The sequence below is a fragment of the Cornus florida genome, unplaced genomic scaffold (assembly GCF_030987335.1).
Source record: "Cornus florida cultivar Cherokee Brave unplaced genomic scaffold, ASM3098733v1 CherokeeBrave_3.0.0_Hap2_Chr09, whole genome shotgun sequence".
Classification (NCBI taxonomy): Eukaryota; Viridiplantae; Streptophyta; class Magnoliopsida; order Cornales; family Cornaceae; genus Cornus; species Cornus florida.
Window position 1 is genome coordinate 65,491,723 of NW_026775579.1, and position 71,504 is coordinate 65,563,226.

Below are 71,504 nucleotides of genomic sequence, written 5' to 3' on the forward strand. Positions count from 1 at the left end.
CGCCAGAGTGACCTTCAGCGGAGTGATCAGCTCTTCCTCCCTGGACCTCTTTTCTGCCTTCCAGGAGGTCTGACGCTGCGGCCGAGCCTGCTTCTGCCTAATCTTTGCCTTAGACTTTTCCTCGGTCGACACGAGCGACGCTGTCCGAGCATTGGCTGCCTCCTCTTCTTCTAGGCGCACAAAGCCGTCGGCTCTTTCATTGAGTTCATCCATAGTCGTCGGCGTGTTCACTACCAGACTGGTATGGAACGGAGTGCCACGTGTCATGGCTAACTTGAAAGCTTGAACCGCTGCAGAAGGGTGGCATTCGATCACCATACTCTTAGTGAGATTAAACCTGGTGAGAAAAGCCTGGAGACGTTCATCTTTGTGCTGTCTCATTGTGAATAGGCTTGAGATGTCCTTTGGCGGACGCTTGTTCCCATAGTACTGGCTTATGAACCGATCGCACAGGTCTCGGAAGCTACCAATGGAACTCCTAGGCAAGTTCTTGAACCAGCTGAGCGCCGGTCCAGCTAGGCTTGTAGGGAAACATTTGCACATTAAAGCGTCGTTTTCCGTATTCAGGGCCATCTTCAACTGGATATGGTACACATGATCGATCGGATCGGTTGTTCTGTCAAACAGAATAAATACTGGCATAGCAAACTTCCTTGGATGCGGGGCATTCAGGATCTCGTCAGTGAATGGTGAATCAACCGTTCGAGCCGCGGATCGGAGTGCTTCATTCTCTCTTTGGCGCCCAGTGGTAGCTCTGTGAGCTACGGTTCTGCTCTCCGAACCGCGATGAGTGATTGTAGCCATGGAGGGCCGGTAGGACGGATCGAACGACCGTTCCTCTATGAGCTCTCTTTGCCAAGACGACGCAACTTGGCGGCGATCAACCTCTATCACCTCCTCTCGGTTGAACCTTTCCCGATGCGGATCGAAGGTCATGGCTTCGTTCTATCTGATCTGCTCATGTCGCGGATCAACGTGAGTCGATCCTTCGTGATCCTCAACTCGACGAGCATTTGGCGGCAAATCATCCATCCTCCTTTCATCACGGTGAAGAGCTGACTGACTGTTCTCGTCCTGCTCGCCTCGATGCGCGATATTAGATTGAACACCTCCTTCACCGGCCGGAGGTGGACGCGAAACCGCGGGCATTTGCTGATGTTGCATTCCGGCTTTCAATTCTGCATTCTCTTTTTTGAGAGCCTCGATCAAGTTCATCAACTCCTCAAGCTTCGTTTGTTGGACAACCTCTATCGGATTGGAGCTTTCACCTATCATTAATCCTGAACGGAGTAAAGGCATTAATCTCAAGTTCGTGAGTAGATCCGAGCTTCATGAGTGGGAATTTTTCAGATCTGGTTTCGAATTCTCCGAATTATGCTCACGGTTGACGAGATCTGAATTGTCCGAATTCTAAATCCGTCAGATCCAGCCACAATCGAACAACTCGTTGTTGCGTAGATCTGAAGCCACTTCTGCCAAAGCAACAAGAACTAAAATTCCTCCAGAGTAGGTCACAATCGCTCAGATCTGGATCCAACTCCCAAAGATCGAGTCTCGATCCCCCGGATTGGTCTGAATCCACGCGATATTAATCATTGATCAACCAATCTTCCACGAGTTCCCACAGACGGCGCCAATTGAAGATACAAGAAATTCCTTCCCTCTTTCTCTCTCTAGAATTCTTGCATTTCAACCAAAAAATATCTCTCCCTCTTTTTTCCATTACTTCTCATATTTATAGATATTTACAAATGTTGATAGACTGCTGGATCTAGGCCCGTTCCTCCATGGGTTATGGTCATCTTTGATGGGCTTATTCGCGTTCGGCCCATATGGCAGTGTCTCTCTATGGGCCTGACCCATCTGTACGGACCGGATGTCGCGTTTGCAAGTCATATCCGGCCCATGTCATCTCGGGCCTCCTCACACACAGATATATATATATATATATATATATATATATATATATATCTTGAGCAAATGTGTTAAGAAGTGGGTTCCAAACATCTTGTGCAGTCATGACAAGGCCAACCACCATATCCTAAACACCATGGGGGCATTGCATGTCGACACGACCATTCCTCTCAGGGCAGAGGGAGGCCCCCCCAAATTTTTTTCATAATTTTCGTACTAGTACTAAATTATATGTATTAATAGTCATTTTTCTATATAAAAATTAAATGCCCCAAATTGAAATAACTTATAACCCTTCAAATTTGAATAAACCTCTTACTTTAATAAATTCAAAATATAGTAAATAATAATAACCATTATTAAGATAATCTTTATCATTATTATTATTATTATTAAAGTACATCTATATACCCTACAAGACACGCACCATTCAAGTCAAGAATTATGATAATCCTTTTTGCAATATACTTTATTTGTACACACAGTCACACACACAAATATATTATTTGTTATGAATTAGAGATATATTATTAATTTGCACTATTTCTTCTTTTCATATCATCTATAGACATGCTCTTAACGTTAAAAATGAACTATAAAAATTACAAGTATTTTGTTTTATTTATAAATTTGATTTTATATTAACTAATTTTGCCCCCCAAATATTTTTTCCAAGATCCGCCCTGATCCCTATCCATAAGAGAGGTCGAACAGTTTGAGAAACACACACACGCATATATATATATATATATATATATATATATATATGTTAAGAAATGGGTTCCAAACATCTTGTGCAGTCATGGCAAGGCCAACCACCATATCCTGAACACCAATGGGGCATTGCATTTCTGGGTGACATGACCATTCGTCTACATAAGAGAGGTTGAAGATTTTGAGCCCAAGTCAATGTACGGGTGTGTGTCTGTGTGTGAAATCGATTAGAGAGTACATAGTACTACTTATCCAAGCCATAATGAGATTGCATTGTGAAAAAATAAAACCAGATGTGTTACCTCATATTTCGATTCATAAAAGCCAAAAACATCTTTAGTTTTCAGTCAAATGAAAAATCTAGATCATGAGAGTTATTTTCACTCAAGTTTAAATAAAAACAAAATTCAGTACAATAATATGATAAGGAAAAGGAAAAAGAGTAGTGGGGGACAAAGTTATTACTCCATGACCATTTTAACTTATATCAAAAAGAAGAAATTAATCATAGAATTGATATTCACTAATTATGAAGATTCAGAATTAATTATTTTTAAATTTGAATTATATCTGGATAATACAAAAAAACTTTATCCAAAGATGGAATCTCTTATCACAAATTAATCATGGAAAAAAAAAAGTACAAAATAAGTCAATGGATGATACAGTACTACTCACATGTAAAATTAGCAAAGCTATTATTATTGGAATGTGACTGGTTGAATTTGAGGTTTTTGGCCATGTCTTGTTTTTGCTGACTTTAACCAATCTATCTAAGCATATGATAAAGTTGATGAATAATTGGATGTTTATCAATAGTTATCATATATCCTGTACTTGTGGTCCACTGAATAGGAATAGGGAGGTTTCTCGAACTTAAACGTGATTTGTAAGTGATTGCACATATTCAGAGTTTACAAACCATTTAAGAATTCAAAATGGCTATAAATTGTAAAATGTGTGGTTTGCGAGTGATGGCATATAAGCCTCCCCCATTGCAAGTTTGCAACATCAATTGTCTACATGAAATGGCCTCAAATAACTTTTAGGAAAAAGGAGTGAACTGCACCAACTTTCCACAGATTTTCCATTATCAGTATGTAAAATTGCAGAATACATAACCAAGCAAGGAATGATAAATTAAAAAGTGGATGCTAAACAACACAACACACACACACACAGAGCCATTGGAGGAGAAGAAAAGAGGAAGCAACCAAAGGCTCATTGATGAGTAGTCCTGCAAAATACCCAAACTAATACATATATAGACCCTCCAGTACAAGCTTAAAGGATTTGGTTCAAAACTTTATAGCTGGTTTGTTGGATAGTAGACAACCAGACAAGATTAATAGTACATTACATGTGAAGCCCTGACGAGATCAGTAACATCCCAGAGAGCACTCCAATACCAAAAGTTAAAAAAGCTTCGAAGGATTTGGTTCAAAACTTTATAGCTGTTAGTTGGATAGTAGACAACGAAACAAGAATTGTGCATTACATGTGAAACCCTAGCTAAGTGCCATCTACAAAGATTCCAAAGAGGACTCTACTAATAAATAAATAAAGGCCAACTCAGGGCACGAAACTGGAATCATTGTAAGGTTTAGGAAGAGTCAGATATATGCAATCTAATCTATGCATGCGGGGACTATTTTTTATTTGAACCAGGGACGGACCCATGTTGTACTTGGGGGACAATTGCCCTCCCGGAAAACTTTTTTCTTCACTATTATGCCCTATTATTTTTGTCATTCTGATATATATACTAATGAAATATTACCTTTGCCCCCTTAAATTATTTAAAAAATTCAATATTACCCTCCGCCACTTGAATTTCTCGATCCGTCTCTAATTTGAATGATGCCCTTCAGATCATAACAAAGCAACTTAACTCTAAAACAGACCTTAGTACCGAAAGTTAAATATTACAAATTTCAATACAAAGTCCATGAAATTGTTTCACACCAGCAACCATCGGCAGTGGTTCGAAAGGTAAGTCATTGAGGTCACGCTTTTGAATCGCATTCCTAACTTAAATAGTACGCGATACCCATACTTAAAAAAAAAAAAAAAAAAAAAAAAAAAAAAAAAAATTGGAATTTTCAAACATATACTACTATAACCTTACATAGTAGAAGTTCACGTGGAAGACACGTGGTCAGAACTGGTGGTGAAGTGCTGCCTATGACATGTGGTGACTGGTGTGGCCCTGGCCTCATCCTTACGACCAGTCCATCTGATTTGTCTGTACGTTAGCTGCGTGAGTGGTCATGGTCCCCCCTCTCTCTCTCCCTCTCCCTCTCTCTCTCTCTCTCAACCTAACAAAAAATGTCATTCAATTAAGCTGTAAAGGAAAAAATGGTTAATCAACCCTCAATTCCAAGAAAGCCCCCATAGAGAAAGTAAAATAAATAAATATATATATAAACCGAAAATAAAAAGTACATTTACTTGATGCAATAAGAGCATTGATCTCTTTTGGCCCAATATTAAGTAAAAGGGAAAATTTGTAATCTACCACTATGTTTCTCTTCATTGTGCAGTGTCTCATGTGAATATATATATATATATATATATATATATATATATATAGACATTTGGCTTCTTGACTTGCACTTGGTTAGGTTCTCAATGCTATTTCAACAGAAGTTTAGAGGATCACTACCTTGAAGAAATAGCTCCCTTTTGAAGATAAATTATGAAGTTCACTGATGATGACATTCACATACCAAATTGTTTTAAGATTTGAAATTTCAATGCTAAACGTTAATATATTCAAATAGTGACCTTTTGTTATGCGGGATTCGCCGTGTGACAAGATTATTGCTTTATGTTATCGAGTTGAGATTTTATGCAGTATAATATAAATGTTGTATTGTATTAGATGGCCTACCGAACAATTCGATGCAGTACAGCTACATAGAAAATAATAAGAAAGATGTCCACTTTGCTCTAATATAATTTTTGTTAAAAATAATTATGCTAAGTAACATAAATATGAAATATCAATATTTTAGAAGAAAAGTGGAGAGAGATAGATATTTGAAAAATATTTCATTTCACTCTACCATTCCACTTTTAAAAACGATTAGATTACATGTTTAAAGACTTTCGAAGGCATGTATCTCTAATCACTTATATATAATGACAAATTACTCTCACTAAATCAAGACAGATTTTTAAATTAATCTTATACTTTTTTGCTTTACATAATTTTCTTTAAGTTCTTCGGATAAAGTGCTTTATCAATTAAGTAATTTGATAACACAATTTAAATGCTGAGTACACTTTAGATGAGATAAATTTTAAATGATAAGGACATCACTTATCACGGAATAAAAATTTTAAAAAGATATTACAAATATTTATTTTTTAATTACTACTTAAAAATTTCTATACTTAATTCTTTTATTATTATTATTATTTTTTTTTTGTCAACAATATTTAAAATTCAACTTTCAAATTTTTTGATACTTAATTTTAAATTTTATCAAACAGGTAATCAAGGTCGGCCAAGCCAATAGGAAGGCCCCAAAATTTTAAAATTTTCTTATATTAAGTTATATTATAATTATTTCCTAATATTGCTAAACTCTAAAAAATATATAAAAAAATTATATTAGGTCCAAAATATTTATATCCTAAAATAATTTTTTTTTTTCTCTTTTATCTCTCCTTTCTCCTTCCGTTGAATTCTAACTAATACATAAATTTAATATTAGTCCCTAAAGATTTACACCTTATATGACTTTTTTTCCCTCCCTTTTTCTACTTTCATTCGCATTTTACAATAAATCCTACCCAATATAGAAATTTAATATTAAGCCCACTAATCTTTCTTTCTCTCTTTGTCATTCCCCTTTTTTTAACGCCAACACTAAAAATATTTTTGGATAAGTTACACCAATAGTAAAATATTAAATATCTATTTAAGGTTGTTGTTTGGAAAAAAATGGCGAAAACTTTTCATATATATATATATATATATTTTAATGCTTTATCTTCTTCTTTTTAACAAGTCTTCTCTTCCCACTCTCATTACAAATTTACAGTTGTAATGAACGTATTTTTATTCGATTGTAAATTTTGTGTAAGTATTGGATTTGGATTTTCTAATGGTTCTTTTTCTTTAATTATTTATTAATTTTATTAACTTTTGTTATTATAAATTTATGTGTGTATATATATTTGTATATTTTGTTTTTAAATTATGACTAATTTTATTTATATTATTGAAAAAATTACTTATTATTATTATTATTATTAGTCTAAGAACCCAAATTAGATTAAGCCCCATATCGATCATGTGTAGCAAATATTTGAGAAGATAATTCTAAAATCAAATTTATTTTTCAGCAAAAATTAAATGTGGCACGTGAACGATCCAAAATGATTATGCCAACAAACGTGGGACACATTTATTATTTTATAAGTTAAGATAGGTCCCACTCACATGTTCTTCTATAACTTTGACTACAAACTTTTTGTCAGTCTTGTGCCCGAAAAGGGCATGTTTGGCAAGTGCACTTTTTTCGTGTTTTTGCTTTTCAGTCGAGATGGAAATACCTTTCTACTTTGAACTTTGAAGTGTATTTAATATTATTTGGAAGTATATTTGTTAACGTAGATTTTTTGTAAAATTTTGAAAGTAAAAATATAAAAATATGTTTGATAAAATGATGTTACAAGTTTAAAAAATAATTAAAAATGCAAGTTAAAAAGATCATTTAAGAGTTTTCTTTTTGGGTACGGTTTCATCACTATAGTGCTTTTGTTACTGTACGAAATCAACTGGTTTTAGTCTCTTTTTCAAAAATGTTTCCGTACTATTCAAATCGCAACAAATGTTTCGAAACACACTTTCATGTTCTGCTTCACTACAATACACTGTCTAAATAAAGAAAGAAAAAAACACAATGCAAAAGTGAATGCCAAACAGGGTCTTAATTTTCTACGATGTGGCTTTTGTTAGTTTTAGAATGGGTTTTCCAACTTTTCTTAAATGTCTAATCACCTTATAGGCCCGATCGCGGAATGATTAAAGTGGGCTTGGACTAACCTACAAATCCATATATATGGCCCAAGTTAATTAACAAAATATCAAAATTTTAATTTTGATTTAGTTAATCATTCTTCATGCATATCAAATAATTTTTTAAAAGAAAAAAGGAAAGGAAAGAAAAGAAAAATTTTGATTTACTTAATCATTGAAAAAATAGCCCAATGAGTTAGTGTCTGGGTGGACTTTGGAGTACTTTTTGCATCTATTAATCTAATAATTTTTTAAAAAAAAAAGAAAAAAAAAAAAGAAAGAAAATCAGTTTTGGGAACGTTCTAATCCATTTTAAAGGCTACTCCAAAGAGGACAAACCAAATCGGGTAAGGTTGAAACCCCATATAGATACCTCCTCTACAATATTATTTAAGGATGAGAGCTTTAAAAATAATGTTGTCAAAATTGCGATCAGAGTTGTAGAATCAATCGATCCTATGATCATAGATAGGGATGGCATCGGAGATATGGGATGGGTTTTGCCTAAATCAGGGACGGGTCCAAGAAGTTGGGGGAGGGGAGGGGAGGGGGAGGGAAAGTGGATTTAGTGTAATTTTTTTTTGTAATTTTAAGAATGTCAAAGTGAAAATTTTATAAGTATATAATTAAAAATAAAAAAATTTAGTGATATATAACAGTAAAAAAAAAAAAAAATCAGTGAGAGCAATTACCCCCTTGCCTTCAATGTGCCTCCCTCCCTGGCCTAAAGCCGTCCCTACTCCGGTTAATTAATGAGGCCCCATACCCAAGACAGGTTGATATCTCAAATTCCATTCCTGCCTGTTGGAAGAAAAGTGACCCGTGCTAGCCCCGCCCTCATCTTTCCCATTTACGCATATTTTATTCCGGGCGACTAAGCCTATTAATTATATGGATAACAAAATAAAGAGCAACCTATAAAAAAAAAAAAATTGGTAGCCCATTAAAATGCAACCAGAAAATTTTGGTGGTCTAATCCGTAAACGCTCAATTATTCTAGCGGGTGTGTCCATATTCAAGAGTTGTGAATATCTCGTACTTGTTCCATTAGGAGATAAAAAGCCCAGTATACTTGCAGGCTTGAGGCCCAATATAAGTTAAAAAGATAATGATGATAATAATAATAAATAAATAAGAAAAAACGTAAAAGCCCTAGATTGTGTCGTCTGTTCCTCTCTCCTTGACGAAGTGTGGAAGACTCACACAGGTCCTGCGATTTTTTTACCTCCGGCGACCCAAAGCAGCTCCGGCGCGATCCGTTTTGTGGAGAGAGAAAGAGATGAGGCTGTTGACGCACAACATGCTGTCGTCGAACATCAAGGGCGTGACGAACGGCTTCCCGCTGCGGATTGAGGTGGAGAAAGTGGTGGAAAAGCAGGTGGACTTCAACCCGGACTTCCTCAAGAACATGTTCTCCAAGATCGATTGGAAGGCTCTTTTCGACGCCTCCAGAACCATGGGCTACGCCGACCTTCCCGACGAGGTCGAGCCGTCGATGCTCAACTCCGACGACTTCCTCAGGCGGTTCCACCACGCACTCCTCCAGCTCCACCTCGAGGAGGGTGCCCTTGTCTGCCCCGAGACCGCCCGGAGATTCCCCGTCAATAAGGGAATCCCCAATATGCTCCTCCACGAAGACGAGGTCTGATCCATCATCACATTCCACCTATTACTTGTGGATTTGAGTGGTTTCTACTACATATATGTGGGTTTTCATTGAGAAAATGAATGGAGGGAATATTAGGGTTTTTGTTGGTGAACGAAGGAATGGAATATTAGGGTTTTTGTGCTGGTTGAATTTTATTATTGCCTTATTTATCTTCCCTTTTTGTTCATGAATTTCGTGGGTTTTGTTTGGTGCTCAAATTACTTTTGTTTTATTATTATTATCTGAATTGCAATATCACAATGTTTGTTACTTTTGTAAATGTAAACTCATTATATATATATATATATATATATATATATATATATATATATATATATAACCTCGAACCAGCACTCCCAAACTCAGGGTTTATATTAGGTTTTTGGAATTGAAGGGAAAAAGTTTGCTTAAAAATTGAACCGATTTTTCTCCAATTACAAAACATCAATTTCATGTGCAAAAAAGAACTTCTGGTTAGAAAAAGTGACAAGAGTCCGAGGGAGAAGAAGACCGACCAGTGGCCTGGTGGTGCAAAATAAAAAAAAAAAATAAATAAATAAATAAAAGGGAAAGGAAGAAGACCGACTTAAGTTAATATGATAGTATGTGAAAACTCCAAATACAAATAATTGGAAAATGATTTAGCAAATAAGAAAGAGGTTAAGAAAGAGATTGAGAGAGAGAATAAGAATAATAGAGGAAGAAATCAAAATGAGAGAGCTGTTCAAGACATTAAAAGACTTCATAACCTCTTTGATTTTCTACCCATTTTAGGTACATAAATGGTATTTTTTTCTCTTACTAGGGGAGAGACCGGGGCCTCGACCATGAGCACACTCGATTCCGTAATAATTTTTTTTACTTGGAGAGAGGGGTCCCAAACATGAGCAAAGCCTGATTTGGTAATTTTGGGCCCTCGTGTTGTCCATTATAGACTTTAGGCAATGCATTATCAATCCATACGGGAAGACAAGAAAAAAAGGCCACTATTGAGAATTTTTATTCCATCCACTTTTGAAAAGTTACAACTTACAAGCATAAAAAATAACTATGAATTATTCAACCGGATGTAAATAAACTATGCAATCAGAATAAAATTACATACTGTTCTCCTGGACTTGCTCCAGGAGAGGCTTCAAATAAGAGAACAAAACTTGAAAATCTCGCCGGTACTTCTTTCCTACCTCAAATATTCTTACGAGGGGTTTCACTTGGCGGAAGAGGAATGCCAAATACCCAATCAAGAACATTCAAGTATTTGGATCGGAAGACATCCCTCTCTATCGCGTAGCAGTGCATGATGATTGCGGTTGAAATGCTGAAAACCACCACATCTGCTCTCTTTAGGTTCTTCGACCGTGGTAAATATCCAACATCCACCATGCATGTGAAGAAGCTCTCTATAGCCCGTGCAAGGCAGTACAGTGATATCTCGATCCGCCTGCTCTTCTTCTCAATAGCCAAGGCCAGGCCGGTTGGGAACTGCCCAAGAACACAAGACCAGCTTCAAACCAAAGCATATTTTTTCTTGCTAATTAAAAAGAAATTTTTTGAAATAATCCTTTTACCGTCCCCATTGCCACCATTGGAATATTACATCTCTTGAAAAGTCTGAACAAGAAGCATGTCCACATCCTAATGAATAACACACCATTAGTTGGTTTTTTGCAATAGAATCTGAGCAATTCAAAAGTTCTAGAAATGTGAAAATGCAAGTCTATGAATTGTGTAACTTAGATTTAAGAGCATCCACACAAACTTAAACAAGTCTATCAATTGTATATCATTGCCCAAAAGGCCGTTGACCTAATCTTTAGCCACTGTATCAATCAAAACACTTGGTAAAACGAATTACACTCAAAAAGTTTTCCACATTGCATACTATGTTGAAAATCAGTATGCAATTATTAGTAGTTTTTATTTCCACCCACAAAGGAAAGGAAATTATATGTGGAAATAATGATCAAACTTAACTCGGAAACTAAGGGGCATTGAAATTCACTTAAATACATCAAACACTGAAGACATGGGCATCAATGTAACCCACATAGAAACATAGGCTGCTCGGCCGGCCAAGTCCCAAGATGATACACTATCCCACCTGATTATAAGTCAAACCACGTTCAAATATCAAAATTAAATTCGAACTTAATGTATCCACAGTCGACTATTGTTATTCACTTCTTTTCATTAATGGTTTTTTGACTTTCTGTTCTTTTGTAAAATATCGAATTTTGAGTGTCACCCATCACTTTTTACCTCAAAAGCAAATGAAGAGGATGTCTCCTATATTGAAGATTACATCAGTCATCAAATTATGAACCTAATATCATATTCGTTCCCTCAAGGCATTATGATGGTAGTAACTTCGCTAGAACTAATTTCTGTCTTATTTTGCCAATGCAAAGCGTGCTCAATTACTCAAGGGAGCAAGAAGTAAAAATCCTACAAATAAAGGAACTATAACACAAGTGAATGTCGCATTTGCATCATTCTGAAAAGGTGAAACTTGGAACAAAATAGAACATATGGATTCCAGCAAACCAATTTATGTTCACCAATCAGTATAAATGGGTGATCACTTAATTCGCACAAACTTCAAATATATACATTAAGCACTTACATGACTTCACCCGTATGTGTGAGGAAAACTACATTTTTTTTTTGAAAATAACATGTAGGTCAACAGTAACATTGTAATACATCCAATCAAAGCTTACCATGCAGATGAACAATACACAGAAAGAAACAAGCTCGATCTTGCAGTACCAAAAAGACCTTTTCCCAAAATTGTGTAAGGTCTGCAAATGGTTGGACAGAAGCAAGAAATGAGGAGAAGCTTCCAAGAGTACAAGAATAGTATAACAATACATACTTCATATCAATAAAAGCTAAAGAATATATATATATATATCGAAGTAGAAATTGTACCATATCATTATTATGTATTATTGAGAGGAATATATCATAATGGACATAAGAAAGGGCAGAAAATAGTCTTAAAATTTGTGTTCCCACTTCCCAGCCATTAAATTTAAAATGAGAAAGGGCATAAATAATAGGATAACTCTGGTTAGTCAACTAAAAAGTGTTTTCCCAACACTCAATAGCTATGGTAGTCATACCTTATTACCAAACATGCTACAATGCACTGGCCTCTTTCACGTCAGACCAAGAAAAAAAATTTGTTTGCACCTAGATACTTGGTTACCATTGGAGAACTTAAACAAAATTAGATAAAAATGGATTTTTAGTTAATTTTATTGAATTCTTTAACACCATAGTGACATATTAATGAATTCAGAGCCGTGACATATACATATATTACAAAAACAAACAAACAATTATGAGTTGAAAAAAAATATTGAAAACTAAAATAAATATAGTATAATAACATGGTCTTTAAAATTGGACTATCATTTATAATTTTTATCAAAGATAAGTATTAATTTCTTTGAGAAAAGGACAAAAAAATTGAAATTTTGGTAGATATGAAGCTTCCAAATTATTCATATAAATATACAAAGAAATTAAAATTTTAAGTTAAATCTAAGTAACAAAAATATGCAAAAAAGTTCAAAAATTTTCAAAACTCATAGATTATTTCAAACTTTGGAAGTTCAAGATTCAATTTTTAAGCTTAGAAGTAAGGAGAACTATATAATTTGGGAAGAAATAACAATATATATTACCTTTTCATGAGTCCCTTACGATGAACTATTAATGCAGGAATCAAATAAACTGGAAGATAAACTGGCAATGCTCTTTTGTAGGCTTGTATAAGAAATGAGACAAGATGACCACTACATGATTGATTTCCATGTATAATCTGCATAAAGTTACGAAAAGTACAGTTCTTGAAGTTTAGACGATAATAAGCAGCAATTAAAAAGTATATGACAAGCGAAATACACTAATAAGTTAAATAAATCGTACTATTAAATTATAGTTAAATAATTCAGCAGCCAGAGACACAAATTAGAAAGAATTCTGCTGAGTATCTCGAGGATAAATACATTTACAACAGAGAACCTTGAGAGTATAATTCCAACTTCCAACAGATTGCTTTAGCTTTATGCCTACAGGCACTCGCATAAAGCATTGATCGATTAGTCTATTTGTGAGATGAAAAGCCATGTAAAAGATTCAGGAAGAAGCAAGTCTGAAGAAGAAACATGGGTGAATCTATAGAGAAATTAACTGAATCTGCAAATATATGATTCTAAGTCAAATCCAATAACAGTTGGAAATACACGCACCCATTCTGCATATTTGTGCCTAGTTTATAAAGGAATCATTATCACCATCAGCATCCAATATTTTATTACGCATCCACCCCTTTTTAAGTTTCAAATCCTCGCTAATATTTAGGATTGCTTCCTCTTTTCAATCAACGTCCCAGTTGGAAATAGGCAGTATATCAAAACCCAAAAGGTTTTGTATCAAAATGTACTTATATCTGATTTATTGAATTGAAAAAAATAAATAAATAATGAAAATATAAGGTACAATCAATTGAACTCTCAACTTGTTTACATGATACATTGGATACAACAATAAACATACCGAATTTACTCAGTTTGGGAAGACTGATACTATAATTTGATTAGTACCGTCAGAAACTAAAAAGACTAAACCTCTTGAAAGTTTGTTGGCAAATAAGAGGTCTCCCCCCTCAAGTCTGTCACTGTATCCTATTCAATTTTTTTAATTAAAATTACATTTAACAGAGTCTCAGTTCACAGTCATTGGATTTAGCTTTCATTCTTCATTATCACAAGGGGACAGTCCTATATCTTAATCTTAGATAAAAGCTAAAGCCATCCACGTTGTCCACAAGACCATATCCCTACCAAAGCATTTGTTCAAATTAAGGTTAAGTTTGAGCACTTTGTATGTGTTCATACAATGAAGTGCAACAATCTCAGCACAGCGGAAGTACAAAAAATTATGAGTATAATAGGTCGATGACATTGTGTTGAAAGATCATAAGGACTCTTTCTACATTACATGTATAGTAGTGTCAATTTCTTGGGTTGGCAAAGTGTGAAACAGTCTACATAGAACTATAGAACACTGGAACAGCACAACAGAAAGACAAAGAGGAAGGCATATGATGTACAAGATACCCTATACTATTATCACAGAGAAACAAAAGTGCAAGATCAAGAGTGCATACTGAGCAGGGGACTTTCATTTGCGGATCCAATTTGATGTCAACACCCATGGTCTTATAATATTTCTCTACCACCTCCAAATTAGTAAAAGGAATACCACATGCTATCTCTTTCACAGCTTGCAGGATAATGGAATCCTTTCCTCCATGTTTATTGAGAAAGGACTGGTATGATGGAGGTAAACTATCTTGCTTCAATATGTAAGCAGACCTGAAAAAGAACATAACTTTAACAGAAACAATATTGTAGGAATTAAGATGACCATAGTTCCTCAGTCATCAGCCGAATTCTAAAGCCAAGTCTTGTTGACACAATCTGGTAAAGAGTTCTGGACATTAAATAAAGAATAATCACAATTTCATCAGACATGACAAATGTCCTTTATCATATCAACATATCTATCTGTTATCATTTCTTCCATACCATATCTTTAAGTACCATATCATAAGCATTCTCCAAAACTATAAAGAAAATATGAAGATAGACAGCAAATGGGGAGCCGAAGGGCTCCCCATCCACACAATTGTCAGTGTGGGACCAGGCTTTGGGTATCAACAGTTGTGTGGCTGGGAAGCCTTTTGGCTGGCCGCTGGCCCCTTCAGCCAGCCAATCATTTTTCTATGTCTTATATTAACATCCATAGTATGTAGATAACTTCCAGTATTTAACTCCACGAAATAAAATCCAAATTGACCTCCTGGCAATAAGTCCAAATTTATTTTTCAACATTGTTGTAATTTAAGGATCCCTAAGCCCCTTTTATCATGGACTTGATTTGAATTTGGATCTAAAAACCTTGTACAGCTACGTAGCTGTCAATAGAACAATACTTTTGAGTTTTCTAATTAGGTTTTCCTATTCTTTCTTGATGATTCAAGGTTTGTGTTTTGGGTATGAAGGTTGTCCCCTTCCTCTATTTTTCACTTCACATTATAACTAAGATCCTTTAATAAATAGTTATCAAACTAATCACTAATGAATGATTTGGATGGCCAACCAATTATTCATAATTTGAGATATGGAACAGAAGCATTACCATTACATAGATATGTACAATGTATAAAGAAACCCACAGAGAGCTATATAGAGAGAGAGGGTGACCACAGAGAGAGAAGAAAGAGAACCATTTACACTTTAGTGTAAGAAAAGGCTAATCTTACATCCGGTAATATGTCTTTTTTCTCTTTTGTAAGATTCATTTTCCAGCAATCCAAAAGTGTCCTTATATTTTTCATGCATACTAAAAATCAAGTAATCAGGGACCAGACTCATCAAAGATACTGTCACCAACATCATGATTTAGAATTGAGTTTTATTCTAGAATTTTATTAGAAAAATATAAGTTAATGGATTGGAAGTCTTGCTTGTGTCTAACTGATTTGATACTTGAGTCTTGACATGAATGGCAAACATATCAAATGCATATAATAACCCAACAACACCCAGATGTCCCAGACGAATAAAAGGTAGCTTCTACATAAAGAATTTGTGTTTGTGTGAGGGTATAGAAATATGTATATGGATACGCATATATGGAGAGGGATCCATGCACCCCTTGTGCAAGAATAAGTCAATCAATCATCTATCGGTAATTTCTTGCAAAATTCACTTTTTGGCAGTCCAACCGTTGAAATGAATATCCTTTTCATATTTATCAAACCCATCAAAAACTAAATTAGTTAGAGATCCAGAACCGCCTAACACAACACTTACTTATATATGATTGACTTGTTATTTGGTAGGTATTTGTCTTGATATTTGATACGCACGAAAAATTTGACTAAAAAAAAATAATTCAATGATTGGATTGATAAAAGATTTACAAAAAGTCATTGAAGAGTGTAAAGAATAGTGGTTGGGGTTTAACTGTCATTGCTAGCGGGTCCACATGCAGCTGACTTGAATCCAGATCTTCATCACTAAATCACCCTCAACAAACTTATTGGCATAAGAAGTCACTTAGCATGTTTTTTTAATTAACAAAAAAATTAATTGGCAAACTACTTAGTAATTTGGAAAAATTTCATCAGCGACTTCCTAGTGTGAAAAACAACGCGTGCTTAATTTTCTTTTCTACTTTACTTTTTGGTAAGTGATATTCTTGGTTAAAATGCCAACTAAAATATCAAAATATGTGTTTCTAACAATTGATTTGAAGAAGAAAATGAGACACACTATAACATTGTCAACATAACATGCAGCTAAATGAATAGAAGACGATATTTTGGCAGGAAGGTACATACAAAATTTGTGAAGAGGAGAGACACATGAGGAAAATGTCTCCGTGTGCCCAAGTGAGAGGTTTACAAATGTGCCCAAATCTCTTGCTCTTTATTCCACAGCGCGATGCCAAGACAGCAGCACGCATAAGGATGTATATAGCCAAGCTCATGTGTGTGTTTAACCCAGTCAGAAGCATTGAAGGCCCTGCAATTGCCCCAGCCAATAAAGCCCTCCATCTTGCTGTCCTGAATTAGAAAACCATTTTACCAATCATACTTCCAAAATCATCAATTCAATTAATCAAACATCAAATTTAACCACTAGCCTCACAAGTAAACTAAAAATTTCAACAATTATAGCAAAATAGTAGAAAATTAGCAAATTCAAACAGGAGGACAGAGAGAAAGTCATGCCTACGGTTTCCTCCCAAAGTAGCTATAATTTCATCCACAGAAACAAATGTACCAGCAAAGGTGCCGAGGAAGAGACCATATCTGAGAGTTTCTTTAACTGCCAAAATCACATCGTCACTGCTCGAAACCATGCTAACCTTCCTGAACCGGTAAATAAATATTAAAGAAATGAACACAAACGTATACAGATAAATATCACACATAATATGTGTATATATATATAATCTCAGATCTCAGGTTTCAAGTAGATCGAATCCAAGAGACACAAAATTGAGAATAATTTTTACTTGGCAGAGGTCAATAATTGTCTGCGTCTGAAGCGAGCAAGAATTGCGAAGAGAGCGAGGCCACCTTTAAGACCTGCTCCAATGGTGAATCCTTTCGCCGAGGCTGTAACGATCCTCCACACTTTATCATAGTCCTTCAACGGAACCGGATCGAAGCTGAGTAGAGAAGACGACGACGACGACGGAGACAGGAGATCGGACCGTCGCCTGCAGTGCTGACAGCTCCGGCGGCGGTCCAACATGTCTCGATCGTCACCATTCTCGCCGGAAAAGCACGTGCAGCGGTCTTCGGCGGAGATTGCTCCGTCGCCGCCGGACGGTGACATTGTGGATTGCTAGGGTTTCATTCAGGAAGTAAAGAATTGGTGGAGAATCTTCGTAGCAGAGAAACTTGGTGGGAAGTTTTTGAAAGCGATGAGAGAGGGGGCTTGGAGATTATCGAAGGCGAGTGAAGGGCTTACACGTCTGTTAAAAAGGTTTTGGAGGAGTCAAACGATGACGTATTTGGGGCTCTGTCTATGTCTAAAGAAGTTCAGTTCTGTTTCCGTTGTTTCTTCGATGTGAATGCATTTCCGATTTGGGGGCATCAAGTGAATGTGATTAGGGATGGGTTTCAATCGTCTGATACGTGTAAGGAATTTATTGAATACACTCCCAATATTGAATGATTAAAAAAACAGACAAATTAAATTGTAAAAACAATCTATTAAAAATTGTAAACATCTTGAGCTCAATAGTACATCTTCAAGTTATAAAGTGAAATGCCAAGGTTTTAGGTCCCCTAATTTTGTACATGAATCAAGTTATAAAGTGAAATATCAAGATTTTAACTACACTAATTTTGTACTAATTAAGAGTCTTGTATCACATCAAATCCAAATGAAAGTATATATGAATAAGAAGGTACTACTGCGAAATTCTTCTTCTTCTTCTCCTCCATATATATATATATATATATATATATATATATGTGCTTTCAGAATTGGAAGAAGATAAATCACCCTCATGTTTCTTTTATTTATTTAGTTTTTTTCTTTTACTTCAATTCAAATAAATTGTTATTTATGTTAAAATAATAATTTAAAAATTAAATTCAATAATTACCGAATTTAATTTATGTGAGTGTGATGGCAGACTTGCTCATTTTTCAAATAAATGGTATCAAAAGAAAGGCAGGTCCTTACTCTAGATAGGGTGTCAGTGCACGCGCCCTTTTACTTCAAATTCTTGTTGTGGAGTTGATCAATTATAGAGCCCGCCTACCGGCTGAAACAACATCCCTACGCAGCGCACGTTAGTAGCTCTTTTTGTTATGTCTTTACCGTGGCCTCAATGTGATGAACTAGAATGATTAAAGTATCTCTAACCGTTGTATATATATTTTTTTTTGTAGATTTGTTATAAGAGATTTACACAAAAATTTTAGATTATTTATTTTTAGTTTCGTTGCTTTATAGGTTTTGTGTAAAACTATATCATCCAATAACAACCAATAAATATCATGTCTGGACCCCACATAATTTTTACAAACTTAGTTAATATAGGATTGATTCAAAGAAGAAATGAAATATGCTGATAACATACTGTTGGAGATAAAAATATATATTACACATTATACGTGACCGTGTATATTTTATATAAAAAAGTGTCTTTAACATGCTGTTAAAAATGCTTTAATGTCATCGTGACATCATGAGACCCACCACCACACTCAAATAAATTGAATTTGATAACTTGTCTCTAAATCATCGCTCTTTTCTCTTTATGTGCTCTTAAATAAAAAAAAAATTATTTTTTATTATTACCAATAGATTTATAGCTTAGTGGTATAATATTTTTATTTTTTAAAAAGAGGTCAGAGATTTTAACCTTTTTGAAAATCGTACATGTGAGTTCCAACTAAAAAAAATCTTTTTGAGTTGATAAATCTTAAACAGATTTTTAAGTCAATTTTCTAAAGTTGTCAATCATTCAGACACTAACCCTGTTTGGTTTGTGTTAAAAGCCCACCGAAATTATCAGCATTTTCATAGTTAACAAATCCAATCAAAACTTTACAAGTAGCTGCCAGAAATCAAAATCAGTTTACACTGATGTGACCGCTTCCATCCATAATAAAGAGATAACTAATTTGTACAACAAGTTAGGTGTTTGACCTTAATAGGAATCTGTAGCCTTCTTCAAAGCAGACGCGTGCACAATGCACAAGTAAAAATTTGTCCGCTGAAAACTATATTTGTCATCATTATAATTAAGGGGTGCTAGTTGGGTAGCCCAACCCGATCGGATCGGGTCGGACTCAGCATTCATCTTGCTTACTGTTATAAGAGGAGATTGTCCTCCATCAAATCCAAATGTGAAAGTGATTAAATCTAAATGAATTAATATACAATATTATTTAATAATTTAAACTTTTGAGTCAATGAACAAATTGTTCCATCCGTTACAGATAGTATCAGAGCCAGACCCACTTGCTATACCAAGTGCACGATCTTCATCAAATTCGAATGAAAAAGTGATTGGGTATAAATGAGTGGATATATAACACTACCCAATAATTTAATTTTTTTTAATAAATAGGCAAACATCTAAGAGCCCATTGATTCAAGTAAAAATCAAAACCTAAGTCGCATAATCTTCTCAACAGGTGTCGCTCTCACGCTTCGCGCGCTTCCTCTCTCACGCTCCGCGCGCCCTCTGGCGCAAATTCTCACTATTTTTGACCGCTCTCATGCTCCCGCTCTTGAATTTACTCTCGCTCTCACTTTATGTGACTTAGATCAAGACTGAATATTGAAAAAAAAAAAAAAAAAAACAGAAGCGTAACCCTCTGGCATACTCGGTAATGACTAACAACTGTCTGTGTGATCAATGAAAGGCGGAGCAAAACTGCGAGTAATGTAAATATCGTGCAAGATTGCCATTTGTGTTGTACAAAACAAAGCCAGGAATCAAAATTAGATACACACATGCTGTAATATAAAGTGGTTGACATTCTCTCTCCATTCCTTCTCCTCCTCCTCCTTCATTACATTAACACGAAAACAATCCAAACTACGGTCGATTCAGCACAAGTGCCGGGTGAATAGCAGAAATAGGCTGTCTCATTGCAATTGCTTCTTTACATTATACTAAGGCTAAAATGTGTTCCCGGTGTGGAAGCTCAGAAGTACATTGAAAATTGCACGTCGTTATCAGAATCAAGTTTCTGAAGCGTGAAAGTAGGAATATTGATGACTGATAAAGAATAATGGAATTTCCAGTAAACATCAAGACGTGAAATAAGAAAGTGGTTGTGAAGTAGAGGCAATTAATCTTCTTTAATGAGAGAGAGAGAGAGAGAGACAGAGAGAGCGCAATCTGAAGCGTTAAGAAGTGTGTCACCTTTTACCATTTTCACCCTATCTAGAGGAAATGCTCGCTTAATTCATTCAACTTTGAGAACAATCTTCATGAATTCATAGACAAAGTAACTTATTGCTGCAGAAGGTAATACCTGAAGATTCACAACATCATAAACAGGGTAAGAGGTAAGAATTAAAAACTTAACATCAAAACATTGGTATAATATAGCAAGATCCAAAAGTCAACAAAATCATGACTACAATTCAATGTGCAGTACAGCAGCATGAACAGTAAATGCTTCCAAACAAAGATTAACTTTTAATCGCAATCTTTAATGTGAAATGCAAAACAGAAGTAAAATGTAAACATTGATACGTGTAAATAAACAACAAAGAACCGCTCCTCAAATAAAATTCCTATCAATGAACAAATACAGGCTATCTTCTCATCAAATATGAAGTGGTGTAGCAGTCTAAGGAAATATATATATATATATATATATATGAAGTATGAAATGGAAGAAGTTAATACAGTTTCAAATTCCAACAGGAAGCAAAAACACTTGTGCCACTGAAAATTTGATCAAGGGAGCAAGGACACCTTATTCTTCAGATAGCAATACTTGTAAAAACAAATACCCAAGTTAAACCAACAACAACAAAAAAAAGTCGAAGAAATAGGGCACGGGGCACTACAAAGTAGACCGTGCAAAAGACAACAAGGAAGGGGCCATAACACTTTAGTTGACTTATCTACAAAGCATTCAAGTAAACTAGGAAATGACTAAGCACCATGTCAGCATTTCTCAGAAAATACATAACTATGACAAAAACCAATAAAACAACACAAATGTACTGGAAAATTTCAGAGCAAGGTGTCCACACATACCTGTAGTAAACTAGGAGTCAATCCTGCATAGAGAGCAGGAACACCTCCATGCTCGACTATCCTGACACAAGTTGCCAACGCACTCATTTTAGTTTCCCGAACTTGAAGTTGGAGCTGCCTCCGAACAACTTCAAATGGATACGTGGCAGCTTCTGCACAAGCACCAGCAATAGCCCCATGCAGTAAGGTCCTCATTGGTCCCAACTCCAGCTGGTCCAAAGCATTCAGTTCCTGGCCCTGATGCTTCATGTTCTCAATTCTCTTCCTTCCTTCAGGTGAATGCAAATAGGCTGACTTCAATATATCGTACACACCATAAAAAACAGCACCCGAAGGTGCCATACTTATAATAGAGGGCACTAAGCCCTTGTAAAGAGAAAAGAACCCTTCAGTTCGAACCACGTGCTGAAAGGCACCAATCACACCACCCAAGGCATCCCCACCAGGTGCCACCAACTTAGTCCGTACCTGAAAGTTTTTTAACATTTAAAGGGCAAGTCATGTTCCTCAAAAAAACTACCAGAAAAAGTATATGTAATAACAGAATATTCCCGTTAAAAGAAGTAAATAATTAAAGAATGCAATTTTATGGGCCAGAGTCATTATGGGAACAAGTTTCAATTGCTGCTGGCCAACAAATAAGCATCAAATAGTCAATAAGAAAGTTGCAACACATTTTACAAAGTTCAAAACAAGGGAAAAGATTCAAGGTCCACAATACAAGATCCCGGTGACTAATCTTTATTCACACAAAAATTATCCCTGACAACACATCACCGGCTCACCGCCCAGGTGTCAGCCTAAAATTTGGAAGGGCTATGGTGATAAAGGGTCCGTATAATATTTCAATGGAGAAGTTCAGCATATGACTTCTCTAGATTTCAACATCATACACTTTTCAAGATCCTCTAAGATCAATAAGAACCTAAGCTTTAACAAGAGATTTTATTATGTCCTCTAATTTGTAGCAGCATCGTGATTTGTTACCTCTCTTCCTTGTAGATCTTCCTCCCGAGACCCTAATAGCAGACAGCAATTTCATATATTTGGTTTTGAAACAAGTAAATACAACTTCACACATAGACACCCGTTTATTCCCATATATTTTGCATGTGCAAGGAAGATAAAGACTCTGAACAACTATAGACAACTTGTTTGGAATTCAAAACTCATCCCCAGATTTAGGGGGAAGGTGGGAAAAGGTAGTGCCTCAAGGATAAGAGAGTGTGCATAGTTGCACATCTTTGCCTCTGGTGGAGCATTTGGTTGAAGGGCAGAAGGTCAAGGGGGCTGTCGAAAAGGTCATTTTTTCGAGGGCGTTGTATAATTAGTGTTTGGAAATTATTTCTTTTCCTTTTACCCTTTCTTTGATTTTTGGGATGTGTACACATAGATAGGTCATGAACCCTTGGTCCCTGGTGATACTCAATAATTCTTTTACCTATCCAAAGAAGAATATGAAAAAAAGAAAAAGAAGAAAAAGGCAGAAAGCAACAATATAAATTGTGAGGTATAAATTATAAAAAATGAAATGCTATATGTATATGTGCAGTTGTTTGCATCATAATCACTACTGCTATTGTTGCTCTCTGTTCTTGGGGGTTCTTTATTGCTTTGGAAAAAGTAATCTACTTGTAGAAGGAAGAAGAATATTAAGTTCCAATTCCAGCAGTTTTGCATGAATATATATAACATCCCAAATTATCACTTACAGTGTCCAGTGGTAAGCAGAGAACAGAAGCTGTCATACCGGCCGCAGCCCCGGCAATAAACCTCTCAAAATTTGTAGTTTCTTCATTACCAGAAAATTTCAGAAGCTGCTTTCTATATGTATCATAAGCATAAAAATTGATTGCCTTAAATGGAGCTGTACGAAGAATGTTCACCAAGTTCCCCTTCCAAAAGCCTTTCAGGCCCTGAGATGCTGCAATTGTCCTGATGAGCTCAAATAGATTCTTTTGTTCACCACGAACTATATATTCCAGCTTTAGTCTCTCAAGCGGCGCAACTAAAGTTCTGACAACAGAAAAATTGTACAGATTCAGTGAATGGTATGAGACAAAATATATAATTGGTTCAAAATCGCAAATCCATTTTGTTGTTCTTTAAAAACCAATGGAAAATTGGAAAATCTAATTTTCTAATCTCAAAAGCAATGTGATGGCAAGAAAAAAAAGGTCAGGTACTTATTTAATCATGAGAGACTGATATCATTAAAGATAATATGCAATACAAATAGTTAATTAGCATGAAATAATAACATAAAAAGAATATTAGGAGCTTCCATCACTAGTTAATGGCACAAAATTCATAGATGACCAAAGTAAAAGAAGTACATTAAACTTCCAATAAATGAACTTATCAGTCAGTGACAAAGAATACACCGATTAATTCTGTTTAGGGAATAGTGCCAAATAGATATCACGATGCAATGCTTTACAGCACACAATACTTAACGAGAAGAAAAAATACCCTATCCATGCTTTTAAATTCTTTTATATCAACTTAGGATAGTACATGGATCTTTGTCATGTAAGAGAACTTATTTTCTGGCATGACATGACAATTGCAAAAGAGACAGCTATTGCAATGCTAATATATGTTCAGAGAGAAATGGTTTACATATTTGCAGATCATTAAAGACGACGTACACACCTAACATAGTGTACAAAACTCTCAATCAAGATTCCTGAAGAATCTGACAAATTACATGTCTCTCTATTTCAAAGAGCAGAATCTTGTTTTATTAGTCAAGCCAATAAACCCTTACACACAGAGAGAGCTCTCTTATGAGGTGCTGAAAGAAGGTTTTCCGGATTCCCACATTGCATTAACAGATGTTAAATAGCTCAAAGATAGATCACTTAGTGCGTGTCTGAAGGGCACATTTCTGTAACTAATTCACCCAAACAAGTAACCAGACGAGATTTACAAGTGATGACACTGAAGATCTTTGAAACTGTAACCAGCGAGAGATATGGCGCCGCCTTGGAATTTTATGATGGTGCAGGAGGACTAGCTGGTAACTCATACCAACCATCCACGATAGTGCCCAGCTGCAAAGATTTATTGTCTGGGTTCAACTATATCCATGGGAATCACCAATGGAGTCATGAATTTATTTTGGAGGGTACGTAGAAAATGATATCAATTTTGTTTTTTCAACTACCAGTACAGCAAGACAGGAAACCAAAAAATAAGTGTAATAATTGTGCAATAATCAAGGTTCAAATAGTATGTCATCACTGCATAAAATTACAGTAAAAAAATCAGAAATTTAAAATACAGACATTAAGTTCATACAGTAATAAATTTTAATGAAGAAAAAGAAGATAAATAAAATAAAAGGTTACTCCGCATACACCATACATGAGTGCAAGAAAGAATAAATTTTTAAAAGAGAAAGGGAAAAAAAAAAAAAAAAAAAAAAAGGAAAAAGGGAAGAAGAAGAAAATAATAAGAAAAGGAAACTGACAGAACTTTGAAGGGTTTCAAAACCAAAATAAAAAATAAAAAATTGAAGAAGAAGAAGAAGAGTAAAAGAGAAATGAAAAAAAAGAGATATTTTTAAAAAAAGGGAAATTTTGGAGGGGGGGATTTGTAAATTCCAGAAAATAGCATACCAAGAGAGAGATAGGGAAAAAAGAAAATAAATTTAGGGGAACAGCTCGCCCGGGGGGGGGGGGTGGGGAGCTGCCCCCTCGCGCCCAAGCCAAATGTGGGAGCCCCAACACATTTAAGAACTAGACATGTACAAATATGTGAACTATATAAGGTAAATGATCCAATTTTCTGTATCCAACCAACATCTTGTTGGACTAATACAATGTATAAGTGACATTAAGGTTTCAAACTGAACTCAATTGTCAGATCTGAGACCAATAAATGGAGTATGTCAGGCAAATAAGTAATATTTGGGAAAACAATTGATAAAAATCAACTGATGAAGATTATAATCCCATAAACATGTAGAAGATTCAAGATCACAATATCACAATGCTTTCAAGAAAGAAGTACAACCTTGATGGCAAATAGAACTAAAGCACATATTTCTGCAAAATACATAAGAAACATAGAGACTCAAAAGCACACCAAAGTGCCAACTTGTGAACCCAGATAAGGTCTGCCAGACAATGTCTAATTTGTTAGGAGCGGATTAACAACAAGAAATAGAGCATAGCAATATCTGCATGTAAGAACAGTAACTTTGCTCACAAAGAACAAGTCGCAATTAACTTTCAGACAAAGTGTACTATGTATCTCCAAATGTAGCACAACTAGTTAATGACCATGACTATGCAGTTGAAAACATTTGCTATATTTGGGAGTACCGCGATTTGGATTTGGAATTGGAAGAAATTAGTTCAAAGTTTAAATTGAATTTTCTCCAATTCCAATTCCAAGACGCTGATTCGGTGCTTCAAAACAAAACATCAGGAATAACTATTTTAGAAGTAGTATCAACAATGTATTGTAGTAGTTTTCCAATGACACATAGAATTTTGTTACTCCATTCAAACAGCCCTAACATACAACTTATCATAAAATAGTGGATCGCCATAAAAGATATCCTCTTAAATCCGCGAATGATAATTCCTTTAGCTTTTGAACTAGTTTCTAGTTAAAACAACACAGAAAGAATTAAAATGAAAGGGAGAAACAGAAAATATAATTATCAATGAATTTAATTGCAATTGACTGTTTCTATATGAATGTTGTGGCATTTTCCATAACAGAGATAAATAATTAAACTGCACAATCAACAGGGTACTATAATGAAATCAACGACTGAAAGCATTAGAAAAGTAAGAAATCAAACCTTGAGACCATGGCGGCGACTGCTCCTGCCCAAAGATGCTTCGTAGTGTTCATCGCAGCACCGCGGCCTCGTAACCTAACCTCTGGCATCTTTCCTTCTTCAACCACCGCATTACAATCGCTACGTGTCTCCTCAGAGCTCTTAACTTCACTTTGCACCAAACATTCATTCCGAAGAACCTCATCGTTTCTCTTAATTGACAAGCTCACTGATAAGAATTCATAGCCTTCCACCGCAGGAGCCTTCCTTTCTCGCCGGAGAACGCCGAAAACCACTGGTTTACTGCGGCAAGTAGAAGAATGTGGTGAATTTGAAACACTAATCGAACTAGCTCTCCAAGAAACTGTATCAACAATTGAAGAAGGAACGGCGTTCTCGAGAAATAATCCGCCGGGAAAGCATATTGAATTCGAATTCGAATCTATCGAAGCTGGAATTTCAGATTCTTCGTGCACAGCAAATTCTTTGAACCAGACATCCAATCCTGGCATTGTGTGGATGCGAATATTAATATACTTGTATATAGATATATATATATGTATGATTACGAGATGTTATTGGGGAAATGGATTTCTAGGGTTTTGAATTCCTTCGACATTCTCCGGATTGAACTCGAAGTTGGAGGAGCATGACAGGGAGAAAATGGCGGAGAATCGGCTTTGCTTCCATCGCCGCACACAGTAGGAGTAGACATCGTGGGGTCATTTGCTTCTTGATTATTTTATTCATTTTTATTATTATTATTGTTATTATTTATTTATTTATTATTATTATTATTATTATTATTTTTTGTGTAACTACCAATTTTACGAGGAGTTGGATCCTCAAAGTTAAATTGAATTCGTTATCGATTGACACGTTGACATTTAAAATCTATCTATTGCTAGTTTTAAATCACGAAAGTTTAAAAACTACATCACATAACAAAAATTTATCAAAGTTTGAAAACTCTCTCATCTTTTCCAAAAAGATCCTCCCTCACTCACTTCTTTATTTCTATCTTAATCAAGTCACGATGATCTCTATTTCTCTTTTAACCCCAAGTTCTCTCTCATATTTTCTATATATAGTAATTTTGATTGTATTTTTCTGACTCCATCAACATCTATTCTTTTATATATATATATATATATAAATTCTTTTCCAATCTTTACTACGGCCATGTTATTTCCCCTGATCGTGTATACCTCCTTATGCACTTGTATTGTTCATATTTTTCTTTTATAAAATATCTCATTCAGAAAATATATATATATATTCCCCTAATCGAGTTTTTTTTTAAAAAAAGATGAGGGAGAGATAACGACGTTAGAATATGATGAATTTTTTTTAATTCAAAACGGTATAATTTTTGAACTTTAGTAAATTTTATTTATCTCAAAACGGTGCTTGTCAATCCATAGCGAATTCATGATAATTTAGAGAATATTTAACTGAGAGAATCAAGTCCATCACAATAGAGTCAAAAAAAAAATGAAAAAGAAACTTTGGAGTATCAAATTGAGAGCTATTCCCTCTAAATATTTGTTTCTAATTCTATATTATTCTACCGTCATCCAATTAGAAAAATTTATCCGTGTAGCTTTGTTTTTTTTTTAACTTCTATTTTGGACAAGAAAGTTAAAATATATATATATATATATATATATATATATATATATATATATATAGAAATGAAAAAATAAACAATATATATATATAAGTTGAAGACAACAAATATTTAATTTCTTTTGTGACAACTGACAACATTTAATTTAGCAAGGGAAATTTATAAGTTGAAGAGGATAATTTTTTCTTTTTCTTTTGTTTATTTTTTTTTCACTTGTAACTTTCCGGTTGAAGCCACCTTGTACACACACAAAGAAATTGAACATTTTTTCTTTTTTCTTTATTTTTCTTTTCTTAATTGTTTATTCCTCAATTATTATTAATGTTGGGTCAAATGATATGATTTTACGTTTAATTTATATAATTTATTACAATTGTTTCAGAATTTTATACTAGAAAAGACTAGGAATTCCTGCGCCATGCTCTAGCCTAGGGTTCATAATTTGGGGAGGGTGTTCGACAAAATTCCTAATTCACATGGTGCTTTAGGGTGTGTTTGGATGGGATGATTTGGAAAAATAGAGAGAGAAAAGAAAAGAGAGGATAAAGTGTGAGTGTGTTTGTGTGGGTTAAATGAAGAGGATAGAGAGAGATATATATTTCTTCTTATCCTCATTTGTTTTCTCTCTGATTTTGAAAAGATAGGAAGAAAAAACATAGTAATTTTAGTGATATTTTAATAATACCAAAATTAGTCTCCACAAATATACAAATTTATTATTCCATTAAAGTCCCTGTTATATACATCTTTGGAGTTTTATATCCCAATTCGCCATTCTTTGTACACTGTAAAAGAAAATAGAGGTTATCCCATTTTACCATCTACAGTGGAAGATATCAAGGTCTGGACTCTTCAATAACTTTGGGCTGGTCCATTCATCAATACAAGAGAATAGATTTAGTGCCCAAGGTTTTATCTGATGCACTCTTTAGGGCGCAAATCCCATGTTGTCCCTTACCATGCGGTCCCCTACTGTTAGCTGATGAAAGGCGTGTTTGGCGGTCCCCTACTGTAAGCTGATGAAAGGCGTGTTTGGCTTGGCACAACAAAAACGAGTCAACAAACGATGGTAAACTTAACGCTAAAAAGTGCCAACTGTAAACCAAAAAGAAAAAACAAAAAAAAAAAAGAAAGAAAATAGGAAAAAAGAAAGTTGAAATAAGTTGAAAAGAACAGAATTTTTGGCACCCCCGCTTCTTCATTTTCCCTTTCCCTTTCTTCCCTTTTGGTTTTCTTATTTCTCTCCTTCCCTTTTCGTATTGTTCCATTATTTCCTTTTAATTTCTTTAATTCAAACCCTAATTCGTCTCTCCTTGTTCCATAAAAAACAAATTGCTTTTGAATTCCTTTTTTATTCAAAACCCTAATTCCTCCCTCCTCTATTTTTACTTTTTTATTTCCTTTTTTGAATCAAAACCCAAATTAACATGATACCTTCCAGAAATTGGTAATTTCTTCCATAAGATTCTCCTCTTCATCAACAAGAAAGAAATCTACAACGGACCTGAGCTGATATCTACAATTGACCTAATTAATGCTTGATGGTTGGTAAGTCTTAATACATGTTATTAATATTGTGCATTAATAATATTGTACATTTATTGTTCAAAATACAAAGAAATTTAATACAAAGATTTGAACAACACTTGTTGCGAAATTGGACCTTTTTCCTCCCTAAAGCTTCCAATTTCAAGGTTCTGTCGCCCCTTGAGTTTAGGGTTCTTTGGATAGCAAAAGAGGGCTTTTTCTGAGTTTAGGGTTATTTGGACGGCAGAAGATGGTTTTTTGTTTTGTTTGATGAGTGTAGGTTTTTGTTTTGTAGGGATTGTGCTGATGACCCATCAATTGTTATTTCTTATTTATTTATTTTTTTTAATAAAAAGTTCTCTCCGTTAAGGAGATAACGGAAAAAGCTATTTTTATTGTTAAAATGGACCCCACCTCTTATATTATAACTGCAAAATACGTGGCCAAAGCCAGGCCTCAAGAATGTAGACTGTAGGGGACCGCAGGAAATAGACTGCAGGGGATTCGCGCCCCACGTTACTATACTAGCACCATTCGCATAATGCGTATGATACCCCTCGGATCCGAGACATGGGTTGATCAGGCCCAGACCCAAACCCGAGGGAATATCAAACAATTAATATTTAAAACGAACACAAATTACAAAATGAATTAAGAGGAAATAAATAATAACGCTGAACGAATACTAAATAATAAAATCCTCAATCGTTAATCATTAAAACCAAACTTTCCAGAACCTCCAATCCATACAACTCGAGAATCCATCCAGTGGACCCCTTAATAAAATCCCGAACTAAAACTAAAACAACTGAAGTAGAATTTAAAACTAAACATAGAAAGCAATCCTACGTAATTGGAGGAATGAGTGTCTGTATTTGCTCTGCACGTCCAAACTCTAACCCTGGAACTGACGAACACTTGAAAAATAAGAGAGTGGGTTAGACCCACATGTAAGTCCTATCCTACTACGATCCATACAGAAATCCGATACGCAGATACATCCTAGATAGTTCAACAATATTTAGAGTAGTCCATATATGTATATATTATACACTATAGGATGCTCGCTAGTCTAATAGATCTGTCTCAACCTAAATAGAAGGCAACATGCGAAAACGCACCCAAAGGTGGGCATGAGTACCTAGACCTACCAGAGAACAATACCTATGTCTAGTTATCCATCCTAGGCGATATACGCACCCTAACCATGGTTCTGAAACTCAAGCTCATACCATGGCACCATATCATAAACATATAAAGTCCGTATACTCTTAATACAAAATATCATCTATCTAGTATAGTTGTCTGATATATGTATAACAATCCATCCAGAAACCAAAATAGGTCATATAATTATTTTATTGACATGACACAAGTAGGAGATAGATTTAATCTTTATGGTTGATCCATACCTCAATCCAGATTAGGTAGGATTTAACTTTTTCGGTTAATCCGTCCCTAGAATGCCACCGTCCCATACCGGTGCATTAATCCATCCAGTCCAACAAATTATGCAACAAAATAATAACACATCAAGTAAATCAGAAATATTATGATACAAAATTAAACCATCTAGTCCAATAAATGATGCAATATAAAAATAATACATCAATTTAATCCACAGATAATATGATACACATTATACAGATAAGTATTGCATTTATTTAGGCAATACCACAGTTTAAATAACATGCAGCTAACTTACCCTCCAAGTCACTAACATACATCTCAGATAAACAAATATAACGTTTCATGAACATTGTTTAATCCGTTTAAACATTAATTTCAATTGTCAGAGCAATTAAATTTACCCTTTCATCTGATCTAAACAATATATAAGTTATTTAATTTCCAAACAATCCATCTTCTTAGCATATATAGATATAAGATGCATTTTGGGATCTTACTAAGTCCATTAAACCCATTTAGATTAATTAAAATAGGTTTAGAAATAATTCGGGGCAACTAAAACCAAAATCCAGGTCGCGGTCCAACTTAGCTGGCTGAGTTGCCAACTTAGTCGGCTGAGTTGTTGCTGAAGTAAAACTCCATAGTTAAAGTCTCTAAGCTTCAACCTAAGTTCCATATGTCCATACTAAACTATTTTAGATGTTTTAACATGCAAAGATTAAACTTAAACATCAATTGTGCATCAAGAATTTTCAGAATTATTCAAAACAAGAATACGAAAAACAAAGTCATACACCCTTTGTTTTAGTCCAACTAAGCATGCATAATTACTCAATTTTAGCATTCATTAAACCCCTGGAGTCTAGCTAGGCATGCACAGAACATAGATTTAAGGGAAAGAGTAGAACAGAGACTTGCCTTTGAGACTTTGAATAAAAAATCTCTAACTATTGCATCTATCTTCTCCGACCACGTTGGTTGTGTTAAACAACTCTTGCTGCTCCTATTACAGTCCAGTAGCCCACACCAAACTTCCCTCCTTGATTCTGTTTTGTGAATCGCCCAAGTTCACACTCCGGTTCTCTCTTTGTTTTCCCTCTGTATCTTACTACCTCTCTGCTTTACAGAACAAACTCACGTTTTGCTTTTTTTTTTGCTTTTGTTTTCAAAACCCTAAACCACCGTAATATGCACATTTATAGGCTTAGACCTGAAACCCTAATCCAATTCCAACTACAAGTCGGCCACGTTACATCCTACAACCCTAAGTTTCGATAAAGAAAATAAATAAACATAGAATTAACTAAATGAGATATTAAATAATTAAAGTAATTAAAACAGTTAATTAATACAAGTTACATATTATTAAGCAATTAATTTAATTTAAATAAGTCAAATTACACAAATAACATAATAAAGACAAAATATACAACTAATTCTATAATCACCACAATATAATTTAAATGAAACAAATAATCCAATAAAATGACACATAATCAAATAAAATGTAATTAAATAATAAATTAAATACCAGTTAAATACCAGGAATAACCTCTCAAAATTAGGAGTATTACAATACGGTTGTGGTGAAATTTGACGGGCGCAAATCCCCTGATGTCCCATAACCTGCAGTCCCCTACTGTTAGCTGATGAAAGGCATGTTTGGCTTGGCACAACAAAAACAAGTCAACTAACGGCGGTAAACTTAACGTTAAAAAGTGGCAATTGTAAACCAAAAAGAAAAAACAAAAAAAAAAAAAGAAAGAAAATAGGAAAAAGGAAAGTTGAAATAAGTTGAAAAGCACAGAATTTTTGGCGCCCCCGCTTCTTCACTTTCCCTTTCCCATTCTTCCCTTTTGGTTTTCTTATTTCTCTCCTTCCCTTTTCGTATTATTCCATTATTTCCTTTTAATTTATTTAATTCAAACCCTAATTCTTATCTCCTTGTTCCATAAAAAACATATTACTTTTGAATTCCCTTTTTATTCAAAATCCTAATTCCTCCCACCTCTATTTTTACTTTTTTATTTCCTTTTTTGAATCAAAACCTAGATTGACATAATAACTTCCAGAAATTGGTGATTTCTTCAATAAGATTCTCCTCTTCATCAACAAGAAAGAAATCTACAATGGACCTGAGCTGGTATCTACAATTGACCTAATTAATGCTTCATGGTTGGTAAGTCTTAATACATGTTATTAATATTATGCATTTAATAATATTATTCATTTATTATTCATAATACAGAAAAATTTATGTTTTGAACTGAACATTGTAGATTTAGAACTGAATTTATGATTCTTTCATTTGTCATCTGTCATTGCAGTGTTATCCAAAAATTTTATGAAATTAGACCTTTTTCCTCCCAAAGCTTCCAATTTCAAGGTTTTGTCGCCCTTTGAGTTTAGGGTTCTTTGGAAGGCAGAAGAGGGCTTTTTCTGAGCTTAGGGTTCTTTAGACGGCAGAAGATGGCTTTTTGTTTTGTTTGATGAGTGTAGGTTTTTGTTTCGTAGGAATTGTGTTAATGACTCATCAATTGTTATTTCTTTTTTCTTTTTTTAATAAAAAGTTCTCTCCGTTAAGAAGATAACGGAAAAAACCATTTCTATTGTTAAAATAGACCCCACCTCTTATATTATAACTGCAAAATACATGGCCAATGCCAGGCCTCAAGAATGTAGACTGCAGGGGAGCGCAGGAAAAAAGACTGCAGGGGATTCCACGTTACAATACTAGTACCGTTTACATAATGCGGCTGTGGTGAAATTAGACGGGTGCAAATCCCTTGCTGTCCCTTACCCCGTGGTCCCCTACTGTTAGTTGATGAAAGGCGTGTTTGGCTTGGCACAACAAAAACAAGTAAACTAACGGCGGTAAACTTAACACTTAAAAGTGCCAACTGTAAACCAAAAAGAAAAAACAAAAAAAAAGAAAGAAAATAGGAAAAAGCAAAGTTGAAATAAGTTGAAAAGCACAGAATTTTTGGCGCCCCTACTTCTTCACTTTCCCTTTCCCTTTCTTCCCTTTTGGTTTTCTTATTTCTCTCCTTCCCTTTTCGTATTGTTCCATTATTTCCTTTTAATTTCTTTAATTCAAACCTTAATTCGTCTCTCCTTGTTCCATAAAAAACATATTGCTTTTGAATTCCTTTTTTATTCAAAACCCTAATTCCTCCCTCCTCTATTTTTACTTTTTTATTTCCTTTTTTGAATCAAAACCCAGATTGACATAATACCTTCCAGAAATTGGTGATTTCTTTAATAAGATTCTCCTCTTCATCAACAGGAAAGAAATCTACAATGGACCTGAGCTAGTATCTACAATTGACCTAATTAATGCTTGATGGTTGGTAAGTTTTAATACATGTTATTAATATTGTGCATTTAATAATATTGTCCATTTATTGTTCAAAATACAGAGAAATTTATGTTTTGAACTGAATATTGTAGATTTAGAACTGAATTTATGATTCTTTCATTTGTCATCTGTCATTGTAGTGTTATCTAAAAATTTTGCGAAAGTGGACCTTTTACCTCCCTAAAGCTTCCAATTTCAAGGTTCCGTCGCCCCTTGAGTTTAGGGTTCTTTGGATGGTAGAAGAGGGCTTTTTCTGAGTTTAGGGTTCTTTGGACGGCAGAAGATGGCTTTTTGTTTTGTTTGATGAGTGTAGGTTTTTGTTTTGTAGGGATCGTGTTGATGACTCATCAATTGTTATTTCTTTTTTATTTATTTTTTTTAATAAAAAGTTCTCTCCGTTAAGGAGATAACGGAAAAAGCTATTTCTATTGTTAAAATGGATCATACCTCTTATATTATAACTGCAAAATACGTGGCCAAAGCCAAGCCTCAAGAATGTAGACTGCAGGGGACTACAGGAAAAAAGACTGCAGGAGATTCACTCCCCACGTTACTATACTAGCACTGTTCGCATAATGCGGCTGTGGTGAAATTAGACGGGTGCAAATCCCCAGCTGTCCTTTACCCTGCGGTCCCCTATTGAAAGCTGATGAAAGGCGTGTTTGGCTTTGCACAACAAAAACAAGTCAACTTAGGGAAAAGGAAAGTTGAAATAAGTTGAAAAGCACATAATTTTTGGCACCCCCGCTTCTTCACTTTCCCTTTTCCTTTCTTCCCTTTTGGTTTTCTTATTTCTCTCATTCCCTTTTCGTATTGTTTCATTATTTCCATTTAATTTCTTTAATTCAAACCCTAACTCGTCTTTCCTTGTTCCATAAAAAATATATTGCTTTTGAATTCCTTTTTTATTCAAAACCCTAATTCTTCCCTCCTTTTTTGAATCAAAACCCAGATTGACATAATACCTTCCAGAAATTGGTAATTTCTTTAATAAGATTCTCCTCTTCATCAACAGGAAAGAAATTTATAATGGACCTAAGCTAGTATCTACAATTGACCTAATTAATGCTTGATGGTTGGTAAGTCTTAATACATGTTAATAATATTGTGCATTTAAAAGTATTGTTCAAAATACAGAGAAATTTATGTTTTGAACTGAACATTGTAGATTTAGAATTGAATTTATGATTCTTTCATTTGTCATCTGTCATTGTAGTGTTATCCAAAAATTTTGCGAAATTGGACCTTTTTCCTCCCTAAAGCTTCCAATTTCAAGGTTCCGTCGCCCCTTGAGTTTAGGGTTCTTTGGACGGCAGAAGAGGGCTTTTTCTGAGTTTAGGGTTCTTTGGACGGCAGAAGATAGCTTTTTGTTTTGTTTGATGAGTGTAGGTTTTTGTTTTGTAGGGATTGTGTTGATGACTCATCAATTGTTATTTCTTTTTTCTTTTTCTTTTTTTTAATAAAAAGTTCTCTCCGTTAAGGAGATAACGGAAAAGACCATTTCTATTGTTAAAATGGACCCCAGCTCTTATATTATAACTGCAAAATACGTGGCCAAAGCCAGGCCTTAAGAATGTAGACTGCAGGGGAGCGCAGGAAAAAAGACTACAGGGGATTCGAGCCCCACGTTACTATACTAGCACCGTTAGCATAATGCGGCTGTGGTGAAATTAGACAGGCGCAAATCCCCTGCTGTCCCTTACCCCGCGGTCCCCTACTGTGAGCTGATGAAAGGCGTGTTTGGCTTGGCACAACAAAAACAAGTCAACTAACGGCAGTAAACTTAACGCTAAAAAGTGCCAACTGTAAACCAAAAAGAAAAAACAAAAAAAAGAAAGAAAATAGGAAAAAGGAAAGTTGAAATAAGTTGAAAAACACAGAATTTTTGGCTCCCCCGCTTCTTCACTTTCCCTTTCCCTTTCTTACCTTTTGGTTTTCTTATTTCTCTCATTCCCATTTCGTATTATTCCATTATTTCCTTTTAATTCCTTTAATTCAAACCATAATTCGTCTCTCATTGTTCCATAAAAAATATATTGTTTTTGAATTCCTTTTTTATTCAAAACCCTAATTCCTCCCTCTTCTATTTTTACTTTTTTATTTCCTTTTTTAAATCAAAACCCAGATTGACATAATACCTTCCAGAAATTGGTGATTTCTTCAATAAGATTCTCCTCTTCATCAACAGGAAAGAAATCTACAATGGACCTGAGCTAGTATCTACAATTGACCTAATTAATGCTTGATGGTTGGTAAGTCTTAATACATGTTATTAATATTGTGCATTTAATAGTATTGTCCATTTATTGTTCAAAATACAGAGAAATTTATGTTTTGAACTGAATATTGTAGATTTAGAACTGAATTTATGATTCTTTCATTTGTCATCTGTCATTGTAGTGTTATCTAAAAATTTTGCGAAAGTGGATCTTTTACCTCCCTAAAGCTTCCAATTTCAAGGTTCCGTCGCCCCTTGGGTTTAGGGTTCTTTGGACGGCAGAAGAGGGCTTTTTCTGAGTTTAGGGTTTTTTGGACGGCAAAAGAGGGCTTTTTCTGAGTTTAGGGTTTTTTGGACGGCAAAAGATGGCGTTTTGTTTTGTTTGATGAGTGTAGGTTTTTGTTTTGTAGGGATCGTGTTGATGACTCATCAATTGTTATTTCTTTTTTATTTATTTATTTTAATAAAAAGTTCTCTCCGTTAAGGAGATAACGGAAAAAGCCATTTCTACTGTTAAAATGGAACCCACCTCTTATATTATAACTGCAAAATACGTGGCCAAAGCCAGGCCTCAAGAATGTAGACTGCAGAGGACCACAGGAAAAAAGACTGTAGGGGATTCGCACCCCACATTATTATACTAGCACCGTTAACATAATGCGGATGTGGTGAAATTAGACGAGCGCAAATCCCCTGCTGTCCCTTACCCTGTGGTCCCCTACTGTTAACTGATGAAAGGCGTGTTTGGCTTGGCACAACAAAAACAAGTCAACTAACGGCGGTAAACTTAACGCTAAAAAGTGCCAACTGAAAATCAAAAAGAAAAAACAAAAAAAAGAAAGAAAATAGGAAAAGGGAAAGTTGAAATAAGTTGAAAAGCACTGAATTTTTGGTGCCCCCGCTTCTTCATTTTCCCTTTCTCTTTCTTCCCTTTTGGTTTTCTTATTTCTCTCCTTCCCTTTTCATATTGTTCCATTATTTCCTTTTAATCTCTTTAATTCAAATCCTAATTCGTCTATCCTTGTTCCATAAAAATCATATTGCTTTTGAATTCCTTTTTTATTCAAAACCCTAATTCCTCCCTCCTCTATTTTTACTTTTTTATTTCCTTTTTTGAATCAAAACCCAGATTGACATAATACCTTCCAGAAATTGGTTATTTCTTCAATTAGATTCTCCTTTTCATCAACAGGAAAGAAATCTACAATGGACCATAGCTGGTATCCACAATTGACCTAATTAATGCTTGATGGTTGGTAAGTCTTAATACTTGTTATTAATATTGTGCATTTAATAGTATTGTCCATTTATTGTTCAAAATACAGAGAAATTTATGTTTTGAACTGAACATTGTAGATTTAGAATTGAATTTATGATTCTTTCATTTGTCATCTATCATTGTAGTGTTATCCAAAAGTTTTTCAAAATTAGAACTTTTTCCTCCCTAAAGCTTCCAATTTCAAGGTTCCGTCGCTCTTTAAGTTTTGGGTTCTTTGGAAGACATAAGAGGGGTTTTTCTTAGTTTAGGGTTCTTTGGACGGCAGAAGATGGCTTTTTGTTTTGTTTGATGAGTGTAGGTTTTTTTTTGTAGGGATTGTGTTGATGACTCATCAATTGTTATTTCTTATTTCTTTTCTTTTCTTTTTAATAAAAGTTCTCTACGTTAAGGAGATAACGGAAAAAGCCATTTCTATTGTTAAAATGGACCCCACGTCTTATATTATAACTGCAAAATACGAGGCCAAAGCCAAGCCTCAAGAATGTAGACTGCAGGGGACCTTAGGAAAAAAGGCTGCAGGGGATTCGCGCCCCACGTTACTATACTAGCACTGTTCGCATAATGCGGCTGTGGTGAAATTAGACGGGCACAAATCCCCTGCTGTCCCTTACCCTGTGGTCCCCTACTGTTAGCTGATGAAATGCGTGTTTGGCTGGGCACAACAAAAACAAGTCAACTAACGGCGGTAAACTTAACGCTAACAAGTGCCAACGGTAAACCAAAAAGAAAAAACAAAAAAAAAGAAAGAAAATAGAAAAAAAGAAAGTTGAAATAAGTTGAAAAGTATAGAATTTTTGGCACCCCCGCTTCTTCACTTTCCTTTTCTTCCTTTTTGGTTTTCTTATTTCTCTCCTTCCCTTTTCGTATTATTCCATTATTTACTTTTAATTTCTTTACTTCAAACCCTAATTTGTCTCTCCTTGTTCCATAAAAAACATATTGCTTTTGAATTCATTTTTTATTCAAAACCCTAATTCCTTCATTCTCTATTTTTACTTTTTTATTTCCCTTTTTGAATCAAACCCAGATTGACATAATACCTTCTAGAAATTGGTGATTTCTTCAATAAGATTCTCCTCTTTATCAACAAGAAAGAAATCTATAATGGACCTGAGCTGGTATCTACAATTGACCTAATTAATGCTTGATGGTTGATAAGTCTTAATACATGTTATTAATATTGTTAATTTAATCGTATTGTTCATTTATTGTTCATAATACAGAGAAATTTATGTTTTGAACTGAACATTGTAGATTTAGAACTGAATTTATGATTCTTTCATTTGTCATCTGTCATTGTATTGTTATCTAAATTTTTTTCGAAATTGGACCTTTTTCCTCCCTAAAGCTTCCAATTTCAAGGTTCCGTCGCTCCTTGAGTTTAGGGTTCTTTGGACGGCAGAAGATGGCTTTTTCTGAGTTTTGGGTTCTTTGGACGTCAGAAGATGGCTTTTTGTTTTGTTTGATGAGTATAGCTTTTTGTTTTGTTTGATGAGTGTAGGTTTTTGTTTTGTAGGGATTGTGTTGATGACTCATCAATTGTTATTTCTTTTTTTTTTTTTTAATAAAAAGTTCTCTCCGTTAAGGAGATAACGGAAAAGGCCATTTCTATTGTTAAAATGGACCCCACCTCTTATATTATAACTGCAAAATACGTGGCCAAAGCCAGGCCTCAAGAATGTAGACTGCAGGGGACCATAGGAAAAAAGATTGCAGGGGATTTGCGCCCCACTCTTTACCTTTTCTGCCTCATTTCGGATTTCTTGCTCTTTCAAAAAACAAAAATTTAAATCACTATACACGCGCGAGAGATCTATCACTATATATCCCAACTTTTCATATATATATATATATATATATATATATATATATATATATATATATATATATATCAATGGTCGTATAAAAAAAATGTAGCTCTCTAAGTTCATAACCAGAAAGAGGAAAAGAGACAGTAAGTTACAAAATCTTCCCCAGTAGAACAAGGTTCATACTATGTGGAAAAGAGACAGTAATTTGATTATTATCCTTTCTTTTATTTTCTCTTCTCTTTCTTATCCAAACAAGAATAACTATCATTTCTTTTATTTTCTCCCCTGTCTATCCACACATGAATAAAAATTATTACTATCATTTATTTTCTTTTCTCTTGTCTCCTAACTAATACTTTCATTTCATTTCTTTTCCCTCCTATGTATCTAAACGCACTCTTAGAGAAGAATTAAGACTTTGTTTGGTATAGTGAAAAAGAAAAGAAATGACAATATTAATTAGAAGGGAAATAAAAATAATGAAAATGAGAGGATAATGTAATTGTTTGTTGTGTTTGGTTGATTAATAAAGAAAATAATACTAATCATGTTTGGGGGAAATAAATGAAATTTCTATCCCTCCAAATCATTCATTTTCATTTCATTTCATTTCCATCCAACATTTTCTACTAAACACATTTTTTTTATTTCCTTCCATTACGATTCTTTTCTTTTCCTTTCATTTCCATTCTACCAAATTGGGCTTTTAGGGTCAGTTTGGTAGAGTGGAAATGGGAGGAAATGGAAGGGAAGGTGATGGAGGGGGATTAAAAATTTGTGTTTGGCAAAAATTGTTGGAAGGAAAGGAAAGGGAAGGGTTTGGAGGGTTAACTTGTGCCTTCAACAGTAAATTTCTTAACCTCCAAAAAATGGGAGGAAATGAAGGGAAAGGGAAGGAGAGGCTTGGTGTGTGATTTCATATGCCAATCTTGCCCTTGATTAGTTGATTTAGCAGTTGCAGAGAGAGAGGAAGGCAAGCTTGAGAGTTGAGAACGGCGAAGCTTGCTTGCGAACGGCGAACCCGAATTGGAACAGCGGGCGATGGAAACTGATATGGGTTTTGATCGATATGGGTTTTGATTTTTTGAACAATCTGAAATTGGGTTTTGATTTTTTGAACAATCTGATGTCGATATGGGTTTTGAAGTTTTGATTCTTGCAGACAAATATATAAACTGAAATATATGGATTTTGAAATTCTGATTCTTGTAGTAGTTTGTAGTTGCACACAGAGAGAGAGAGAAGTTCGGCGTTGAGAACAAGAATAGAGGATGGAGTTGAGAACGAGAAGAGAGATGGAGTTGATTTACCTTAAAAAAATTTGCCCTAATTTTTTTTTTCCTACGAGACAAATATATATATATATATATATATATATATATATATATATATATAAATTTATATTTTAAAATATAAAAGGGCATAATAGTAAATTTATTACAATAATTCTCCTTCCTATCCTTCCTTTTCTTTCCCCAAACATGATTATTATCCTTCCCTTTATTTTCATTCATTAATCAACCAAATACAATAACAAATTAAAATTATCATTTCCTTCCCTTTCCCTCATAACTAATGTTATCTTTCCCCTTCAAACCCACCCTACCAAACACAGGCTTATGGTATGTTTGGTTGGAGAGAAGGATTGGGAGTGATGGATTAGAGCCTGTAGAGGTGGAACAAAATAACTTCTTCGTTTGGTTAGAGGGGGGAGAAGATAGGGAGGAAATAAGGAGGGATAAACTTTCTTTATTTGTATTTTCCTATCCACCCAAAATTGGGGGAAGAGGAAGAGAAAATTTTCGTGCGCTCGTTGAGGAAGAGAAAAACTTCCATGCGCCCGTTGCACCGTGCAACGGGCACATCTAACTGTTTATTATTACGTGTGTATTACATGGACGATCTGTGCAACGGACGCATCTAACTGTTTATTATTGCGTGTGTATTACACGGACGATCCGGATACTCCTGTTACACGGTGTAACAGACGTAAGAATTTTTTTTTTTTTAAGATGAGAGAGAAAGAAGGATCATAATTAAAAAATATATAATTTACATTTTTAACCTTTTCAAGTTAAGTGCTATTGCATTAATGAGGGTATATTGATAAAAATAATATAAAAACTCTCTCTCCTTCCTTCCAACCAAATAATAATAAAAAAGAAGTGTTACCCATCTATTATTTCTACAATCTATTCCCTCTCACCAAACAAAAAGTGAGGGAAACATATTCTCTTTCCTAGGATGCCTCATCCATCCCTCCCTCTCTCCTTATCATTTATTTTTCCATTTCTCCCACCAAACGAAGCATTAGAGAACCATAAAAATCATACAGAAGGGTGTCATATGACTTGTAAAAAATGTATGCAAAACTGAAAAATAAATTGTTAAAATGAAAAAACAAAGAAAAAAATTGGTTGATATAATTATTTGAAAACACAAAACAACTCTAGAAAATAAACTAAAAACATTTTTTTAAAGATGAACCACCTTTTAACTCTTTTCTCGGAAGAATAATGATACTATTCCAACTCTTTGACTTCGATTACGAAAGAGGGGAAAATGATTTGTTGGGGACCGAAATAAAATTTAAAGATTTACTAAAACCGAATTATATTTTATTCGACAAAATCCCAAACAAGCCCAAAAAAATGAGTTGTATTTGCTTAATCACTTACAGTCCCATGGTACAATCCGCAGGCAATCACAACCCGTGCCAACTGTCCAACTGCCTCAACTGAGCCGAGTCTGCTTCCGGTCACTATAAATACGGCGTTACTTGGCGCCTGATTCATTTTTAACTTCCACACTCCCGAGTGTTGCAGAGACCTCTTAACAGCGAGATCTTCGTTAACGATATTCTAGGGTTTTTCTTCGATACAATTCAAATGCGAAATCTAAACTCTCAAAGTTGCAGACTCATTGAGATCGAGAGCTTAGAAAACTGATTTCTAGGGTTTAATTCGTTCCGATTCAACTGACGGACTCTAAATCCTAAGCATCGAAGTTGACTTGAGCGCGAGAGCTTCGAGAACAGATTTCTAGGGTTTTCACTACTCGTTCGATCTGTGGTTTCATAATGCATAAGCTGATAGGGCTATCAGGCATGAAGAGTTTGGATCGCTTCAAATCGCTGCCAGGAGCTCCTTCGGGAGCAGAGAAAACCTATTCGATCTCTTCAAGGCAGCCTTCGGTTTCAGCTTCATCTGGAAGCTTTGCGAATTTGAAGCTCACTGCAGGTTTTTTCTATGAAGTATCAGATTATTGTGATTTTGTTTTTCCAGGAAAAGAAAGTTGAGTGAATTTGATGAATTATTGTTATTCATTTCAGAAAAAATGGTCAAAGAGCAAGCTTCTGCAAAAACTGACCTTGAATTGGTGGTAAAATGAAGCTCTATCTATCTCTTTCTATATTTTATATTATACTCCGTATTAAATGAGTAACTCCATAATTGTCATTGTGATGCTCCAAGTATATTTGATTTATTTGGATTGAACAGTACTCTTATCTAGAAGTTTGATAAATGCAGAGTTCTAAATTGAAGAAATTAACAGAGCACGTCCGTGCATTGGAGGAAAAATTGCAGAATGCATATAATGAGAATGCGAAGCTCAAAGTGAAGCAGAAAGAAGACGAGAAACTATGGAATGGACTGGAATCAAAATTCTCTTCAACAAAGACCTTTTGTGATCAACTCACTGAAACTTTACAATACTTGGCAGCACAGGTTCAGGATGGTAGGTATTCTTTATCTTATGTAACTTTCAGTAACCATGTTTAGATATGTTCCACAGTTTTAAATGTTTTAGACCTGTATCCTCCACAGCTGCGAAAGACAAGGCATTTTTTGAAGACAAATTATCTACAAGTTCGATGGCACTTGATAATTTGCACCACCAGATGAAGTCTATGTCTTTGAAATTAGAGTCTTCAGAGGAAACTGTTAGAAATCGTGAGCAACATGTTCCTTCTTATTTTACAAAAAGTTGCACATTCATAGAAACTTCTGACTTTTGCTTGCCTCACTTCATTTTGTCGTTATGAAATATTTTTGAATTCTTACTGTAGGCGAACAAGAGCTGAAGGAACTCAGCATTGAGAAACAGGAAAAGGAAAAATCATTCAGAGATGAACAGTGCATAGCTGCAAATCGCATTGAAGAAAAAGGTGAAAATCGTTCTAATGTTGCTGTAGAAGCCACTTGTTAATTAACTTGTGATAGACTGCTACTCTAGTTAGCCTCTCTCTGAACTGGCTGCCTTTACAGCATGTTAGGAGAAAATTTACAAATGAAAAATTTTAGACTGAAAAGACCTCAAAATATTGAATTATGCATCAAGGATTGCCTCATGAAGAAGCTCAGCGAAAACACCTTGAGGTCAAAATCCCCTATTGTCCACATCATACCTTCAAACTTGAGGAAGGTGCATATGAGGCACATGCTTCCTGTATTATCTTTAGAAATTTAGGAATCATGCCTCACTCGTTATTTTCGCCTTATGTTTGAGGAATTAACTGGTTTACTAGAAATTGGGTTTTTAAATGTAATCGAAATTCTAAAGATAATCAGACACTTACTGTTGTTGATCTTGTTATTATTGCTAAATAACGGTAAGGCATGCTGAATTGAATTGGTTAGTGTTTTTATTGCTAATATTGCTGTTGCCGTGCCTTCTTCTCCTTTATCAGAAATATTGCTGATATTACAGGTTTCACTTAATGCCTTTTTTTTTAGTTTCTCGGTTGGTCATTTTTTACTTAAATGATTTTTTTAGTTTCTCGGTTTCACTTAATGCACTTTTAAGCTTGAAAATCCCTTAGAGCCCCTGTAACACAAGAAGCATTTCTCGCTATATGTTGACAGAATTTGGGGCTGGGAGCTGCAATATTTTTGGGACTAATTGATTACCATTTTTAGTTTTATCTTCCATTGGTTGACGACTGAAAATAATTTGTTTTCCTATATGAACATAGGCAGAAAGATACATGAACATAGGCAGAAAAATAAAAATAGATTCCAAATATTTTTGCCTTTTTTGTATTATCACGGAATGATTATCAATTGATGCATACATGAAAATATAATCATTTCTGCTAAATCAGCTGGCAAATTATCTCTTTGAGGAGTAGGGACTACATTCTAGACTAGGTTTGGCAATCATTCCCCTGCTTAGTTGACTGACACACAAATGGTTGTTTGGGCAGAATACTTCTCACAAATATTCCAAGTCAGGAGATACCAATTATTCCAAATACCCTCACTTTCTCCATTTGAATTACACTACTATCCATCCCAGTTGTCCAATCCAGTCCAAACAAAAGAAAACAGGGTTGGCAGTGTCTTAAATCTGGTTAAGTTTGGTCTTAAGCTAAATGTTGAACAAGAGTCATCCCTTTGTCTGACCTAGTTATTGATTGCACTGCTATATTTTTACCCTTCTTGGGTAATCCAGTGCACCAAATGACTAATGCTGAGTTTCTGAAAATCTGTAATAATAGTATTGCTCATGTTCATGAATGTGCTCATTACACCAACTGGCTCATGTTGCTGCGTTTCAAGACATTGTTATGATATGCTGATCAGATTTCTGGAGTTGTAACTTTTTCTTTTTACGGATAATTTCTGGAGTTGTAACTTCTACATGTCATTTATCTTACTTGAACTCTGTGTGTCACTTAATTGATAAATAGAAGACCATTTCTTATCTAAATTAATAAAAGCTTCACTGTCTTTTGCATGCAGATGCCACGATCCAGAATTTAGAAGAAACTGCAGCAGCTAATAGATTGGCTATAGAGAGTTTGAACTTGAAGTTGGAAGAGTTGCATCTTGATTTGAGATTAAAGGAAGACGACCTTATACATTTGAGAATCTCTGAGGAGAACTTGGAGAAGGAAAAGAGTGATCTTCTATCTAGCTACAATGATCTTGTTAAAAGATTAGATATTGCACACCAGGAAATAAAAAATCTTGAAGATTTTGTCAAAATGCTAGCTGCAAAGTTGATTGAACTCGATAAACAAAGTTTGACCTTCTCAGACAAGGTGGTTGAGCTTAACACTTTGTATGACTCATGCTTTCAGTTGGCTCAGGAAGAGAAAGACCTTGCTGCTCAGTGTGCTCAACAACAATACAGTGGACTCCATGATCAGTCCTTGCATGTTACATCAGAAAAAGATGCATTACAATCGCTAAATCAGGAGTTGAATAACAAGATCATTGAACTTCAGAAGGTCCAAGAATTTGCAATGGTACAGCATGCAGAAGAATGCCGTTTAGCAGAAGACAGAATTCGAAAATTTGAGTGTGAAGTAGAAACTCTACTTTCTAAGAAGACTGAAATGCAACTGTTGGTTACTGAATTAGAAAAGAAAATTGGTGCTTTGACAGAAAGTTCAAGGTTATCTGAGAATAAAATGGTATATTTTCTTTACTCATCTTTGATATATTGAGCATGCTTTGTCGTTTTTCTGATATGCTTAACCTTTTCCTTCTTGAACCATGCAGCAAGATTTATTGTTGAAATTTTCAGATTTAGAATCTGAGAACAGAGTTTCTACAGAAAAACTGCAAGCAGAAATACAGGAAAAGACAGAAGAAATTTGTATTCTACAGAAGGAGGTCACGAAGCATGAACAGAATGTAGATTCGCAGGAGAGACAAGTCAGCCAGCTTCATAATACCTTAGAGGAAAAGGAACAGATTATTATGCAATACAAGGACGGAGAAAAACAACTGGAAGATAAAAAAACAGAGGTTTTATTAGATTTACTTATTCTATGGAGCCAAATTTCGACCTCTTGGATATCTATAAAGTATCCAATATACAATTGCAGATTCAGGCATCACTGGTGGATGCTGAAGGTAAACTTGTGGAAGCTAAGAAGCAATATGATCTGATGCTTGAAAGTAAACAGTTAGAATTATCAAGGCATTTAAAGGAAATTTCTCAGAAAAATGATCAGGTTTTTTCCTTTGCCATTTACCTTACATGAATATATGAAATGGTTGGGCAATTTTGTTTACAGTGACACTGAGAGGTTTTCCCATCAGGCCATCAATGAAATCCGGAGGAGGTATGAAGTGGAGAAACTGGAGTGTGTCAATATTGAGAAAGAAAAGGTTCGATCATAATCATTACCAGCTGCAATATCTGTTGGTCATGAATTGTGTTCTTACCTGCTTGAACCTTCAGGCAGACAAAGCTGTTCAAGAATTGGAAAGAAACTGTGATCTAAAGCTTGCAAAATGCAAAGAAGAATCAAGACAGAACTTGATGCGAATACAGGAAGAACATGCTGCTTTGGTATGTAGCAGAAAGTGATTCAAACTTAAAATTAAATGGTTGATAATTGTGAATTTTCTTTCTTTCTGCAGGGTTTATTTTTAATGGCTTTGTAATCATTATATATTTTTTTACTTGATTTTAATAAAAACATCTTATATTTTAGTTCTAACACATTCAAGACCATCTTACAGTTGCAGAGTACTAACTTGCATTCTGTAATAGTCTCAAAGCTTTGTATAGTGATATGGACTACCACTTCCTTCCATATCATGTTATTGAGAAAGTAGCGTTTTGGTTCTACATACTGTCAGTGAATCTATGGGGCAAGTCAATCTACAGTCTATGGCCATGAATGTAATTTTTAACAATAAAAATGTAAGAAACTGAAAAGGAAAAAAAAGAAAGTGTTTACCCTTTATCTCCAAATTGTTGCTGTTCAATTTTATAGAGCGGAGAAGGTGTTGAAGGCAAATTTTTGCATGCACTTTATTATGTTTGCTATTTATATTGATTTGAGGATTTATAAACAAAAACTGCAATCTTAAAATTAAAATCTTACAGAATCAATCTTCATTGTGTCCAATTTGTAGGTCATTCATATCAAGCAAGACCATGATTTGAAGGAGTTGAATCTCAAGTCTAAGCACAGTGAAGAACTAAAGCGTGCCCAACTTCAGGCTGAAAATGAACTGAGAGAGGTACATTTATCTATAAACTAATGTCTGAACTGTCATCTTTGACACTGATGATTGTTCTGATTGCTAACTGTTCCTGATTTTTTTCTAGAAAGTGACGCTACTTAGGAATGAACATGAAGTTCAGTTAAGAGCTTTGAGGTGTCAGCTTGAAGATGAGTGCAAGAAACTTCAAGAGGAGTTGGATCTCCAGAAGTCCAAAGTCTGTATTTCTCTCAATTGCTATTTAAATTTAGTTATCTTTACTTCTTTTTTTTGTTTGTTTTAATAAAAGAAACATGATCGAGTATATGCAGGAAGACAGGCAGAGGGCTTTATTGCAATTGCAGTGGAAAGTAATGAGTGACAAACCACAAGAGGAACAAGAAGTGAACTCAAAGAAGGTCAGTACTATGTATAAAAGATATCTTCCTCCCTCCCTTTCTCTCTGCCTCTACCTTCGTGTGTGTGCGCGTGCGTGAATATTCCTCCATCCATCTGTCTAGAGCTCCCTCTCTCTCCCTCTGTGTGTGGCTTAAACAGACGTGAACAAATGCTAATCCTTGGCACAAACAGTTGTTTATCTTGATGTTTTCTTGTTTCTATATTTTTCCCAATTTAGATTCATTGTATTTTAAATGAAACATAGACTTTTGGTTGCAAGCATAAGAAGTTTGATCAGTTTTCAGTAATTATTTATTAGAAGCTACCTTAATTATGCTTTCGATTAGTGTCTACTGACCATTGGTTACCGTAATTCTGTTAAAACTACAACAGCTAAAGTTTTCTACAGTGTGTAGAAGTAATTCATTGATTGATCCGTGTCGCTTGTGTGTTGTGATTCCCATCACAACTAGATTATTTTCTGTAGTTAGTGCTAATTTATTTGAGTTGGGTTTCGAGATAGTGTTCGAATTTTCTTGTTTTAATCGTTGAAATCTTAAGCTACCCCCTTTGAAACTGCCTTTTTAAAATGGTTTTGATGTACATCAAAATAGTCATATAACTTGTTTGGACTTGCAAGATTGAAGAGGTGACAGGTAGTTGCTTTTGAAGAGGTAAAAGACAACAAAACATGAAGTATCTTAGGATCTATTCGCAACATAATCTTGCAAAACACTGACAGCCAAGGATGGTATCATGAAACATAAACTAATAACAGATTGAATTAACCGAAGAGAACAAATTGAATCCAAAGTCTGATTTTCAACTCCAAATTAAACTAAATTTGTCTCTTTGGCAACAGTATATGTTTAACAAATTTTAAAGGCAAGGTTTAAATATCAACTTTGAGTGTAAATTCAGTCTTTTGCAACTGTAATTCTTTCGCAGAACTGTTGGAAATTTTGTTTCATGGTCTGCATGGCAGTCATTTGCTAAGACAATATGGTGAAAGAAAGGCTTGCATCCCTACGGAAATCTTTGATGATAACATGTACCTCTTGGTAGAATGATGAATCATAATAGTTGTGATTGAGTTACTTTTTATCTTTTGGTCCAGTTAATAGATATGGCCTTTATGTAGTTGAGCTATATATGTATCATATATACTAGCTTTTGCATAGATTAGGTAGTCTGGACTCCAGGGGCATCATGTTGGTTGCCTTCCTATTCCTATTAACAATAAAAGTTATTCATGCTTATGGAGTGCCTGATAACATTGGTATATAGCGTCTTCTGCCAACATGAAAACCCGTAATATTCAGTAATGATATATATATATATATATATATTAATATGATCCAAAAGACAACTGAAATTGTCTTATTCTCTAGGATTTTCTCCAACAAATACTGCATTTCCTGCTGTGATTTTTAGTCATCCCTTTGTATTAATGTGGAAAGAGTAGTTTTTTCTGTTCCTGTTTACCCCAAACCCCTCCCCCCCCCCTGATTCTTGATAAAGACAAACAAACTCAACCTGTAGACTGTTTCATTTGCAGTAATGGCAATTTAATTAACAAAAGTTGGATGTTACAAGCTTTATGACACAGAAGAATTTTTTTATTGGAAGCTTGCTTTAAGGTAGATCTAAAATGTGAAACAACAACTCAATCTATATACTCGTTCATTCTTCTAACAATATCAATTTGGTAACCTCATTTTATCACAGAATTACTCAATCTCATCAAGCAAGATGAGAAATTCTGATGGTCGCAGGAGAAGTCAGCGTGCTTTGGATAATGCAGAGAATGATGAGAAGGTGATAAAGAAAGCAACAGATAAGGTTGGATTCCTTCTTATAATTTCGTTCCTTGTTGATTCTATGATATATAGTCATTGTTTGTATTGCTGTGTTGGTCGTAGAATTCATCTTACCTTAGAGCGACACAAACACCAGTGTCAAACTTGTTGAAGAAAACGGAGAATGTTAACACAGGAAGTGTAAGGAGTATTCCAAAGCATAGTAGGAAGGTGATTACTTCTGTTCTCTCTTCTTCTTCTTCTTCGTCTTCTTCTTTTGTGTGTGTGTGTGTGTGTACACATCAATGACGTAATATATGTGTTTCTTGTAAAATTAGGAATGTATATATTCAGTTTGTGTACCAAGAAGCATAATTTTAGTTGGTAGGTGCATAGATGGTTTAGAACAGAAATAAGTTGGTAACTTTGGATGCCTATATGGAATAGGACTTTGTGTTGTTGCAACCAGGCAAAAGAAAAGAAATTCATCTGCAATCATAAGAAATTGTGTATTATCAGTATAATTTCCTCAGAAATATTAAATTCAAAAGTTTGGCGCATTTGTATATTGCTTATGCATATATTCTAATTGACCTACACGTCCTACATTTATCCCACCGACCTTTCCTGAATCTACTCTATGGAATGGCAGGTTACTCACCATGAGTATGAAGTTGAGACGTCTAATGGAAGAACAATTACAAAACGAAGAAAAACAAGAAGTACAGTCATGTTTGGGGTATGCACATTCTCTTTTCATAAGCAACATGCATTTAAGGGTTAAATATCTATATGAATTACATTGAATATATCAAAAACTAGCATGGCAGGCTTCTTATGTCTATATTGTATGTTTTGGTAGGACCCAAGAAAGCACAACAAGAGGGAAACACCGAAAGCTAATACTCCCAGAGAAGTTCTCAAGGTAATTCAAAACTTCATGAGTCGTATCGGGTTTTATTTTCAGTTTGAACAGTACCTCCATTTATATCTCACAAGTAACAGTAACCTTTTTCTAAATTTAAGCACAAGTGGTGGAAGGACTCCAGTCACTATCTGGAAAAGTGGTGATTAGAGAAAAATAGTTACCAACCGGAGATTAATGTGGGAACTGATCTGTCATGGTCAATTACAACTTTTAGCTTTTATGACGATTCTTTTCACTACTTTAAACCTATAAGCATGAATATAGTGTAGGAGTTTTTGTTGACTAGGTTGGTGCTGGAATTCTCCATTCTTAGTTCCTTCACTTCTTCCAAGTTGCATTATAAGGTTGGTCATGTGTTGTAGGAAAGCGATGAAAGTTTTCTGCTCCTTTGGGATTGTACATGTATTAGTGCTACGAGAACCATCATGCTTTCGCCTGTCTGAATATTTAGTTTTAGTGGTAGTTATTACGCTGTGGGCTGCCTTGTCACTAATAGCTCCCAAGATCGAAATAGTAGGAAAAGTTAAGTGGCATTACTAATTGACATTAACAAGGTTAAGTAGAATTGTGACAAGACTTGACGTACTTGCACTTCATATTAACTAATTGTCAGCAATCTTCTTGGATATGCTTTAAGTGCATCTTCATCACGTTTAAGGTTTATTACGTGTTAAATCCTTATGCAGGGAACTAAGGGAGGGAATCATCCAAACCCTTCCAACATAGGTGATTTGTTCTCAGAAGGGTCTCTGAATCCATATGCAGATGATCCCTATGCATTTGATTAGAGGTATTCTAATCCTCAACTTAAGCGTATTAAATTTTTCTTCATATTAAGCCGAGTGATCTTTATGAACTCAAAACGTTGTGCAAATGGATTTGAGTTTTGTATATCTCACCATAGTGTTGTAGTTGATATTATAATATATGTTAAACAAATTTGATTTTTACCCATCCTATAGCTGGAAGTGCAAATGGATTTGAGTTTTCTGTATCTCACCAAAGTATTGTAGTTGATATTATAATTTGATGTCCTCATTCAATTTCATTTTATTTTGTTTTCTCTCCCTTATTCGAATTCTTATTCTTTATATATTTTTTATTTTTCCTTTGGTGAGATATGTTAGTGAAAGTCTGCAAAAATGTGTGTATTCCATTTAGGGAGTTGACAATGTAGCAGTAAAACTAGCATGTTTTCATATCTACTGAAATTTTGGAATTGGCCAGAATTTTCATTAGAATGCTGATCTTTCTTTATCCAAGTTTTAGAATATTCTGTTACTTTCCTACATTAAAGACCATTTAAACTTTGTATCTACTAGTTGCTGTTACCATCTGAAAGTCAGCATTGGACAGTCACGAGTCGTAACTATGTAAGCCGACTTGACTTTGCATGCATTTTGAACTCATTTGCTACGGTAGCTATGAAAATAATGCTAGTTGTACTCTGGTTTGTTCTAAAGCTTTAATTGACTTCTCTACCTTGCCAGAATTAATTTAAGAGGATTGAACAAATTTGACTCACGCAGCACTGAAGCTCGACTTTCTTGTTCTTTTGCAGGCCGGAAGAATTCTCTGTGGTCCTTCTGAACTGCTTCCCTGATTGCAGAATGACATGAAAATTTTCTCACGTTGAGTCAAGAGTAGATGCATCTTGTAATCCATGGAGTTGAGATTGTCTTCTAATATTCAGTTTTCATTGTCAGACTTGGTGTATTGGTTGTTAAACCTCGGTGTTCGTGTAGCAAAAGGTTTGAGGAAAAGGCGAAGACCTCTGAAAATTGTCTGAATAATGGGATATAAACATCTTAGTTTGTGGATATATTAGGAATGTGAATTGTTACGTAGTATATCAAGTACAAAATTGACCATTTAAGGGGTTCAGAGGAGTTTGTTGACATAAGAGTTTCTCATAAAATTTCTCAGATTTCACAGTGTGATATTTTGGCTGGCTATTTGAGATGATTTGTGTTGTCGGGGACGTTTTCTTTTTGCACAGAAATACAAAATTATGAATGCTGGTAAAGTTGCAGGTAAAATATTGACCTAATTAAGTGTTGCTGAACCTGTTAATTGTGTGGTACAAATTGTTGTTTTAATTGTCATTCCCGTTGTTGTTGCTGTCACCAATTTTATTATTTGAACTTTGGCTTGAACGATCTCTGAAGCAACCTGTACAAATTTTAGGGTTCGAAACAGGCTTTAAGCGATCCTAGTTTGTGCAGTTGTGATCTTATATTATTTTTGACGTAGAATCTGGCTTATAATAATTCCTTTTCCACATCTTCCATTTCAATTTTGCTGTTACACTGCAAATGCAGTATGAAAGGCAGTAAGTAATGCTGGTGTGACGTACGTATAACGTATTGCAATGCAGGCCTATCTGTCTATCTACCATTACCTTGTATCAGTTTGAACTACTCAGAAATGCAGCGCGCATATTTAAACTTATTCAAATTTGTTTTATATATATATAAATTGTGCCTTATTGACACTGTTATGTAGCATCTTTTCTTCCAGATGAAAATATGGATACAGATTCCATATCTTAAAAAGGTGCACATAAAAAGTTTTCGAAGTGGTAAGTTCTATTGCTCCAGAAAATCAGAAACACAACGAATTTGATGTGAAGTGTGAACCCAAGTTCTAAACTTGACACAACGAATCAGAAACACAGGAGAAAACAGATTTGGCATGGAAAAAAATGTTAATATACCTGATAATGTGTATCACATTCACATGTCTCAGCTCACCAATTCTACTTGGCGGGAAAATATATATATATATATATATATATATATATATATTTACTACTCTACATCTACCTATTCTCTTTCTTCCCAACAACCATATAACCAAATAAATAAATAAATAAATAAGGGTTGTCCTGGTAATAAATTAATAAGAATCAAGTGGAAACTTTTGGGGTTCAGTTTTTTCTGTTTACTGAACTCAATTAAGAAAATGTTTATTTTCAAATAACTTAATTATTTTATAATTTTCTAAAAGCAGTTTTGTGTTCTGAGTTTTAAAAAACTGAAACAAACAAACCTTTTTATTTATTTTTTTCTTTATGTTTTTGAGATAAAAAAATAAAAGTGAAAAAACTTTTGATAAATTGTGATTTACTTTTTGAGATTCATATATTTAAATTAATCCATTTATTTGGTTATGTTGTACCGAAAATGGGTTAGCGTATAAGTTAAGTACCAAGAGATTTCAGATTTGTAGATCTTACACAATTTAGTTAATGGAATAGCAAAATTGTAATTTGTAAGTCAAAAGACTTTGTAATAAAATCAATGAAATCATAGAACAAATAAACAAAATGATGTAAATGAGGAATTCATGCCTGAAACTTACAGATCTGTGCTCTGTTACATACAAACCATCAACGATCATGGTGGTTGATGATGCAAAAATTCAGAGAAGCAATTGAAACAGAACAATGTGGTAAAGATCACCAATGAAATTACAGACGATGCGAGTTTAGTATTGAACATAGAATTCAATCAGATACCATAGTAGTGGACGATGTGAAAAATTCAGAGGAAAGTGAAGAAAATCATCAGGAAGAGACTCCAGAGCGACAGCAGAATCGTGATCTGAAGAAGCGACTCCGTCACGCTACAGAGTCTCATCTTCCGACTCTTCACTCTCTCCCTCACCAATTCTTTCTTCAGCTCCTCCACCGCTCTCTTTAACATCATCGTCTCCCGTTCCTCATACTACATTCAAAGCAACAATATCAGTTGCAATTTCACAAAATACTCTCTCTCTCTCTATATATAAATATATAAATATATATATCTATATATCATATATGTGTGCGCGCGCTAGAAGAGAGAGAGAGAGAGAGAGATAGAGAGACCTCGTCTTTGTCGTCTTCTGTTGACTTGAGCCATGGATTTCCGGTAGATTTCAGAGAAGAAATCAGAATTGCAGCTTTTGCACAACGAATGGCGATGTGTGATTTCATTGTTTCTTCCATTTCGGCTGTGTGTGTGTGTTTTTTTTTTCAAATACTGCTCTCTAAGTTCAAAACACGGAAGCGAGGGAAATTTTGACGCTCTCTTGGTTTTTAAAAGGTGCCAACGAGGCATCAGTTGGAAAAATAGGTGGGCCCTAACACGAGCTTTTATCTGTGTGTGTATATATGCATGGATACTGTGTGCGTGTGTGTATATATACATATATATATATAGGATTTTTCTTCTAATGGCCAGGGTTTATCAAATCGGAGAAACTACTGTGGTGATTGAGCGGGTGCAGAGGATTGCAAAATAAATCAATGCGACAAGTGATATTGATTGATTCTCAGGGTTAGAGTTGGACTTCAATGTACCCACAATTTCACCTGGTTTGTTGTCTTTTTCAAATTTTTTTTTGTTTTTTTTTTTTTTGCACTTCTTGTTTTCTTTACTTCTCAATTTACTATTTGTAGACTGATAGAATTCAACCCTATAACGTGTGTAGTTCTATATTTTACTGCTACTTGTTTTCTTTACTCTGAATTGTAATTTGTACATGTCTATACTCTGCTTCTGTGTTGTTTAACGCACTTGGTCTTTTTCATTTGGTAATCGGAGGGCGTTTTTTACTAGCTTACAGTAGAGTCACCTCTAGAAACAGATTTAACTTTTCAGTTTGCTCAAAAGCTATTCTTTTGTTCTTTTGGTTTAATTTTGTCAAGCAGTGCTCCATTTGATAAGATTGATATCACTAGTGGATTTAAAGCCATTGTGCAGGTCCCTAAACTTGGGTATATCATATATGGATATGAAATATGTGTCTGTGAATCCATATCGGGGACACAGATCCTCAATTTGTTTATGCACTGCATCTAATTTTATAACATGTGTCAATTCGCCTTCTCTCTTATTAAGATTTAGGACGTAGGAAGGACGACACTCAGACGTAAACACTCGAAACTTGATGCGTGTACCCGAGTCTATGTAACATATATCTATCTGATCCTTGAATATTTCCCTTGTCCCTCCCCGTCTTATGATTCCACATGGATCCATGAGGAAATCTATGTATTTCATTTCCGATACCCAATCTCTTTTAGTGGTGGATACTTTTGCTTGCCATCATATCATATTTCTGGTGATCAGAATGCTAGTAAGGATGTGTACAATACTATATAGTTACTGCCCTGCTTGTGCTATCACATGGGAATGCCACTGGCAGAATTTGCTTGCTGAGATCATTTGGTACAATGCATTTTGTTTTCCTGTGTGATTTGTTTTTTGGAAACATGACATTCGAATCGTTAGGCTTGACAGTGCCTTGTAGCACACCACTCTGTTTTCTTATATATTCTCGGTGTGGATTAAACAACTAAGCAAGGACAGAAGGATCGTTTTGAAAATTGCTGTAAACCGGAGCTGGGAAAATGTGGTTACTATGTTATTTGTTAACATCAAAAGAGGTGTACTTCTCCAATTATTACTTATATGCTAATAGTTATGCACTTCTAGGGGCCAGTAATTTAACTCCCCATGGTAATTTACTCAAGTGCCTTTTAACATATTCAAGGATTATGAATGATTGCATGATGCGGAGATTGGTTTGTATGGATTTGTGAATCCAGAATTCATGTGTGCTTCTGGCAGCTGAATGAATTCATGAACATGATAAATTGTTTGAACTGAAAAGCATATTGGTTACTAAGAGATCAACATGACTTGTAAGAATTTAGAAACTTGAAGTTATCCCAAAACAATGTTCAGACTCAGAAGGGTCATTATCCAGTATTGAGCTAGCCAGCTAATGTAGGGTGTTGGAAGGGTGGATGAGATTAGATACCTAGCCTTTATTTCTTGCATAAGGTGGTTGCCCTCGAATTCAAACATTATCTTGCCAAAAAACCTCATCCACAGATAGAATTCCTTGGTGTTAAAATTGTTGTTGAGGTGTTTTTTTCCCATTCTCTTTGCTGGTTTATAGCTTCTGAGGCTTTCAAAAAGTAGACAAATTCTTGAAATTTTTGTATATTTACCTGTTCTTGTAATTATGAAACCTCATTTTATGGTTGAGTGTTGCAGTGACCCTCATATATTTCTAGTCGCTGGCAAAATTAAACCTGTTTATAAGAAGGCATTGATGTTATATACTCACACCTCAAGCTTTATCACTTGATGCAACTTGTAAGTGGTTTTCCTCTCTAGGATTCATAACTCTAGGTTACGTATTTCCTAAGCAAGCATATTTTAGTTTGAAGTGATTGGTTAAATTTGAATTCCGCATAACCATATATACTTTTTACTGTTATTCTGAAACAATTAGTCTTTATTTCTATTTGACACTGCTAGAACCTATAACTTCAGATTCTAGATATAGCTATCACAATTCAACATATCCTAAGGTTTGTCACGATCATCCAGCTTGGATTCCAATGCATCAGGTACGCAGGTGTTTTGGTTGATGTTGAAAGTGCATTGCCTGTTTCTGTCTTATTTATATGGTAAGATGTACCATTGTTTAGGCTCCATCACCACGATGGATTTAATTTAATGCCAGAAATTGACAAAATTAGGGGGTTGGGTTTGATAATGCATTTGCGGCTTCCTCTTAATTAATAAAATTCACTTGAAAAGATCCAAGTAGAGAGACATGGTTTATCACTGATTGCTGAACATGCTTCTTCTATTTTATTTTTATTTTTATTTTTCAAATTTAGTCAGAACTAACAATTTAGTACTCAGATTTTCGATTTTTGAAATTTTTAGCACTGTTAATTCAGTACTAAAATTGTACTTAATTTTCAGATTTATACTCTCTTCGAGGGCACTCTTTATTCTTTTCCCTGAATCAGGTACACAGGTGTTTTGGTTGATTTTGAAAGTGTATTACCTGTTTCTGTCCTATTTATATGGTAAAGATAATGTACGAGTGTTTAGGCTCCACCACCGTGATGGATTTAATGCCAGAAATTGACAAAATTAGGGGTTTGGGTTTGATAACGTGTTTGCAGCTTCCTCTTAATTAATAAAAGTCACTTAAAAAAGATCCAAGTAGAGAGACATGGTTTATCACTGAATGCTGAACATGCTTTTTATTTATTTTCAAATTTAGTCCTCAGATTTTTGATTTTTGAAATTTTTAGCACTGCTAGTTCAGTACTAATTTTTTTTTTTTTGTACTTAATTTTCAGATTTATACTCTCTTCTAGTGCACTCTTTATTCTTTTCCCTGAGATAGCAAAAAAGGATGTGAAACTGGTGCTGTCAAATTGTTGGAATGTAATTTTAGCAAAAAACTAAAAGGTGTTCCATTGTGGATTTTTTGGAATGACTCTATTCTTAACTTGTATCTGTTTCACTTTCTGAAATTTGTATACCAACATTCCAAAGGTAGAATAGAGTCATTCCAAAAATGTCTCTAATTTGTGGATTTTTCACCTTTTGTGTGGTATGCAAATGTCTCTAATCTTTGGCTTGGAATGTTAAGGCTATTAAGTATTGGTCTGTGTCTTCTTGGAATGCACTCGCAGAGATGCAAATTGATTGGATAGTTCTGATATCTGCGGGATGTTTGTTTAGTCGAACCCCCTTCTATGCGAACTCATGGAGGCAGATTACCCTACTCAGGTAGGAACTTGCACTTATGGAGCACTTTGGTTTAATCCATGCAGCTATGGGGTCCTGGACTGTCTATATTTTACGGATAACAGCACTCTTACTGAAATTATTCCTAATTTTTAGTTTAATTGTGCAAGAACCGGCTATCAGGAGAGGAATATGGTCTTCTTCCTATTTAGTCCCGTGTTTTGGAAGCTGTTGAGTTGTAGCCTGCAATCCAAACTATGGGCGGGATTTTGGAGTTAATTCATCATCACAGGATCCCGAACACTTTGTCCTGGCCATTGTACCTGTCTCACCCCAACATTAGGGGCATTGATGACTCAAAGGTAAAATAATCATTTTCCTGTATTTTCTGAATGCCAACATTTTGTAATCTTGTTTTTTTCACAGATATTTTTACTTTTGTATTGTTCCATACTTAACCATTTTGATACTCCTAAACAAAAAGGAGACTGTCCATTAAAGTGTTTTTTTATTTTTTTCCCAGAGATGGGGCTCTTCCATCACCTTTTTGGACAAATTCAGAGTACGTAATACTATCAAGGATTTCGAAAAAATAATATGCTATTATCATAGTACTAGGTAATGACTTTTTGGAGAAATTCAGAGTACGTAATACTATCAAGCATTTCGAAAAAATTATATGCTATATATTGTCATAGTATTAGGTAATGATCTTTACATGTTACCCCTACGTGCCATGACCTGATCATTTGAACCTTAATTATGATATTGCTAATAACAGAGAGACCAGAGTTCTTTGTTTCTGATTTTACTATGTTTCTCTGTAAAATATTTCATTTGACTTTTTCATATAGTGAGGTGGTTCTAAATACCATCTTGTTCCTTCTGTCATTACTTTGTTGTCGACTGAATCATAACTAGGTTCCTATTTTATCAACCATGATTTCTAGTCAAGCCGAATCGTAGATCACTCAGAGTTCATGAATTTTATCATGGGGTTCATTAAAAGGTGTATCATTTAATCATATGAATTTATTATCATGATTGAATTGTAGATTGCTAGTTTGGCATTTTATAACTATGCCAAATTGTTGGGAATTTATGCTTAGGTCCAGCAGTATAGTTGAGCTATTTCATTATAATTAATAGAACAGTATGAAACATGGGAGTCATGGACTTGAATATAAAGTTACTGGAGCATGGAAGTCTAGTTGATAGGTCTCTCTCTCTCTCTCTCTCACACACACACACACACACACACAATGAATGATATATAATCTATTATAGAAGGGACTGTCCCACACTTCTGCTTAAGCCTAGCAAGGACTTGCCCTCCGAGGAAAGTGGTCACATGGTCAGTAGCTGTTTTAGTCATGACATAAGTGTCTCTCACCTGTCTGATGCAACATTAATTCAGTCTTTTATGAAAGTCTGGTGTGTCACAAATATATTCTATAGGATATTTTTTATAAGTACATTTTCTTAATTTTGATTATGCAAACCTGTGGTCTATATATAGATCTTTTCCCAATATATATAATTTTTTTATTTTTTATTTTTTATTTTTTATCTTATCTCCCTGCAGTAGCTACTTAATGTCATGTTGAACATTTTTCATTGATTGCTAAATATCTATGCAGGATTCTCATTAATGTATCAGAAGTGGTAGTAAGAGTCTTTGCTTTAATTTATATATGGTCATGATATGTGAATATGTTAAAATGAAACATATATATAAATACACACACACACGTGCACACACATATATTATCCAAAATATTTTATATCAAGAATACACACCATGGAATGGAATGACATTGCCTCGTTTATTTTGAAAATATGATGGATGTTGACAATCTTTTTTTCTTGAAACGATACAGAACTATTTTTCCAGGTCATTTTGTTCCTATACTTACATTAAACTTCTTTTTTCTATAAGCACTAAATTAATATTAGGATATTAGATTGAAAAATTAGAGAGAACGAAATTTAAGTGCAATAATTGGATTATCTCATCTGCTGAGCTTTGTTGAACAATATCAACTCAACTTTAAATTTAACTTACTATATGCTAAAGAAAATTTTATTATAGAGATATAAATATTGTAGGAGGTAGGTGACCTTACAACTTCAATTATCTTGTAGAATTATAATTACCATGCATGCTTGGCAGGCACGTAACACACACATATATGAACTTTTCATTTAGTTTGTATCATTCGTTAAAAAAAAAAAAAAAATAGTTTGTATCATCAAAACCCAAAACAAATAATATATTTAATTTGCAGGAATGCGTTAGAGATGCATAATAGGATTTGAAAAAAGGATACATCTAACTGTATATTTTACAATATAAAGTCCCCCCCTCCCTAATTTTTCCCCTTCACAAAGAGAAGTTGAACAAAGTTAGCCAACTAAGGCTTTCTAGGCTTCAAGGTCGATATTGGACATTTAGGTTGGCACTATTATAAAAGCTGTAGCACATATATGTGCTACTAAATACCATACCAAACACTAATCTCTCTTTATATATATATATATATATATATATATATATGCTTGCTTCAACACAAGAGGCTACACCTTTTCTTGAACAAGTTGGGAGGGCTTTGCTCAGGTGGGTGCAAAAACTTGCAGTTTGGGCACGCGGGAGAAGACTTGCACATCATCACCAGCATGTGACACCTCTTGCACACAGCCGTTACCATCTCTCTATCATCACCTTCAAATGACAACCACGATGGTGTTCGGGTTAGCCCCTCCAAACTCTTCTTACTTCTACTTGAATTAATCGAGTCACTGTCACGATCATCGCCAGACTCATGCTTTGTTGAATTATGGTTCTTCACGAGCGACGAACCACATGGTAGGTTGAGCTCAAGGTCTAAGCACATATGATGATTCTTGGGACTTGGTGGCTCAGGGTCAGGGCTCAACCTCGGATCTTTTGAAGTCCTCTTCTGAGTCCTTGTGTTGTAAAAGTGTATCTGTCCAGACTGATCGAAACAAGATCTCAAGTCAGATACAGTATTATTCTCGTCCAAACACGCTTTTAAAAAAATGAGAACGTGATATTTATCTCGAATGAAAGAGTAAGGTACCTTCATATCGAGGCATTGTTGCCACTCCAAAGGTAATGGAGTCTCGAGGTGTAGCTCAGTGTTGAAGATGGACTTCTTGAGGTCCTGATGATCAACTTTAGGGTCTTCCCATTTTCTCTTCTTTGATGAAATGTTAAACTGGGACTCTGAGATTGTCTTCCCTAGAGCTTGTGAGAGGAGTGTTTGTAAGAAAACCATGGCTGCTTCTTCACTATGAGGGTGATCACTACTTTCTCTCTCTATAAAAACATATATGTGATCAGGTATACTAGTGATGCTGTTGTGGGTGGTTATATATATATAGGTGAGAGAAGCTGATGGGGCAAATTGAAGTTGAAAAGAAAAGGGCCCACCTACTGATGACGTGTTGTTCTAGTGAAGTTTGGCTTTTCAATTACTGCTATAATTTCAAGCTGGTTTTCAGAGCTTGGATGGTAACTCCTAATCAAATCTTTGGGAAAATGCTTTTAGTTTTGGCAGATTTTTTTGATCCAATGCTTTTAACATTTATGTATGTAAAATATAAGGAAGTAAGACTTCCATTTGTTTAACGATATTGGGTCAAAGAATTTTGCTAAATTTATCTATTTGAATATCACTACTCAATCTTTGTGGTTAAATACATAATATATGAACTGCACGTTCATATGTATAATATATGTATTCTAGAACTTGATCATCTGATGTACACTTTTAAATACTATATAATGTGAGCATTAGTTAATTGTATTGTATAAGTTAATTGTATTGTATAATGCGAAACATACTTGAATTTACTTTAATTTCTACAAAAAATATTTAAAAAACAAAAAATCTGCTCAACATGTACACCCAACCTTATTGCTTATGCGTGCCATGAGTGTAAGAAAAAAGGGGTCAAGCCAAAACCAAGCTTTGATCGATGTGTATATATGCTATTCGTACTCCACAATTTTCTCACATTTTTACTTTGAGTTTTTTAATAATGAAAAATGGAAAAATAGTTACTTGTTAAAAATTGTAACTTTTGAGTGTATTTTTGAAATATAATTAATGTCATTTTTTAAAAAAAGCATCCCAAATTCACGTGACTTACATTAGCCTGACACATTTAAATTAAAAAATATATATATATACATATTGTGTTTGGAAGCACCAGATTAACCCGTTAAAGTTAAAATTGGAGAAAAAATTTTCAATTTTAAATTCAATACACCTATTCTATATTCTCAATTTGTTTGGGACTATCGAATTAATATATTGGAATTATAATTTGAGAAAATTTAACTAATTATTTTTCTTTATCCGTAAATAAATGAAAAAAATTGTTATTATACAGACGGTGACGAAAATTAATTCAGGGAGGGGGGGATGGATGGAATTGTCTGTCAATAAATGGGGGAGTGTATACAGTTGAAGGTGGTCTGGAACAACTATGGGATCTTAAATGGATATAATAACTGCAAGTTCCAGAATTGGGTCACTCGATGAACCCTAAATATATCACGAAAATTTCAGAAGCTCTCTCTCGGCTATTAAAACCATCCCATGTCCCTTACCATCAACATTTTAGTCGTTCGTTGAACTACTTTTAAAGCCTCAACCCCCTCACCCATATTTAAACACAACCACATTTTATGAGCTATTTAATTGTTCTTCCTTTCTCTCTCTCTCTCTCTCTCTCTCTCTCTAGCCCTCTCATTTTCTTAAGAAACCAAAATGCATTTAACTGCAACATTTTTTAGCTAAAATGTCCCCTGTATATCATCAAGAGAAATTTAATTCTTTTGTACTTTTTATTTATGCATTTATTAAAATTACATTAACACCCTTCACGAGGAGTAATATAGGGTGAGCTGGGCCAGTGAAAATCTAACAAATCAGGCTATGGAGAGCAATTTTTATTAGATGGAGGGATCAATTTCATTGTATGGCATGTATGGGGGCGCTCACCCAATATGCAATTAATTGCATTGCCATCCTCTAGTTTTTTGAACTTAATCGGTGTATAAAAACAATCCGAAAATGCTAATTGAAGAATTTCTATTATCTGAGTGCATTGGATCTCTTGTATCATATTCTCGGTTAGAAAGAATCAGGGACGGAGCCGGGATGTAAGATAAGGGGGGCAAAAATGAATTTTGGGTGGGCAATAGTGGCATTTTTTTAGTAATTTTAAGGGGCAAATGTAATATTTCATGGGTATATTATTAAAAATAAACAAATTATAAGGATAAATTACTAAAAAAAAAAAAAAAAAAAATTCAATGGAGGCAATTACTTATATGTAGTTCGGTCCCGGAAAAAATCATTATCCAAAAAAGAAATAACACTTTCATGTTTAGACGCTCGGAGTGAAGAAAATATTTTTGAGTAACGATGTCATTGGAATTATCAATCAATTATACCTTCTCATATATGTAAAAATGCTTCTATTTATGGTTAAAAACTTTTCTCTTCTGGTGATACCTTGACATCGATGTTATCAATCAATTATATTTTTTCACGTAAGAAAAAATATATTAAATTTATTTAATAGATTCTATCACTATGTGTTAGTATTTAATTACTTTGTGATACCATCTCATTAGAATAACACGAGCATTAAAGTATGTACAATACTTAGGTCATCACTAGTGAAGATCTACACCATAATCACCGCTGATGTGAACCAATAATAAATGAACATGTAATCTTTAATTACCAAATCAAATATGGTGAGTAGATACATACTTATAAAATCAAAGATAGCGAGAACCTAAGTATTGTTCCTAAAATATTTCCCTGTATCGATGTTTAATTAGTGATACAGAGGATCAATGCGAGTGCTAAAAAGAGAGTTGGGCGTTAGTACTTAATATATTTGAATTAATTGCCATATATGAGAAACAAAAAAAAAAAAAAAAAACAACCTTGCAGAGAAATTAAAATAGGAAATTAAAAATCCATTAAAAGCTTTTAGAGAGAGAAGGTTTAAGTCAGTCCATCTGCCTTCATTAACTCATATTGAATTCACTTAAATGCAGTATTCAAGGATAGGCATTCAGACACCTCGCTTTCTACAAACATCTTTTTCGTCACTCTCACCACCTGTTTCTGTTAAATGCTCCAACCCACCTCTACTTCCCTTCATTTAAGTTATACCTCTCTCTCTCTCTCTCTCTCTCTCTCGCTATATATATATATATATATATGCGTGTATGTCAGTGTTCGTGTAGGAGCCCATGCATGCAATGTCCAAGTACATGTTTTGATGAGAACTTTCAAAAATGTAGTATGAGAATAAATGTCAGAAGCTACTCTCATTACCAAAATTAATTTACTTCTGCACATATGATCTTCAAAGCATTTAATTACTGTTTGAAAATTTCATTTTGCAAAAATAATAATAAAAAAAAAAAAAAAACTACAAGTAAAAAATATAGGATGAAAGTTTGTGGCAGAGCAAAAACTATCTATATTTACCAATGGGCCATTAGTCTAGCTGGTATCACTTCTCATCTTTCGAAGGAGATCGAGGTAAGGGTGGAGCTCCATATAGGATGAAAGTTTGTGGCAGAGCAAAAACTATCTATATTCACCAATGGGCCATTAGTCTAGCTGGTATCACTTCTCATCTTTCGAAGGAGATCGAGGTAAGGGTGGAGCTCCATACGTGGGTTCGTGTGTGAGTTTTTAATTACCTAAAACTATGTATATTCACAAAATAAATAAACAACCTTGAATCCCCACATTATAGAGAAAATAAATTATGATGTTTTATTAATGAATAATTTACACTACATGCATATATATATATATATATATATATATATATATATCTATATCTATATATATTATACAAAACTTCCAAAATGGCATTACCTCCAAAAATTAATTTAAAAAATGAGATAAAACACAATCACCAAACTAAGACCAAATCAGAAATGGATATGGATTTTAGGTAATCTGATCTCACAGTGATTTGATTCGGTTAAAATTATACATTTATATTTATTACATTACAATATACGGAGTATTATATATGTGTGCAAAAAAACTGTCAACCTGAAAAACCAAACTGAATCGGACTGAATTGGACAGTCTAGATCAGTTCCATAGCGGTTCAATCCAATCACGATTCTAAAATAATAGAACTGGGAAATTTTGGTTGGATTAGGGTTCTACAGGATCGGCCAACCCTAGACCAAACCATTATAACATGTGTATATATATAACTATATACTACTCTTAATTTTGCTAGGGATTTCGGCACAACGATCAAACTTGAGCCAACATTCATCACCATCTTATTTGTTTTTGCTTCTCTCAATGTTTTAATTTTTGGGTACGTGCCAACATTTCTCCATTATATATCTCATTTTTTTTTTTTCTTTGCTCACGTCTCCTCATTCACTTTTTAGTTTTCATCGCTGCGAGATCCAGTTTTGATCAATCTCTCTCACGCAATCTTCAAAGTTCGGTCATCGCCGTCAATCTTTTATCGCTGCCATCAATGACATCATTTCTCACACTATCTCCCCTTCTCTCTTACTTTCAGTTCACAGATTTCTGAGTCTCACAACGTGTTTGCACCTCAAGCATAACTAACAAAGACAACGAATCAAGTTTTTTAGTTTTCAACCATAGATTTGTCATCCTTTTTAGTTTTATCAAGATTTAACCTTATTTTAATTTCTAGGGTTTTGCTTTTGGGTCTATTTCACCCATTTTCTCCTCTCTTTTTCTCTCTCTAATTTAGCCTTGGATTTGGGAATGTGTATGCTTTTATTGTTATTTTTGTTGTATATACAATTCAAGGGAAAAAAAATAAAGAAATAAAATTCAACTAGAACCGTGGAACCGAACCGAACCAAATCGTTTTTTCACGGTTTGGGCTGGTTCGGTTTCCATGGCTCAAATGGTCTGGTTCGGTTTCAGATTTTCTGGAACTAGAGGGAACGGGTTGGGTCCAAAAATCCTCAAAACCGGATCAAGTCGAACCGTGTGAAACCCTAATGTCATATTATCAGTTATATGCTATTATTTTTATATATCAATTAATTAATTATCTATCATTATATTCATTTGGTTGCATGGTTATATTGTGCCACATCCTATATATTAACTATTCTTTACCCCCATCTAAACTTATAAGGAAACATGTAAGTGGACAAGGTTTTAATCTGATTTCGATCCGATCCGAATTCGAGCCAATTAAGATATGGATTGGAATATTCAATCTGATAACCCGTTAAATATCCAAATTCCATAATTCGTTAGCTAGATAATTTAGATATAAATTTGGTTGATCCATTTCGATCGGTTGACCTGTCTGACAGTAAGTCTTATTCATTTGGTCATTTCCAATCAAATATGAGTTTCTATGGGTAAAAATGGCCTCGTCGAAATTATATCGAGGCCAGGAATTCATTTTAGGAAGCAACTTGGAACATAATATGATAATATTTTTTTGAAAAATACTGATATTGATAATATTTTTATTTAATATACATACAAATTAAGAATTTAATATTGATATTGATAATTTTAATTAATATATGTACAAATTACTATTGTCCTCAACAGATTTTCTTATATTAAGCAAAATTCCCTTACAAATTGATGAGAAAATAAGAAACACAACAAACAAAACAAATTCATATTTGTGTATAAATATTCTAGCTTATCTAAGTTCTTCTAAGTTCTAAGTCAAAGGAATTAGAACTTTCAAACCTAGAAATTCCTTAATTACTTCCACCAAAATTCATATTTGTAATGGAACTTGAACTATTTTCAATTAGTTTCTCCAAGTAAAAAAAAAAAAAAAAAAAAAAAAAAAAAATGATAATTAGATTGAAATGAATAAATAAGAAAATTTCTCAATATGCGTATTCACTTTTTTACAATAACAACAGTAAATAATGATAACTTTTTTTTTTTTTGAAAGGCATAAATAATGATACTTGATTAGCTAGAGATCATGATTCTTTGTTCAAGAGAGAATACGTCAAGATCCATAAAAATAAAAAAAAAATAAAAAATAAAAAAACGAAAAAAAAGAAAAGAGAGGATTAAAGATGAAGATACGGCGTGTTTTTTTAGACTTTGTTTGGTTAGATATAATTAACTACGAAAAAAAAAGAAAGAGAAAATTTTTAATTTTTTTTAGAGTTTAGATAAATGAAAAAATAAACGTAATACTTGTCTATTTTCTTCCAAAACTTTTCATACACAAATAATAGGAAAATAATATTTTCGCGTGAAAGGAGTGCCTTTTTATTTGATATTCCTATTTTACCCATTAACTTAATTGTGTAAAATTTGCTTCTTTATTTATTTATTGGTTTCAAAGAGGTTCACAAGTTCATATATAATTGGTAACAATAACATATAATCAAAACTCTCTCAAAAATTAGTATTATCATCAATTTCTCCGTATGGTTGTTGTTGTTGTTGTTGTTCTTTTTTTTTTTTTTTTTTTAAGTTTCATTTCTCTTAAACTAATAATTAGTTTTACTTCTACGTAATTAGAAAATATTGCCAAGTCTTATTTTAAATGTAAATAAAATATAAATAATTATATTATTAAATTTAATAATCCACCATTTTACTATTTCTTTGTTAAAAATAGACATCATTAAATACAAATTCATTTATTTTTTAGTATTTGAAATTATAAAAGTAATTTTGTTATATTCAATCACTTTCTTTTCACTTTCACGCTATCCAAAAAATAAACTAATATATATATTTTTTAATATTCTTGAATAAATTTTCATGTGCATACTAGAAAATAACTTTTCTTTCCATTTACTTCGCTTTTCTTTCATTTTTTATTTCTTGTTTGTTTTTTATTTTTATTTTTTATCTAACCAAACGAAACTTTAGAGAAATAGAGAGTTGAGAATTGGAGTGAAAATAATAAAAGTTTTGACAGTTCTAATTTACAATTTCAAAATTTTATACGAATAAAACAATTATATATATATATATATATATATACTATTATTAAATGTGTAAAGAGTTTTAGTCTTTCAGTATTTATTTATTAATAAAAAAAAAGAGTTTTTACAAAAAATATATATATATATATATCTAAAAATTATTTAAAGAGTCTAATTCAAATTATAAATTATCTAATAAAATTCATAAAAATTAATTTAAAGAGTTTAATTCAAATTAAAAATTACCTAATAAAATTTATTTTTCTTGTCCCACATCGGTTTTGAGTTATAAAGGATTACATGAAAACTTCTTATAAAACTATAGACCTAAAGAAATATTAATCACACATTTCTCAGTCTTTTGGTTAAGATCAAGTGTAGTACTAATTTTTTTTTGGGTCCTGGTTAACTAGAGTCTATAATTAAATGTGCAAAGAGTTTCAGTATTTCAGTATTTATTTATTAATATAAAAAAGAGTTTTTATAAAAAAAATATCTAATAATTATTTAAAGAGTCTAATTCAAATTACAAATTACCTAATAAAATTCATAAAAATTAATTTCAAGAGTTTAATTCAAATTAAAAATTACCTAATAAAATTCATTTTTCTTGTCCTACATCGGTTTTGAGTTATAAATGATTACATGGAAACCTCTTATAAAAGTATAAACCTAAAAAATATTAATCACACCTTTCTCGGCCTTTTGGCTAAGATCAAGTGTAGTACTAAATTTTTTTAGGTTCGGTCCACTAGAGGAGCTTGCTACTTTAGGGTGTGTTTGGATAAATAGGGGAGAAAAGAAAAGAAATGATAGTATTAGTTAGGAAAGAAAAAAAAATAAAGGATAGTAATAATTTCTATTCGTGTTTGGATAGATAGGAGAGAAAAGAAAAGAAATGATAGTTATTCTTGTTTGGATAAGATCGAGGAGAGAAAAGAAAAGAAAGGATAGTGATCAAATTATTATCCTATCCTTTCATAATCACTTCACACATCATCTGTATAATGATTTGTGGAGGGTATTTTTGGTATTACGAATTAATCACTTATTCCACTGTTATTTCTCTTCCTATCTTCTCAAATTAGGAGAGAAAGCAAATGAGAGATAGGGAGGGATAGTTATCCCTCTCTATCTCTCCTTATCTTCTCTTTTCTCTCCACTTAAGCCATCCAAACACACTCTCACCCTATCCTTTCTTTTCTTTTCTCTCCCTATCCCTCTAAATCAACCCTACCAAACACACCTTTAGTAATCCTAGCATCTCCTTAGTGTCGCACTACTACCAAGTTTTGGTGCACCCTCCAAATCAAAGTGTACCTAATAAAATTCATTTTTCTTGTCTCCCATTGGTTAATTTGAGTTAGAAAGAATTAATGGAAGCCTCTTATAAAAGTATAAACCTAAAAAAATATTAATCACACCTTTTCTTAGCCTTTTGGCTAACCATTCTCGATCTTTTGGCTAAGATCACTATAAGACGAAATATATTTCAAATTATAGAAACTCTAAAAATTATTACCTAATAAAATATAAAAATTATTACACACGAAAAATATTTCAAATTACCTAATAAAATTCATAAAAATTAATTTAAAGAGTTTAATTCAAATTATAAATTACAAAAAAAAAAAATTCATTTTTCTTATCCCACATCGGTTTTAAGTTATAAAGGATAACATGGTAGCCTCTTATAAAACTATGGACCTAAAGAAATATAATCACACCTTTCTCGGCCTTTTGGCTAACATTTCTCTGACTTTTGGTTAAGATCAAATGTAGTACTAAATTTTTTTTGGTCCGGTCAACTAGAGTAGCTTGCTACTTTAGTGATCCTAACATCTCCTTGGTGTTGCACTACTTCCAAGTTTTTCAAAAAATTATTATCTAATAAAATTCAAACAAAATATTTATTAAAACTCTAATACAAAATATATTTCAAATTAGCTAATAACATTCATAAAAATTAATTTAAATAGTTTAATTCAAATTAAAAATTACTTAATAAAATTCATTTTTCTTGTCTCACATCGGTTTTGAGTTATAAAGGATTACATGGAAGCCTATAATAAAACTATAGACCTAAAGAAATATTAATCACACTTTTCTCGGTATTTTGGCCGTAGAAACTCTAAAAATTATTATCTAATAAAATCTAAATTACTTATTTTATCTATTTGTTGTTTCTAAAAAAATCTACACTTTCTCTATATATAAGTCTTTTTTTGTCTTGCTACACTAAATATATTTCAAATTATAGAAACTCTAAAAATTATTATCTTATAAAATTCAAATAAAATATAAAAATTATTACCTAATAAAATTCAAATAAAATAGTTATTAAAACTTTAACACGAAATATATTTCAAATTACCTAATAAAATTCATAAAAATTAATTTAAAGAGTTTAATTCAAATTATAAATTACCTAATAAAATTCATTTTTCTTGTCTCACATCAGTTTTAAGTTATAAAGGATTACATGGAAGCCTCTTATAAAACTATATACCTAAAGAAATATTAATCACACTTTTCTCGGCATTTTGGCTAAGATCAAGTGTAGTACTAAATTTTTTTTGGATCCGGTTAACTAGAGTAGCTTGCTACTTTAGTGATCCTAGCATCTCCTTGGTGTTGCACTACTACCAAGTTTTTCTAAAAATTATTACCTATTAAAATTCAAATAAAATATAAAAATTATTACCTAATAAAATTCAAATAAAATATTTATTAAAACTCTAACATGAAATATATTTCAAATTAGCTAATAAAATTCATCAAAATTAATTTAAAGAGTTTAATTCAAACAAATTACAAATTACAAATTACCTAATAAAATTCATTTTTCTTGTCCCACATCGGTTTTGAGTTATAAAGGATTACATGGAAGCCTATTATAAAACTATAGACCTAAAGAAATATTAATCACACATTTCTCGGCCTTTTGGCTAACCTTTCTCGGCCTTTTAGTTAAAGATTAAGTTTAGTACTAAATTTTTTTGGGTCCGGTTGACTAGAGTAGCTTGCTACTTTAGTGATCCTAACATCTCCTTGGTGTTGCACTACTACCAAGTTTTGGTGCACCCTCCAAATCAAAGTGTACCTAATAAAATTAATTTTTGTCCCACATCGGTTTTCAGTTATAAAGGATTACATGGAAGCCTCTTATAAAACTATAGACTTAAAGAAATATTAATC

At 33.9% G+C, this 71,504-nt stretch overlaps 6 protein-coding genes and 3 pseudogenes across 8 annotated transcripts; 5 read left to right on the top strand and 4 right to left on the bottom strand.

The window, feature by feature from the left end:
• Positions 1–8,793: 8,793 nt before the first annotated feature.
• Positions 8,794–9,588, top strand: LOC132274171 (multifunctional methyltransferase subunit TRM112 homolog A-like). Its single transcript, XM_059775368.1, has one exon. It carries the CDS (start codon positions 8,940–8,942, stop codon positions 9,306–9,308), a length of 369 nt encoding a protein of 122 aa, XP_059631351.1. The 5' UTR covers positions 8,794–8,939; the 3' UTR covers positions 9,309–9,588.
• Positions 9,589–10,276: 688 nt separating this feature from the next.
• Positions 10,277–17,995, bottom strand: LOC132274170 (uncharacterized). The gene is made up of 8 exons (XM_059775367.1): positions 17,409–17,995; positions 17,122–17,262; positions 16,729–16,953; positions 14,488–14,695; positions 13,001–13,137; positions 12,029–12,109; positions 10,877–10,943; positions 10,277–10,790 (listed from the first exon to the last, which is right to left on the bottom strand). Exons 1-8 carry the CDS (start codon positions 17,732–17,734, stop codon positions 10,494–10,496), a joined length of 1,482 nt encoding a protein of 493 aa, XP_059631350.1. The 5' UTR covers positions 17,735–17,995; the 3' UTR covers positions 10,277–10,493.
• Positions 17,996–20,304: 2,309 nt separating this feature from the next.
• LOC132274172 (probable mitochondrial adenine nucleotide transporter BTL3) lies at positions 20,305–27,182 on the bottom strand. The gene is made up of 4 exons (XM_059775369.1): positions 26,461–27,182; positions 23,354–23,657; positions 21,642–22,109; positions 20,305–20,904 (listed from the first exon to the last, which is right to left on the bottom strand). Exons 1-4 carry the CDS (start codon positions 26,949–26,951, stop codon positions 20,836–20,838), a joined length of 1,332 nt encoding a protein of 443 aa, XP_059631352.1. The 5' UTR covers positions 26,952–27,182; the 3' UTR covers positions 20,305–20,835.
• Positions 27,183–42,310: 15,128 nt separating this feature from the next.
• LOC132274173 (synaptonemal complex protein 1-like) lies at positions 42,311–52,689 on the top strand. Of its 3 annotated transcripts, none has more exons than XM_059775372.1 (19): positions 42,311–42,911; positions 43,004–43,053; positions 43,203–43,410; positions 43,500–43,625; positions 43,742–43,840; positions 45,417–46,093; positions 46,182–46,430; positions 46,511–46,639; positions 46,728–46,796; positions 46,870–46,980; positions 47,553–47,660; positions 47,749–47,859; positions 47,954–48,040; positions 49,749–49,862; positions 49,943–50,050; positions 50,472–50,558; positions 50,682–50,744; positions 51,434–51,537; positions 52,238–52,300. In XM_059775372.1, exons 1-18 carry the CDS (start codon positions 42,752–42,754, stop codon positions 51,533–51,535), a joined length of 2,658 nt encoding a protein of 885 aa, XP_059631355.1. In that variant the 5' UTR covers positions 42,311–42,751; the 3' UTR covers positions 51,536–51,537; positions 52,238–52,300. The 3 variants fall into 3 exon arrangements, with proteins under 3 accessions (XP_059631355.1, XP_059631356.1, XP_059631354.1); XM_059775373.1 differs by lacking the exon at positions 52,238–52,300 and adding an exon at positions 52,070–52,213; XM_059775371.1 differs by lacking the exon at positions 52,238–52,300 and adding an exon at positions 52,309–52,689 and having other exon boundaries at positions 42,312–42,911.
• Positions 52,690–54,098: 1,409 nt separating this feature from the next.
• LOC132273323 (uncharacterized) lies at positions 54,099–54,782 on the bottom strand. The gene is made up of 2 exons (XM_059774302.1): positions 54,619–54,782; positions 54,099–54,475 (listed from the first exon to the last, which is right to left on the bottom strand). The coding sequence occupies exons 1-2, from the start codon at positions 54,736–54,738 to the stop codon at positions 54,293–54,295; spliced, it is 303 nt and encodes a 100-aa protein (XP_059630285.1). The 5' UTR covers positions 54,739–54,782; the 3' UTR covers positions 54,099–54,292.
• A 5,772-nt stretch (positions 54,783–60,554) lies between these two features.
• Positions 60,555–61,684, bottom strand: LOC132274174 (protein CURLY FLAG LEAF 1-like). Its single transcript, XM_059775374.1, has 2 exons — positions 61,402–61,684; positions 60,555–61,296 (listed from the first exon to the last, which is right to left on the bottom strand). The coding sequence occupies exons 1-2, from the start codon at positions 61,597–61,599 to the stop codon at positions 60,865–60,867; spliced, it is 630 nt and encodes a 209-aa protein (XP_059631357.1). The 5' UTR covers positions 61,600–61,684; the 3' UTR covers positions 60,555–60,864.
• Positions 61,685–70,052: 8,368 nt separating this feature from the next.
• LOC132275499 (U2 spliceosomal RNA) lies at positions 70,053–70,189 on the top strand (annotated as a pseudogene).
• A 643-nt stretch (positions 70,190–70,832) lies between these two features.
• LOC132275835 (U2 spliceosomal RNA) lies at positions 70,833–70,971 on the top strand (annotated as a pseudogene).
• Positions 70,972–71,256: 285 nt separating this feature from the next.
• Positions 71,257–71,395, top strand: LOC132275493 (U2 spliceosomal RNA; annotated as a pseudogene).
• The last annotated feature ends 109 nt before the right edge of the window (positions 71,396–71,504 follow it).

Bases quoted from the DNA above. Each gene is read 5' to 3' on its own strand.
- LOC132274171 (XM_059775368.1), top strand. From the start codon at position 8,940: ATGAGGCTGTTGACGCACAACATGCTGTCGTCGAACATCAAGGGCGTG.
- LOC132274170 (XM_059775367.1), bottom strand. From the start codon at position 17,734: ATGTCACCGTCCGGCGGCGACGGAGCAATCTCCGCCGAAGACCGCTGC. The intron at 17,263-17,408 runs GTAAAAATTATT...TTACCGGTTCAG, and splicing joins CAATTATTGACCTCTGCCAA to GAAGGTTAGCATGGTTTCGA. The intron at 10,791-10,876 runs GTAAAAGGATTA...GTTCTTGGGCAG, and splicing joins CAATGGTGGCAATGGGGACG to TTCCCAACCGGCCTGGCCTT.
- LOC132274172 (XM_059775369.1), bottom strand. From the start codon at position 26,951: ATGCCAGGATTGGATGTCTGGTTCAAAGAATTTGCTGTGCACGAAGAA. The intron at 22,110-23,353 runs GTAAGTGATAAT...AAAAACTTTCAG, and splicing joins TCTGCTTACCACTGGACACT to GTACGGACTAAGTTGGTGGC. The intron at 20,905-21,641 runs GTATGTGTGGAC...GTGAATCTTCAG, and splicing joins TGACTCCTAGTTTACTACAG to GTATTACCTTCTGCAGCAAT.
- LOC132274173 (XM_059775372.1), top strand. From the start codon at position 42,752: ATGCATAAGCTGATAGGGCTATCAGGCATGAAGAGTTTGGATCGCTTC. The intron at 42,912-43,003 runs GTTTTTTCTATG...TATTCATTTCAG, and splicing joins GAATTTGAAGCTCACTGCAG to AAAAAATGGTCAAAGAGCAA. The intron at 46,981-47,552 runs GTATGTAGCAGA...TCCAATTTGTAG, and splicing joins AGGAAGAACATGCTGCTTTG to GTCATTCATATCAAGCAAGA.
- LOC132273323 (XM_059774302.1), bottom strand. From the start codon at position 54,738: ATGGAAGAAACAATGAAATCACACATCGCCATTCGTTGTGCAAAAGCT. The intron at 54,476-54,618 runs GTCTCTCTATCT...CTTTGAATGTAG, and splicing joins CAGAAGACGACAAAGACGAG to TATGAGGAACGGGAGACGAT.
- LOC132274174 (XM_059775374.1), bottom strand. From the start codon at position 61,599: ATGGTTTTCTTACAAACACTCCTCTCACAAGCTCTAGGGAAGACAATC. The intron at 61,297-61,401 runs GTACCTTACTCT...TGTTTCGATCAG, and splicing joins AACAATGCCTCGATATGAAG to TCTGGACAGATACACTTTTA.